The sequence below is a fragment of the Eumetopias jubatus genome, unplaced genomic scaffold (assembly GCF_037043125.1).
Source record: "Eumetopias jubatus isolate StellerSeaLion01/CBP00866 unplaced genomic scaffold, mEumJub1_p1.0 scaffold_14, whole genome shotgun sequence".
NCBI lineage: Eukaryota > Metazoa > Chordata > Mammalia > Carnivora > Otariidae > Eumetopias > Eumetopias jubatus.
Window position 1 is genome coordinate 102,353,301 of NW_028274820.1, and position 52,245 is coordinate 102,405,545.

The 52,245-nt window shown below is 47.3% G+C and overlaps 2 protein-coding genes and 1 long non-coding RNA gene across 19 annotated transcripts; 1 reads left to right on the plus strand and 2 right to left on the minus strand.

The window, feature by feature from the left end:
• Positions 1-4,071: 4,071 nt before the first annotated feature.
• On the minus strand, positions 4,072-6,184 carry LOC148162567 (uncharacterized). The gene is made up of 2 exons (XR_015766728.1): positions 5,621-6,184; positions 4,072-4,466 (listed from the first exon to the last, which is right to left on the minus strand). It is a non-coding gene; the product is annotated as an uncharacterized LOC148162567 (long non-coding RNA).
• A 3,224-nt stretch (positions 6,185-9,408) lies between these two features.
• On the plus strand, positions 9,409-14,180 carry LOC148162568 (GTPase IMAP family member 1-like). Of its 12 annotated transcripts, none has more exons than XM_088018379.1 (5): positions 9,411-9,516; positions 9,800-10,996; positions 11,408-11,784; positions 11,860-11,906; positions 12,917-14,180. In XM_088018379.1, the coding sequence occupies exons 3-5, from the start codon at positions 11,702-11,704 to the stop codon at positions 13,783-13,785; spliced, it is 999 nt and encodes a 332-aa protein (XP_087874505.1). In that variant the 5' UTR covers positions 9,411-9,516; positions 9,800-10,996; positions 11,408-11,701; the 3' UTR covers positions 13,786-14,180. The 12 variants fall into 12 exon arrangements, with proteins under 12 accessions (XP_087874511.1, XP_087874505.1, XP_087874510.1 ...); XM_088018377.1 differs by lacking the exon at positions 9,411-9,516 and adding an exon at positions 9,523-9,701; XM_088018384.1 differs by lacking the exon at positions 11,408-11,784 and having other exon boundaries at positions 10,875-10,996.
• An 18,953-nt stretch (positions 14,181-33,133) lies between these two features.
• On the minus strand, positions 33,134-50,790 carry LOC114211644 (GTPase IMAP family member 8). 6 transcript variants are annotated; one of them, XM_028106230.2, is made up of 5 exons: positions 50,614-50,790; positions 44,133-44,787; positions 40,679-40,724; positions 37,528-38,154; positions 33,134-35,580 (listed from the first exon to the last, which is right to left on the minus strand). In XM_028106230.2, the coding sequence occupies exons 1-5, from the start codon at positions 50,667-50,669 to the stop codon at positions 34,892-34,894; spliced, it is 2,073 nt and encodes a 690-aa protein (XP_027962031.2). In that variant the 5' UTR covers positions 50,670-50,790; the 3' UTR covers positions 33,134-34,891. The 6 variants fall into 6 exon arrangements, with proteins under 6 accessions (XP_027962031.2, XP_027962030.2, XP_027962032.2 ...); XM_028106229.2 differs by having other exon boundaries at positions 44,133-44,790; XM_028106231.2 differs by having other exon boundaries at positions 44,133-44,790; positions 50,635-50,789.
• Between the last annotated feature and the right edge of the window lie 1,455 nt (positions 50,791-52,245).

Sequence of the window (52,245 nt, forward strand, 5' to 3'; positions counted from 1 at the left end):
TCAGAAAACTTGGCAAATTTTGGAGATCTCAAAAAAAAAAAAAAAGAAAATTCACGGAGATGGATAGGCACAGCATGCCAATTTTATTGGAGAAAGTGTCTGGGTCTCGGTTTCCTACCCTTGGACAGAAGAATGAGAGAGGCTTTGAAAAGTCTGACTCAAGATGCATTTTGAAAATTTCCAAAAGAAGTCTGTTCTTTGGAATTAATAGCTGCTTAATACTGTTAGGCTGAGCAAATTCAAGGAGGTTTTTCCAGTTAAGGTTCCTGCTGCATCCATGGAAGTCATCAGGCCATGCGTAATACAGCCAATCTTCTGGGACCAACAATAATTGTTGGAGACTGTTTATGATCACAAAGTAGACAACACCATTAAAATGGTCCACAATTTAGAAATAGGTAAGAGAGATTACTGAGTGTTCTTTCATTCTGTGTGATGCTGTGCTTCCTTCACTATGCTCTGAGATACTTTACAACTCTATAAGGAAAGAGAGGTATTTTGCATATTTCTGCCTTATAGATATGCAAATAATTTTCTGTCTAGTAGAAAGTGTAACTCAGAAGTTACATTTTACAATTCTCTTGGAGAGTCAACCCTAGATTCTCAAATGAACTTTGAACCAATTATAATATCCTACCGGTTCCCTCATTAACCAAGGAGGCGAGCAAAATCTTTGTTTATACTTGCACAAGAGTCCGTGATTTTGCCTTTTTTGTTTTTTTAAAGTAGGCTCCACACCCAACGTAGAGACCTACGTCATGACCCTAAGATCAAGACCCAAGCTGAGATCAAGAGTCAGCCTCTCAGTTGACTTAGCCGGCCAGGAGCCCCATGATTTTGTTTTTGTTTTATTTTAACAGCACTGTAACAAGAAAGACAGGGAGAAATAGCAGGAGCAAAGCCTTGGAGGTGGAGCTTTACTGGACACAGGCAGAGAACAGCAAACAATTTGGAGAAGAGGAATCGTGACCAGCCAGCCCCCTTAAGGGCCTCCTGTGTTCCAGGCACCAGCCATTACATCATTACCACCTTGACTCCTTACAACCGTGTAAAACAGATATGAACAGGAACAATGACTGATAATTTGGGTACAGAGAGCTCCGCTGAAACTACTGTATTACATTGCTTCTCTTTTTTTTTTTTTTTTAAATATAACTACCTTTATTTTCTACAAAGTGTTGTGTTTTTTTTTTTTAAAGATTTTATTTATTTATTTGAGAGAGAGAATGAGAGATAGAGAGCACGAGAGGGAAGAGGGTCAGAGGGAGAAGCAGACTCCCCGCTGAGCAGGGAGCCCGATGCGGGACTCGATCCTGGGACTCCAGGATCATGACCTGAGCCGAAGGCAGTCGCTTAACCAACTGAGCCACCCAGGCGCCCTACATTGCTTCTCAAGGAGAGAAGTAGAAGATTGGCTTTGGAAGAAAAGCTGAGACAGACTGTAATGATTGTTGAGTACCAGGCCAAGGAATGTGGACTCTCAGCCCTAGGCAGTAGAAGTCTCCCCAGAACCAGTGACATAAGAAAACTATCCCAATGGGTTTACAGAGAACTGCAACTAGGACTGGAAAGGAAGAGATTGGGGGGGTATTTTACCCTCAAACAGCATGCACTGTCCCTTGCCTACCACCCACTAGGTTGAATTGTGCCCTCCTCAAAGATACGTTCACATCTTAACTCCTGGTACCTGAGATGTGACCTTTTGTGGAATAGGCTCTTTGCCACGTCATTAAGTTCAGTTAAGGTTGCTAAGGTGAGCCCTAATCCAATGACTGGAATTGTTTCAAAATGAAGGAAATGTAAGCACAGATACACAGGGGCGCCTGGGTGGCTCTGTGGGTTAAGCATCCAACTCTTAATCTGAGCTCAGGTCATGACCTTAGGGGCTGTGAGATGGAGCCCCTCGTTGGGCTCTGTGCTAGGTGGGGAGTCTGCTTCAAGATTTTATATATATATCTGCCTCTGCCCCCTGCTCCTGCACACACTCTCTCTAAAAACCAATAAACAAGCAAACGCAGATACACAAAGAATCCCATGCGACAAAAGGAGTGATGTACCTAGGAGACAAAGAACGCCAAGGATGGCCAGGAACCACCAGAAGCTAAGAAGAAGCAAAGAAGGATCCTTCCCCAGAGACTTCAGAGAGCGTGCGGCCCTGAGAACGTCCTGATATTGGACTTCCAGCATCCATTGCCATGAGACAATGAATTTCTGCTGCTTTAAGCAACGGTTTGCGGTTGTTACAGCCGCCCTGGGAAACTACTATAGATTTGGGGGCCAAGAAATGGGTGGCTGCTCTAAAATTACCTAACATCTAGAAGTGGTTTTGAAATTCCTTAACGGATAGAGGCGGGAAGAATCCTGAGGTACAGGACAGGAAAGGCCTAGATCTCCCTGAAGAGAATGCTGGTGGAAAGATGAACATAAGGGCACTTTGTGGTGAGGTCCCAGATAGAGGTGGGGACCAGGTTGCTGGACACCGGAGGAAAGACCGCACTTGGCACAAAGTGGCGAGAAGTCGGCTGCACTGAGTTCCACTGCAGGGTGGACCGTAGGCCGTGTAAGTCATGAACTGGAATGTTCAGCAGAGGAGGTTTTCGAGAAAAGTGTGGAAGGTGCACACCTTGCTGGTTTCTCCTTGCTGCTTCTCATAAAATGCAAGAGGAAAGAGACTGGCAACGCATGCGCCAGCAAGGAGCACCAAGATGGCCAGCAACCAGCGGAGCCCAGGAAGAAGCAAGCAAGGTCGTCACCTAGAGCCTGCAGAGAGAACGCGGCTCTGCGGCCATCTTGCTTTTGGACTCGGGGCGACGAGAAATCAAGTTCGGCTGTTTCAAGCTCGAGGTTGGGGCAAATCTGCAAGAACAGGGCTAGGAGGTGACTATGTCCCCTTTCTCCTCTCCTCCACCTTTCCCCCTGCCCGTGTTTTGTCCCAAAGATCTCCCCCCTGCATCACACCATGCGAGCAGGGTGAATACGCTGGACTATGTTCTTCCTCATTTCCCACCAGGTATCTGGCCCAGATAGACCACGGAAGTCTCAGCGATGAGAGAAGAAAGCCTTCTCAGGAGAATTTAGATTTAAATCCTCTGGAGAATGTAGTTGTTGTCAACAATTTATGTAACACCAAAACAAAAACCAAAAATTTGTTTCTTCTAAAGAGAGATAGAGGGGCGCCTGGGTGGCTCAGTCGGTTAAGCGTCTGCCTTTGGCTCAGGTCATGATCTCAGGTCCTGGGATGGAGCCCCACGTCAGGCCCTCTGCTCAGTGGGGAGTCTGCTTCACCCTCTCCTTCTCCCGCTCCCTCCCCCTGCTTGTGCTCTCTCTCTCAAACAAGTAAAATCTTAACAAAAAGAAAAAAAGAGAGAGAGAGAGGAACTTAAGGCCTGGCAGTGCAGGTGCAGCCTCCTGAACTCTTCAGGGGAACAGGCAGACTGTCCAGGTGGGGTGAGCTGAGGAGGTGATGAGCCCCCTCGGCCTAAAAGGTAAATGCATACCCAGTCCCAGCAGCAAGAGTCAATCCCATGCTCTTTACACAGTACCAAAAACACTCAAAAGGACTATTTTATCTTAATCAGCACTGAATGTCTCCTGTTAATATATGAAATGCAGGCAGTGGAAAAGCGTGTGGGTCTGATTCTCCCCTTATCGTTGTCTATGGCTTCGAGGAGACCAAAAAAACCCCCAACAAAACCATAACCCACGTGAGGCCCAGTATCTTTACGTGAAGAAGATGAGGAAGTCCTAGATTATCTAAATTGGAGGCCAACTCCAGAGTTGTATCATAGGAGAATACTGGGGCCTTGCCCAGCGAGGACAAATCCCCGGACTCTCCCACTGGCACGAAGCATGGGCCCGCGGACCCGCAGATCTTCTCACATGTTGGTTGCTTGTAGTTATAAAACCTCCACGGCAGAACAGGGCACCGTGGTCCTCAGAGGGAGAGCACGAGGGGGACCCAGTCCCAGGCTCCTGGCTTGAGGGGTCTGGTGTGGGGGAGCAGTGCGAGGATGCACCTTCTTCTCCCACTGCTTTTGACTCCCTGGGGCCGCAGAGTAACGGACAGTTCCGGACAGTTCCCGATACCAGCTTTATTTACCACCTGGCACCAACAGCCAAAGGAGCAAGAAGCAAGAAAACAGGCAGGTTTCCCCACCAGGTTTCGGCTTCTCTCAACACACACACAGCTCCCTTCCTTCCTCGTCCACCTAGACTTTTCCTCCCCACACCTCCAAATCCCACAGCATTTGCTTGGCAGCACCTGGATTCTTAGGCATTCCACGGTGGAAGAGGCCCTGCTCCGGAGAACAGGGATCAAGGAAAGAATCCAGCGGCTGCCAGATCCAGCTCACAGCACTGAGTGACTTGCTGGGATTTACAAGTAAGTTTGCACAGTTGGTGCTATTACCTTCATTCCTTTCTTTCGGTTTCAACTTAACATCGTTTGCTGCTTCACTCCGATCTTCCTGTAAAGAGAGAGCGTCTAAGTGCTTTACTGCACATGCTAAATGTGATCAATAAAACGTTGACAAGTGGGCACGTGTTGGCTCAGTTGGCTAAGGGTCCGACTCTTGGTTTCAGCTCAGGTCATGATCTCAGGGTCCTGGGATTGAGCCCTGCATCTGGCTCCCCACTCAGTGGGGAGTCTGCTTCCCTCTCTCTCTCTCTCTCCCTCGCTCTGCCCCCTCCCCCGTGTTCTCTCTCTCTCAAATAAATGAATGAATCTTTAAAAAGACTTTTACAGGGATAAAGGAACGATTGTAATGTGTCTGTCAGCACACCACAGCATGGCTTTTTCTTGTTGTTTCCATAATCCCCTACATTTCCGATAAATGAGCAACAGGGTGATTTATTGTAAATTCACGTGTGTACAGAAAAACATACATCTTATCTCACCCACAGCCATTTCCTCCCTCACCTCCCCCGAGTCTGTCTTCCTCACCACTTTGAGCTGTGGAAACACGACCACAAGATTAGGTCATGAACCCATGTCCTTTTTTTTAAGATTTTCTTTCTTTCTTTCTTTCTTTATTTGACAGAGAGAGAGAGAGAGAGCACAAGCAGGGGCAGAGGCAGAGAGAGAGAGGCAGACTCCCTGCTGAGCAGGGAGCCTGACTCAGGGTTCCATCCCAGGACCCCAGATCATGACCTGAGCCAAAGGCAGATGCTTACCCATCTGAGCCGCCCAGGCGCCCCCCAACTGTCCTTTTATTCCTGCCCACTGCTGTGCTCCCAGGGCACTGGAGGAGGAAGGCGGGCCTGGGAGGAATCCCGGGATGGCGATGGCACTGGTCTCTTCCTGGGACACTCTCCCCACCCCTCCGCAGGCTGGTGCTGGCCTGAGGATGAGCTGCGGGATTTCCTGGAAATCTCCAGCCTGCACTGGGGCCGGGGTCAGAGCGAGCACTGTGGTTAGCACTTTTGACTCTGACGTGCACTGAACAAAATCAGCTCTGCTCTAAATCGGTACAGGTGCACGTGGAGGTGGCTATCTTTCAAAATTTTAACAAATTTTAACGCAAAGCCCAAGTAGCTAAGAAACAGCTGAGCAGCCTCATTGTTTTTGACTATTATTTGTCAGGAAGACATATAACTTGAAAATTGTATTTACGTGACTCACTTGTAGGCTTTCGAAGAGTGCAAGTGACTGGAAATGGAGGGCGACGGCCGCGTTTCTCTCCCCTCTACAAGGATGCGGTATTTGCACTTAGCAGGAGAGCAGGTCTGCATGTAATCCTGCCACCTGGCTCCCCACTCAGCGAGAGTGCCTTAGCTACAACAGAGAACAACAAAAAAACTATACAAAATCCAGCCACCCAGGAAGAAGGAAGAAGAAGGGAGCAGCAATGTAGCCGGGGTTCTATCTAGAATGGCTGACGCCCTTCCACTTCCAGAACGCACCGTGAGGAACCCGGCAGGCTTCTTACCGGTGGAGAAGCCACAGCCGGTGAAACTCAATTAAAAAAATGATTAAAGTCCCTAGGAGTTCTCCTAAGGTCATATAGCAAATAAAGAAATATTCATTCAGGGGCGCCTGGGGGGCTCAGTCATTAAGCGTCTGCCTTCGGCTCAGGTCATGGTCCCAGGGTCCTGGGATGAGCCCCTCATTGGGCTCTCTGCTCAGTGGGGAGCCTACTTCTTCCTCTCCCTCTGCCTGCCCCTCCCCCTGCTTGTACACACTCTCTCTCTGACAAATAAACAAAATCTTTAAAAAAATACAGAAATTATTATTTTCAGAGCAAAACAGAAATTCTGCAGTTGAAAAGTATAATAACTGATATGAGAAAATTTACTGGTGGGGCTCAATGACAAATTTGAGCCGGTAGAAGAAAGAATCGGTGAATTTGAAGATATAATAGTTATAAACATACGTGAACTTCACAATCAAGACCTCAAACACACAAAACAAAAATAACAGAAGTCAAGGACAAATAGACAATTCAACAATAAGCCGTAGGCTTTAATACCCCACTTTGAACAATGGGCACAGCAACTAATCAGAGGTCAAAAGAGAAAGAGAAGATGTGACCAAGACTATAAACCAACTGGGCTACCACTGGAACACTCTACCCAACAAAGTAAAAAACACATTCTTTTCATGCACACAAGGAATGTTTTCCTAAATATGATCAACAGGCCACAATATGAGCCTCAATAAATTTAAGAGGCTTGAAAACATACAGTGTGACAGGGGTAAGTTCTTTTACATCAGCCTTGGCAATATTTTTTTGGATTTGACCCCCAAAGCAAAGGCAATGAAAGATAAAATAAATAATGGAATAACATCAAAGTCAAAGCTTTTGCACAGTAATGGACCATCAACAACATGAAAAGGCAATCCACTGAATGGGAGAAAATGTTTGCAAATCATATATGTGATAAAGGGTTAATATCCAAAATTTATAAAGAACTCATATCATTCAACATCAAAAAACAAGCAATTCAAGGGGCACCTGGGTGGCCCAGTCAGGTAAGCTTCTACCTTCAGCTCAGGTCATGATCCCGGGGTCCTGGGATCGAGCCCCACATCGGGCTCCCTGGTCAGTGGGGAGTCTGCTTCTCCTCTGCCCCTCTCCTCCGCTCGTGTTCTCTCTCCCTCAAATCAATAAATACGTTCTTTAAAAAAAAAACCACCAATAATAAATTCAGTTAAAAAATGGGCAGAGGAACTAAATAGACATTTTTCCAAGGAAGACATACAAATGGTGATAGGTACGTGAAAAGAGATTTAGTGTCACTATCATCAGGGAAATGCAACTCAAAACCACAATGAGATCTCACCTCATACTTGTCAGAATGGCTGTCATCAAGAATACAAGAGACAACAGGTGTTGGCGAGGATGTGGAGAAAAGGGGACCCTCGTGCACTGTTGGTGGGCATGTAAATTGGTGCAGTCACTGTGGGAAACAGTATGGAGGGTCCTCCAAAAATTACAGCTAGAATTACCATGTGACCCAGTATGGGAATACAATCATGGGTTACTAAGTTATAGGACCGCATAGCCCAGCAGAGACCTGCTTTCTGTCTTGTTGAAAACAACAGGACATGCTTTGCTCATCTAGAACAGGCTCCACCAGATTTGGGGGATTCGTAGGCTTGCCTGCCTTTGCCTTACCTATAGAAAACTCATCTCCAGAAATGGTAAAGTCTACCCTTTGAATTGCTTAAGATTAATTGCCTTGTTTGCTTCAAGAACCTTGTAACCCCCCTGCTCTGCACTTTCCGTGAATTCCTATGATGTATGTTACTTTGTTACCTGAAGTCTTTGTATTAATAAACAGGAGAGTCTAGGAGTGGCTCAGGGACTCTTATCCCCAGGCTCCATCTCACCTCTCTTGACTGATCCGTAGTCTGGAGTAATTATTTCTGCCACCGTGGGCTTTGCTGGTCGAAGCCCACAAGACAGGAGTCGGAACGCTCAATCCAACAATCCCACTACTGGGTATTTCTCCAAAGAAATTGAAAGCAGAGTCTTGAAAAGATATCTGGATTCCCACGTTCCCTGCATTATTCACAACAGCCAGACCTGGTAACAACCAAAGTGTCCATCTGTAGATGAATGGATAAAAATCTATCTATCTATAATTTAATATAATATTAATATAATTTATTTATAATCATATATATATATAAAATTATTCATCCACAAGAAAGAAGGACATAGTGTCACTCGCAACAACATGGGTGGAACGTGAGGGCATTGTCCTAAGTGAAATAAGTCGGACACAGAACGACAAATACTGTATGATATCGCTTCTCCATGGAATTTTAAAAAACCAAACTCACAGAAATGGAGAGTGGACCGTTGGTTACCAGAGGCTGGAGGAAGGGAGATGGGGAGACATTGGTCAAAGAGTACAAAGTTCCAGTTATAAGATGAGGAAGTTCTGGGGGTCTAATGCACAGCACAGTGGTTAGAGTTAATACCACTGGATCATACATTAAAAGTTGCTAAGAGAATAGTTGATCTTAAATGCTGTCACTCAAAAAAAAAAAGCAATGGCAATGATGTGATGTGATGCGGGTGTTATTTAATAAATACTACAGCGGTAAGCATTTTGCAATATGTAAGTGTATCAAATCAACACATTGTGCCCTTTAAACTTACACAGTGTTACAATTCAATTATATCTCAACAAAGCTGCGTGGGGGGGGCGGACCGGTGGAGGGTAGTGGGTTGGCTCTTGTCACTAGAGAGAAGAAGCTAGCAAGAATGGGTAAAAATCAGACCCCAACCAATTAGCTTCAGATGAAGTTAACTCCAGAAAGTTTAAGTGAGTTAGGCAAGATCACAGAGTGGATTAACGACCTAGCCAGGTCCGGGGCCCATATCACCATATGCTGTTGCAGCCTTCTCTCCACACAACGGCTGGCTATTTACTCACCTCTCTCATGACCCTCCTGAGAGAAGAAACAGCAACTTGGGTCAGAGAGAGCAACTGAGGCTAGACTAAGCCTCGTATGAAAAATCTCCTTCCTCTGCCTGCTGTCTGATCTTTAATGACTGGAAAAGTCCTCCTTTTCTTTAAGAATGACGGGACTGGCAGATAGGACCATGCTGGTGACCCTGTCCAACCTGATGTCCAGTCGAGGGAAGGAGACTCTCAAGAGGCCATTTCATAGGAAAACACCTAAAAAAAAAAAAAAAAAAACCAAAAGGCAACTGGAGGTAAGATTAGTGGGCAGAGGTTGGAACTGAAACAGGCCTCAGAAATCTCAACTGCTCTTCTCTGAGGTTACAGCCCCGTACTGGGGGCAAGATGGGGGTTACAGGGACCTTTGGAAAACATGGCCCCAGTCCAAAGCAGGGGTTGGGTTTCCCATCGGAAAGGCTGGCCACGGTCCTGTCCCTTTAAATTGACACCCTCCCTCCGGGGGCTCTGAGCTCTGAGAGGCTGGGACACTTCCTCCCCGTGCTGGGAGGGGCATCCTTCTGAGCTCACAGCCAAAGGGAAAGCACTAGGCCAGGGGCCTCTCTGCCAGCCTCAGAGCCTGTCACCACTGCTGCGGGAAAGGTGAGCCCACAGGGCAAGGGGGTCGCCTGGGGAGTGGGAGCTGTGAGGACTTGGGGGCCTGTGTGAGCTCACTGAGCGAGCACCTGCCTTCTACTACCGCTGAGGATGAGGAAGGGGAGCTGGCTCTAGAAAGGTAACTTCGCGCTTCACACTTCTAGGCTTGGAAGGATGCTCTGACTTTCAAAGTAAGTTCAGAAGAAGTGCTAAGCATCTTCTCCAGTTGTGGCCTGCACACACTCCTATCTGGGACTAAATCCTTTCTCCTTCCCTACTCCCCCACTAGTAATAAAGGTGTTTGCTAGAAGGACTCCAGGAGCAGAGCACACTGGAGAAGCCGGCAGACACTCCCCGAGGGCAGATGCAGCAAAGCTGAAAGATATTTCTGAGGACAAAGAAACCGGTCTACCCTCAGACCGTGGTACAAAGTGAAAATTATGTCTATGAGCTGGATCCTCCTCAAACGCTCCACCTCCTCAGCCCTGTGTGCGACAGGGACTAGCAGGAGCCAGCGACCATGACGAACACCGTCTTCAAACCCCTGCCCTACACGTGCCCTTACACGTCTCTCCCCCCAGCCCGAGCCGCCCAGGGCTGTGTGGGCTGCGAGCCCGCTTCCTACCCTCATCCCCACTGGAAATGAAGGGCTTGGACGGGGTGAATGGCTCAGAAACTCAGAGCACCCACCAAAGGCATTAGAATCACTCAGGGGGGTGGGGCGAGACATACCTTTTTTGGTTTTGTTTTTTTAAGTACAGATCTGTGAATCCAAATGTCAAAGAAATAGATATATTTTAAAGGATCCTTAGATATGTCCAAAAAATAGCAGGTTCAGAAGCACTGGACTAGATAAATCATCTACAATCCCATTTAAGATAACAGGAGTCTCCATGTCTTACATTCTTCACTGACTACACAGCTTTGTGACCCCGGATTTCAGCTTTCAGAAACTCTGGAAGAACGCTCCAAATCCCCATCCAAACCCTGGGGGAGGTTCCAAAGGGCCCAGCAGTTGCGTGAATATTCTATACCACAGCCTCTCATTTCCAGCATGGACAAGGGCTTCCGGCTTTAGCTACATGCTTGGTCTTTGCACTGAATCTTCTGGCTGTTTCTTCACTTCTGCTCTGGGGTCAGTTATGGGAGTTCGCTGATTTGTATGCACAAGACCACTCCTCACCTAAGGCGTGTGGGGTGACCTTTACTGAGGGCTTTGGGGGGGGTGGCAGGGTGTTGCTGCAGAAACACAAAACACTTTGGACTGAGTACCAGGCAAACCTGTCACCTGAGTCCTCTGGCCAGAGACAAGTTATCCAGCAGCCCCTGCCTCTGCTTTTCCTCATGTGGTGCCCACGGGACAGAACACGATCACCCACAGTAAGCAGGTGTCGCCATGAAGAGGTAGACGTGAAATGGATGGTGAGGCACAGACAGGACTCAGACACGTGGGAGAGAATCAGTGGTCAGAGGAGCAAGCACACAGGTGGGAAAGGAAAGGTGCCGAATCCCGCTCTCTGCGGAGCAGCCCACCGAGTAGGGGGCGAGCGGGACAGGGGGCCGGGGAGGCGGACGGGGGACGGGCTGCGCGCCTGTGTTCAGGCTCTCCTGTGCTCAGACAAACGTCATCGCGAAGTGTTTCACTGTATTAAACCACGTGGGAATTGGGTATAATCACTTAGTCGGAGAGGCCTCAGATTTGGGGCAAGACCATCAGGAGCTGGAGGGCAGTGGCCCGTCTCCCCAGGCGCACAGATCAAACTTGGACAAATGACACAAGCCCAGTTACTCGGTTTGCTGAGAGCAGATCACAGGCTCTTCAGATCAGCTTGGGAGGGATGTTTTCTTTCCAATTTCCACAAACAAAATGCAAATTCTCTTCTTGTTTTTGCCCCAGGCCGACTGCCCTAAGGTGGTTCCTAAGTCACTGAGCAAACTTTCCAATGCTCAGGGTTTTCCAAAGTCTCCCCTGGCTGTGGCATCTCCTGGGAAAACTCAGAACCTACAGCTTATGTCACTGACACAGAATCACCTGGGAAAACATTAGCATCTAAAGCTCACTCTCTGATACAGAGGAGCTGCTATCATCTGCCCTCTGCTTTTTGCATTCGAGGTCCCTGAAAAGTCACCAAATGCTCTCCCGGTACCGGGCCAACGCCAGCCAGGTCCTCCCAGGGTGGTTCTTCCCCATATGCTGATGTCAGGGGAAGGCAGGAGCCTTGACCTTTTCACTGGGGTACTACCAGCGTTTTGGACCTTGCCTGACCCACGAAGGTAGTTATACCTATTTGATGGATGGATGAATGAATGAATGAATGAATGAACAAATTGTCTTCGGGGCTCTTTCAGGCAAATGGGAGGACGGAAGATGGCAAGAGATGAAGAAAATGCCTATGGTAAGAATTTCCTCGCGGTGTGTACTGGCCTCGGGGGTCAGCTCTGGGGAACAAGGGGATGTGCCAACTCAAGACTGAACAGACACAAATCCCAGAGGTGTCTCCATGCTGGGCTGAAACAGCAAGAGCCCAGATTTGCCTTTGTGCTGCATCTCCGCCCCGCCCTACTGTGAGATATTAAGTGCTTTGACTAGTCTGTGCCTCCCAACCCAGAGGGTAAACCGCGGATGAGAAATCTATTCTGACCCCCACACAAGAGTAGGTGGAGGGAATGAGACCATGGACTAGAGGGAACACGATTTACCAGGTAGAATGTGCTAGAGAACAAGGATGGGGGCTTAACAGGTATCTTCCTGGCAGCAGGTGTGAGAGCTGGGGAGGAGGAGGGCAATTGGGAAGGAGGGAAGAAGGAAAGAGACCAGCCCCCTAATCCTCTGAGCAACCCCGGGAGAAACAACTCTCTGTCACCACTCCCATCTGTGCGGAAGACGTTTAACACTCAGATGGAGCAACTTCCCCAGGGTTACACGGCGGGCACACGCTGCGGCTGTGATTCCAACGCGCGGTGGCCGGGACTGCACACAGCCCCTCACTCCCAGGCCTCCGTGCCCTCCCGCCTCTCCTGGCTGGGACGCGGGGACGGCGCCCGGGAGAAGCATCCCAGAGGCCAGGGCAGGTGTCAAGCAGCAACAGGTCTGCACCGCGTGCGGGCCCAGACAGCACGTCCGCGGAGTCAGGGCCTGCCATCACGGAGCGGTGCCCTCCAGAGAGATGCGCACCAGCTGCTGGAGCGGGGCCAGGGGCCTGTGCTGAGGCCAAAGACGCAAGAGACATGGGGACAGACGCCCCGGGGCGGAACAAGCTCTGACCAGAACCCCTAGGAAAGGCTTGGTCGGAGAAGCAGAAGCCCAAGGCCTGGTGCTCTGCTGTGTTCCACAGGCGCCCCCGGGGCCCCGGGGAGCGGGAGGCGGGTCCGAGGCGGGCAGCCCACGCCTGCTGTGTCCTCACAGGTTCCGAGGACCCGGACGACGCGCCGCCCGCGCACGAGCCCCGGCTCAGGCTCATCCTGGCCGGCAAGACCGGCGCGGGCAAGAGCGCCACGGGCAACAGCATCCTGGGCCACGGGCGCTTCCCGTCCAGGCTCGCGTCCACCCCGGTGACCAGGACCTGCGCCCTGGGGAGCCGCCGCTGGGCCCGCTGGCGCGTCGAGGTCACCGACACCCCGGACCTCTTCAGCGCCGACGGCCGCCGCGCCGACCCGGACTGCGCCGAGCGGGGCCGCTGCTACCTGCTGTCGGCGCCCGGGCCGCACGCGCTGCTGCTGGTCACCCAGCTGGGCCGCTTCACCGCCCAGGACGAGCAGGCCGTGCGCGGCGTCCGCGAGCTCTTCGGGGCCGGCGTCCTGGCGCGGGCCGTGCTCGTCTTCACCCGCCGGGAGGACCTGGAGGGGGCCTCGCTGCACGACTACGTGCGCGACACCGACAACCGCGCGCTGCGGGCCCTGGTGGCCGAGTGCGGCGGCCGCGTGTGCGCCCTGAGCAACCGGGCCGCGGGCGCGGCGCGCGAGGCGCAGGTGGAGGAGCTGCTGGCGCTGGTGGAGCGGCTGGCGCGGGAGCACGCGGGCGCGCCCTTCACCAACGCCGTGTACGGCCTGGCGGAGTCCCTGCGCCACGCGCCCCCCGACCTCAGGCTCCGGCGGGTGGCCCAGCTGCTGGCGGCCGGCGGCTTGGCGCGGGGGCGTGTGCGGGGGCGGCGCTGGCTGGAGGTGGCGCCGCGCGGGTGGCGGCGGGCGCTCGTGCTGCTCGGGGGCGCGCTGCTCCTCGGCCTGCTGCTCTGGCGCCTGAGACCAAAGGCCTTGCAGGAGGTCAGTCCCGACTGACAGTCCAAGGACGACTTCGGCCCATCGACTGATGATCACTTCGCCGCTCGTGCGGTGTGCCTTCGGGGCCCACAGGCTCTTCTTTCCTCCTTCCCTGGCGGGGATTGCCTAGGCAGCGTCCCGCCCGGCCCGGACTCAGCAAAACCTACCCTTGGGACTTGGCCCTCCCTGTGCTCTCCTTTCACTGAAGCCAAACAACCGGAGTTGCTTTTATCTGTTTTCCCTGACCTCAGGCTGCCTTCCCCTGTCATTGGATTGTCTTCCCTCCTGTCTTTGCCCTCATGTCTCGCGGACTCCCCAAAAGGCCGAGAGGGAGAGCCAACACAGAGCAGAACCTCAGTCCATCCTCGTTTATTTGAGTTCATTCTGAGTTGAATAAATATAGGAAACAATCACATTGTGTTAAAGGAAATCGGTATTTCCTTTAGATGGTAAATGTTTGTTCTGCCTTATATTCTTGTTGAACAGACACTAACTCCTGTCATTCCTAACCCCGTCTGCAAAGACCATACACCCCAGTACAAACACACCCACACACATTCGGGCATGTGATCAGAAGAACAAAATACATAAAGCCTGTCCATCTACCAGTCAGGCGATGTCTCCCTGGGCATGGCCATTCCCACCCCTCTGCAGCTTGAAGGCAGATGGGTTCCTTAGGGGCCATTGAGACCCTGCAGAGACTCACCTTCCGAAGAGGAGTGTTTTCCTTGGTTTACACACTCACAGGGTAAGGTTACACTTTCCAACTCAGGGATGAATTAAAAAACATTGGAGAGGTTTGGAAATTTCTCTTTTATTTCAATCTCGAAAAAAGGAGCAGACAGTCTTGGGGGCCAACTGGTGAAGTGAGGTGAGGTGCGAAGTCATCTTCTGTCCCATGTGTCTCTGGGAGGGTCAGCGCTCTGGTCCAGGTCAAATGAGCCCGGTTAGCCTGTCTCGTCCATCCTGATTGTGCCTCCCTGTCTCTCCAGCACCTCTAGCCTGACGCACAAACTCAAGCTCCTCTCTGATACTGCTGTGTATTTCCAAATCTCCCCTCTCCCGTGCCCCCTGCCAGGTTGGCCTCTCAGCCAATGATACTCAGATGACTGATGACCTCAGATTACTCATGAGATGCTTACAAAGGGACAATCTCGCTGCAACAACTGAGCACAAATTGCAGAGAGAGGCCCACAGTCCTGCATGGAAGCCATGCAGACACTAACAGGAACGCCGAAGCCCAGTGCCAAGATTTGAAATTCCCTCAGCTGCAAAGGTCAATTTGGTTTAAGGGTTGTGTGCAGGTCCCAGCAGGAGCCCTGATAGGGAATCTTGATTTTGGTCATGTTCACTTTTCAGTAGACTCTTGTGATGAACAAACAGAAACAAACAAAATCAAACCAAACGCTGGCATTGTCTCTCTGCTGAGAAAGAGGAAAAGGGTCACCGGAAAAATAAATACAAAAAATAAAAATGAAAAAAAGAATAGCAAGGTGTCCAGTGTGAACAATGGAAAGTTTTAACCCATGACCGAACTAGAAGAGTTGGATTCTTCTCTTTTTAGTTGGGGAGGTTGGGATCCCAGGGAGCTCCCAAGGGGCAGTGATTGAGCTGATGGAAATGTGGGAAGGAGCACTCCGGGGGTCCCACTAAGGCTGCAATCCAGGACACACTGGGAAGAGAGTGTGTTTGTGGGCAGTGTGTTACAAGCTGGGATATATGCGAAAGGATAAAGGATGCCATGAAAAATATCTGAAACATATTAATGGGTAAAAACAGCATAGCATGCTAGGATAGCTGGACATCCGCAGGCAAAATGTGAATGTGGATCCCTGTATCATGTTATCTAGAAATAGTAGTATACAAAGGGGATCGAAGAGCTAAACATAAGAGTTAAAACGGTAAGACTCTTTTTCTTTTCTAAAGACTTATTTATTTGTTTGAGAGAGAGAGAGAACCCAAGTGGGAAGGGCAGAGGGAGAGGGAGAGAGAATCTCAAGCAGACACCGCACTGAGCACAGAGCCAGATGTGGGGCTCGATCCCATGACACTGAGATCAGGACCCAAGCCTTTGAAACTGAGAGATGGGCGCTTACCTGACTGCACCCCTCAGGCACCCCAAAACTGTAAGACTCTTAAAACACAGGTGTAAATCTTTATAACCATGAGTTAGGCAATAGTTTCCAACATATGACACCAAAATCACAATCGATCAAAGAAAAATAGAATAACTGGATTAAAACATTTGCCCACCATAGAACACCATCAAAACTGAACAGACAACCCACAGAAGGGGAGAAAATATGTGCAAATTCTATATCTGATAAAGATCTAGTACCCAGAATATATAAAGCGCTCTCACAACTCCATAGTAAAAAGATAAATAACTCAGTTTTTTAAATAGGTAAAAAAAATGGTTCAGCATTTCTCCAAAGGAGATACGCAAATAGTCAATAAACACATGAAAAGATGCTCGATATCATGAGTCAGTGGGGAAATGCAAATCAAAACCAAAATAAGATACCACTTCACATTCGCAGGATGGTTATAATTTAAAAAAAAAGAAAGAAAAGAAAAACTAACAAATCCAAGTGAAGATGTGGAGAGATTGGACCCTGATACATTACTGGTAAGGGAACAAGCACTATGGAAAGGAGTCTGGCAGTTCCTCAAAAAGTTAGACACAGAGTTACCACATGACTCAGTAATTCCACTCCTAGGTATGTACCCAAGAGAGCTGAAAACATGTTCACACCAAAACTTGTACCTGAATGTTCATAGCAGCATGATTCATAATTGCCAAAAAAGTGGAAGCAACCCAATGTCCATGAACTGATGGATGGATGGATGGAATATTATTTATCCAGGCCACCACATGAATGAACCTTGAAAGCGTTATGCTAAGTGAAAGAAGCCAGACACACAAAAATAACATAAAGGTATGATTCCATTTGTACGGAATGTCCAAACACGAGAGTGGGCTCATGAGAGTGTCCTTGAGAGGGTTTGATCCTTAGTTCCTTGTACTCTGTCAACACTTATATTCAACTTCACTTTTTGAAATGTGTTGTTGTTTTTTTATGTAGGCTCCACGCCCAGCATGGAGCCCAACATGGGGCTTGAGCTCACGACCCTGAGATCAAGACCTGAGCTGAAACCGAGTGTCGGGAGATCAACCAACTGAGTTATTCAGGCGCCCCTCAACTTCACTTTTTAAGCTTTTCTCCCCTCCTGTGGGTTGAATTGGGTTCCCGCAAAAAAGATATGTTCAAGTTTTCACCTGCAGTACCTATGAATGTGACCTTATTTAGAAACAAGGTCTTTGCAGATTTGATTGTTAAGATAAGACCACTTGGTCATCTCAATCCACATGACTGGTATCCTTATCAGAGGAGGGCAATGTGGCCACAGACACACACAGAGGGAAGACAGTCACATAAAGATGGAGGGAGAGATGGGACTATGCTGCCAAGGAACCCCTGGGGACATCGTGACCCGGAAGAGGCAAGGAAGGAACCCCCTTCTGTCTTCACAGGGAGTATGGCCCTACCAACATTTTGATTTTGGATTTCTGGCCTCCAGAATTGTGAGAAAACAAATTTATGTCTTCATAAGCCACCCAGTTAGTGGTACTTCGTTATAGCAGCCCTAGGAAATAATACAGTTGATGTTTGAACAACTTGGCGGGGCGGGGGCGGGGAGGGTTAACAGCACTGACGTCGCCCTCACCCACAATTGAATATCTGAGTATAACTTTTTTTTTCCAGATACAATTTAAAACAAAATTTATTTAAATTCAATATCTGAGTATAACTTTAAACTCCCCCAAAATTTTACTAATAATGGAAATGGTTGATTAACACATATTTTGTATGTCATATGTATTCCATGCTGTAGTCTTACAATAAAGTAAACTAGAAGAAGAAAATGTTACCATAAGGCAGGGACACCTGGGTGGCTCAGGTCTGCCTTCGGCTCGGGTCATGATCCCGGGGTCCTGGGATCGAGCCCTGCATTGGGCTCCCTGCTCAGCGGGGAGCCTGCTTCTCCCTCTCCCTCTGCCCCTCTCCCTGCTTGTGCTCTCTCTTTCTCTCTGACAAATAAATAAATAAAATCTTTTAAAAAATCATAATGAGGAAAAATACATTTACCGTACTCTACAGTATTTATTTAATTTTTTTAAGATTTTAGTTTTAGGTAATCTTTAGGCCCAACATGGGCCCCGAACCCACAACCCTGAGATCAAGAGCCACATGCTCCACTGACTGAGCCAGCTGGGCGCCCCACATAGTACTGTACAGTATGTACTGAAAAAAATTCACATAGAAGTGGACCCACGCAGTTCACACTCACGTTGTTCAAGAGCCAACTGAACATCCTTCATGTTGTGATTCCCTCTCGTTAACCCTGGTCAACATACGAGGATTACATGTTTGTGCCATTGAAGGAGATGAAATGGCAGGTCGCACATAGATGTGAGTAGGCAGGGCAGTAAGGGAATGCAGGCTGCCGCCGTATCACTCTCCTCTGAGGATGTCCCAGTGGTGGCAGTAATGACCTAGGGAGGACATCAGTCCCAAAGGGGTAGCTGTGGATCAAAACCGAAGCGAGCTGAGCCCCACTGTGGAGCTGGGTGACATTCAAGCACAAGGTGATCAAACATGTGGACAAATTGGAAGCTCCTGGAAAGATACCTGCCCTAACCCTAAATACATAGTGGGATGGGGGCTAGGTGCCTGGTTCCTACCGTTCTGTAGACAGGGGCTATGGAAGTGGCAGAACCTGGAGAGGTACAGGGTCATCTCCAGAGTTCTCATCAGGAACCATGAACATCAGAAGGAAGTGACAAAGCATTTTTCAAGTGTTGAAAGAAAAGGACTGACAACCCAGAACTCTGTTGCCAGAGAATATGTTCTTCAAGAATAAAAGGGGAATCATGACATTCTCAGGTGAAGGAAAACTAATTAAGGGAATTTGTCACCAGGAGACCTTCTCGAAAAGACTAAGGAAGATTTGAAACAGAAAGAAACAATAAAAAGGAACTTGGAACGTCAGGAAGAAAGAAAGTAGCAAAAATGTAGGTGAATGGACTCTCCTTCTCCTTGAGTTCTAATTATGGTTGATGATTGAGGAATATATTACAACACTGTCTGATATGGTTCTAAATTTATGTAGAAGAAATAAATTCAACACAATTACATTGTAGGGCGCCTGGGTGGCTCAGTCGTTGGGCGTCTGCCTTCGGCTCAGGTCATGATCCCAGGGTCCTGGGATCGAGCCCCGCATCGAGCTCCCTGCTCCACAGGAAGCCTGCTTCTCCCTCTACCACTCCCCCTGCTTGTGTTCCCTCTCTCGCTTTGTCTCTCTCTGGCAAATAAATACATAAAAATCTTTAAAAAAGGACAATTACATTGTAGACAGGGGAGTTTCAATGTTCTGAAGAGGGGTTAAGTTCATATACTTCACCCTGGCTGGTAAAATGATAATACCAATGGACGGTGGTACCTAGAACAACCACTAAACCACTAAATAGCTATTCAGAAAGGAACACTTTAAAACAGTGTTTTTTAAACAGTGTTTCTAAAGTGTTCTTTTCTGAATAACTATTTTAGTGGTTGTTCTAAGTATTATGGTACAAAATCAGACACACAGATCAACAGAACAGAAGAGAAAACCCAGAAATGAACCCACAACTATATGGTCAAGTCATCTTTGACAAAGCAGGGAAGAATATTCAATGGGAAAAAGATAGTCTCTTCAACAAATGCTCTTGGGAAAATTGGACAGCAAAATGCAAAAACATGAAACTGGACTACTTCTTACTACCATACACAAAAATAAATTCAAAATGGATGAAAGACCTAATGTGAGACAGGAAACCATTAAAATCCTAGAGGAGAGCACCGGCATCAACCCCTTTCACATTGGCCATAACAACTTCTTACTAGATCTGTCTCCCGAGGCAAGGGAAACAAAAGCAATAATATACTATTGGGGACTTCCTCAAAATAAAAAGCTTCTGCACAGCAAAGGAAACAATCAATAAAACTAAAGGGTAACTGACAGAATGGGAGAAAATATTTGCAAGTGACATATATCTGATAAAGGGATAGCATCCAAATTATAAAGAACTTATAAAACTCAACACCCCAAAAATGAATAATCCCATTAGAAAACAGGCAACAGGCATGAATAGACATTTTCCCAAAGAAGACAGATGGCCAACAGACCCATGAAAAGATGCTCAACATCACTCATCATCACGGAACTACAAATCAAAACTACAATGAGATATCACCTCACACCAGTCAGAATGGCTAAAATCAACAACACAGGAATCAGCAGGTGTTGGCGAGGATGTGGAGAAAGGGGAATCCTCTTGCACTATTGTTGAGCATGCAAACTGGTGCAGCCACTCTGGAAAACAGTATGGAGATTCCTCAAAAAGTTAAAAATACAACTACCCTATGACCCAGCAATTGCACTGCTAGGTATTGACCCAAAGAATACAAAAATACTATTCAAAGGGGTACGTGCACCCCGATGTTTATAGCAGCATTATCAACAATAGCCAAATTATGAAAAGAGCCCATATATGTAATAGAATATTACTCAGCCATCAGAAAGAATGAAATCTTGCCATTTGCAACAACATGGTTGGAGCTAGATAGTATTATGCTAAGTAAAAGTCAGAGTCAGTCTCACTCAGAGAAAGACAAATACCATATGATTTCACTCATATATGGAATTTAAGAAACAAAACAAAGGATCAGAGGGGGGAAAAAAGAGAGAGGAAAACCAAAAAACAGACTCCTAACTATAGACAACAAACTGATGGTTACCGGAGGGGAGATGGGGGGTAGGGAGTTGGGTGAAATAGGTGATGGGGATTAAGGAGGGCGGATGAGCTCCCAGTGTTGTATGGAAGTGTTGAATCACTAAACTGTACACCTGAAACTCATAATACACCGTATGTTAACTCGTTGGAATTTAAATAAAAACTAAAATGAATGAATAAATATAAAAACACTATATTAAAATCAGAATAGAATTACGAAATTGTTCAAGTGACCCACAAGAATGTAGAGGAGAAAATAGAGAAGTGAAAACTGGAGAGAACAAAGGAAAAAACAAAATAAAAATGGCAGACTTATGCACTAACGCCTCGATGATTAATTCTATTAAATGTAGGGATCTAAATTAAAAGATAGAAACTGGAGAGTAGATTCAACCATGTGACCCAAGTATATGCTGCTTCCCAGAAAATAATTTCAGATGTTACGGTAGAAACCAGTTGAAAAGAAAAGGGTGAGAAAACATAAATAGTGCAAATATTAAACATGCAAAGGAAAGAAGGAATGGGTATAGTAATATCAAATAAAGTGGACTTCAGAGCAAAGAAAGTTACCAAAACCAGAGAGGGACATTATGCAGTGATGGAAAGGTCATTCCAGCAAGAAGACAAAGCAATCCTAAATGTGTATTCCCAAAAACAGAACTACAAAGCGTGTGAGGCAAGAACTGAAAGAATCGAAAGGAGAATTGAGGAATCCACCATTCCATTTGGAGACTGCATATCCCTCTCTCAACCACTGATAGTGCAATTTTGAGAAAATGAGCAAGGTTATGGGAGAATTGACCCCATAACACCATCAATCAACAGGATCTAACTGATATTGATAGAAACAAGCGGAGCCGACACATCCTTCTCAAGTGCACATGGAACACGGACCTAGATAGACCACATCCTGGGCTCCAAGACAAATGTCAACAAATGTAAGAGAGTTGAAATCGTATGGAGTGTGTTCTCCGACCACAGTGGAATCCAGCTAGAAATCAGTAATAGAGAGGTACCAGAAATGTCTTCTTCTCTGCCCTAGCAGCCTCATGATTCCCTAAACCATCATCGGAATCTGAGCAAAGGCCTTATTGATGGCCCTCCAGTGTCGAATTCTAAGGCTGAAAAGGGGATTTTCTGGGCTTGGAAAACACTCAAGACTCTGTCACTGAAGGATGGAAAAGTAAGTGGTAAAGACCCATTTCCTCTTTTTTTTCTACCCATTGCTAAAGCCAACCTCCTTTGCTATTGAAGAGAAGAGGGGAGAATACTTTCCCTACTGCATGTCTGTCCCCGGCCCCAATACTCTGCCCGGTCCCCAGCCTCTGCCCATGCTCCGGCTTGGCCAACCCTCTGGGCATGATCAGCTCAGCTATGTAATTTAGCCCCTTGGTGGAAATTCTGATGGCAGCTGCCTGGTCGGGCCAGACACCTTCCAGGCTGTGTGAGAACAGGCCTTCCAGGATGCTGGGCACACCACGGCTCACAGCCCTGGGGCACTGGCAACAGTCTCTTCCATCCACTCACGGCGATGTCAGGGACTCCAACTCCACTCACACAGGAGAAAAACGACTCCCTTTTTTTGACAAGAGAGGACCCTGAGGCCCAGAGAGCTTAGATAGCATGCACCAGGCCACCCTGCCTACCAGACCTGGAACCATCATCTGAGTCCTACAGTTCACCTTCCGTCTGTCCCTCCACACTCCTCTCCAGACCCCATCCTATCCACTCAACGATGAGACTGTGGGAAATGTGGAAGTGAAATCTCAAGTCAGAGTTCAATGGGAAGAAATCTGAATTATGAAACACGATTTCTCTTCCCTTATCTTGCTCAGTTTTCAGGAGAAAAGGAAATAATACACCCTGTTGCAAAAGGACTGTTGAAATCTCCAGCTATAACCATGGATGTGTCTGTTTCTCCATTCACTTCTGCCAGTTTTACTTCTTTAATTTTGAAGTTTTCTTGTTTTTCTGAAACTCGGTTACTTATGAGGTGCATGCGATGAAGGACAGTTGAAGAAAGGCAGGCAGGGACAAGGGGCCCCCCGCCCTAAGAGGAAACCACTTGTAAGAGGATTTTACACCACCCTGGAAGGAGCCCTCCACCCTTTCCTGCGTGATAGATAGATGACGGAAACCTGATTGGATGACAGGCACAGGGAGGGTTAATCAGATTAAACCATCGAGCCAACAAGCCCATAAAACCCCCTAGACTTAGAAATTCCGGTGGCAAGCCTCTCGGGTCCCCTCCCTCTTTGAGAGCTTGTACTATTGCTAAACTCAATAAACCCTTGCTCTGCTGTCCACCACTCTGCCTGGTCTCCCTCTTCATTCTTCGAAGGGGCGTGACCGAGAACTGCGGGCACCGAAGGAGAAAATCCTGTAACACACGTACTTTCAGTATTATTGTGTCTTGTTGATGAATTAACCTCCTCATCCCTGAGAAAGGTCCTTCTTTATCCCTGGAGGAGAGATGGGGTTGCTCTGAAGCCCATTTTGTCTGATAGCAATATAGCCACTGCAGGCTTCGTATACTTCATGTACGCTCTATCTTTTCCAGTTCGTCGACTTTAACCTATCTGTGTCTTTATATTTAAACCCAGACCTTTTGAGTTTCTGTGCAGGCTTTGATGCATAGTCCTGATTGACTAAGTCGTTGGCCATTGGCTGATTCAACCTCCACCCCTCATCTCTCTGGTCCTGGGAAGTCTGGCTGGGACTGAGAGTTCCAATCCTCTAATCACCTTGTTGGTCCTCTGGACAACAAGTGCCCCACCTTGGTGGGTCTGAAAGTCGCCTTCATTAACATAACAAAGACACCTTTATCACCAGTATGACAGAAAATTTCAAGGGGTTTAAGAACTGTGAGCCATGAACCATGGACAAAAACCAAATACATATGAAAAATATATTTTGGTCATTTGATCAAATACATATGTCTTACAATTCACAGTATTACAGGATGGGTGGTAAATAATAACCTCGGTTATTCCATCATGCCCTGAAACAGAAGACCCCGCCCACCTGTCTTCTTTTGCAGAGTTATCTGTGGAAGACACCAGACATCTGTACTATTGACTTTCTCACATTCTGAACTTTGCTGTTTGCATCCTCACGATGTCATTTAATATGATCCTCTGTCTCATACATTTCTGTAAGTTGGAACTTAGCTGTGGTTGGTTGGATCAGACGCATCAGAATCAAGTTCAGTATTTTTGGCAATGTTACTCATAAACAGTGCCCTGTGTTTCCATCAGGGGGAACTTAGTGATGATCACTGAGTAAACCATTATTAAGTGTTGCAAAATGGTAATATTCTATTCTCCTATTTCCTTTCCAATATGTAGCTAGAATTTTGTATTAGGATATGCTTTCCCTCTTCACTTACTTAGTAACCTGAAGTACAGTCTATGCTAGAAATGCAGGATCAATGCTTGATAAACACCAGAATAAATTACAAATGAATAAAAGATTTAAATGTTAGCACAAAGAAAAAAGGTCCAGAAGGCAACAGAAAAGTATTCCACCATAATTGATGCATGTGGAAGGTCTTTCTAAGTATGACTCAAAAACCAGAGCACACAAATGTATGGATTCATATCCCTACATAATAGCAATACACATCTACTTTGTTAAAAAACAAAGTAAAGGGGCGCCTGCCTGGCTCAGTTAATGGAGTGTGAGACTCTGGATCTCGGGGTTGTGAGTTCGAGCCCCACACTGGGTGCAGAGATTACTTAAAAATAAAATCATTAAAAACAAACAACAACAACAACAAAAACAAAGTAAAGTTTGAATAACAAACTAGAAAATAACGTTTATAAGCCATATAATAGACACATGACTAATCTGCCTAATAAGTAAAGTTTCTGGGAAATTGAAAGGTAAGGGAGCAGCAACCCATTGTAAAAATAGACGAAAGAAGACAGCAGAAAAACATATGAAAAGATGCCTAATCACACACATATGGAAAGAAATGCATATCAAATTGCATTCAGATATGATTCCTCCTCCATCCAGTTTGTAAAACCCAAAAGTATACCTCTGACGGATTTTAGCCATGGTCATACGCTTAGAAAGACAAAAGAGTAAGCGTGTTAGTAATTTTTGAACTGCTATTCCAGATGTCACTGTTTCCATTCAGAATGCCAAGGAGCCCCTTCTTTCCTCCATAGTTTTGAATAAAAGCATATACACACAGAGAATGGAGTCATTTGGGCAAACTATCACCTTTGCATCCAAAGGACAGCACCCCTAGTATGCTGCGGTAGAGAGTGTAGCAGGAATCAAGGTCAAAATGGAGCTCCCCAAACCCTCTCCCTGAATGGAGGCAATTGGGGCCAGAGTGGACCCTTAGTCAGGCCACACCACATGAGACCGAGAAGGGTAAACCTGAAGAGGAAGACTCACCTGAGTCAGCCAGAAACAGGCCTTCTTTGGTCAGCTGAGAGTGTGGACACAGGAAGCCCCAGGCAGGAGATGCATGGGTCCAGGGTGACCGGGAACTGAAGCGAGGGGACATGGAACTCATTTCTTGCTTTGAGGCAAAGAAACTCTACTCCAGTGTCTGGAAACAGTGGATGTCAGGCTTTCCGCCAACTTCTTTCCCCCAAATTACTTCTATTTCTATGAGAAGGAGTGAATATTATGCTCTTCCCAGAGAGTGGAATTTAAATATTCTCTCCTTTGGAAATTGAGGAGCAAGAGATTCTCCCTGAAAAGAGTAGGGGACTCATAGAATGCTGCTTTTTAAACAGTCTCCCTCAAAAGCCAGACTGGAGGAGAAGACCCCACGAAGGCACTGCAGTCCACAGTCTAGCTGGACTCCCAGCCGACAGCCTGCATCCACTCCTGGCCTATGAGTGAAGCATCTCGTACATGGCAACTTAGCTGGGACACCACATGACTGCAACTCCCACCAAGGTACACGAGGTAGAACCATCCCAGAAGCCCAGTCAACCCAGTTCTTGAGAGGTAATGAAATGTAGGAAATGTTACAAACCCATTATGACTATATAAGATTATATATGACATGAATAAATTGGCAAAAAAGATCAGTGTTTTTATATTCTCCCCAGGACCTCCATCATGCAATGTTCCTGAAAATAAGACTGTGCCTTCTTTAACTGAAGTAAATCTGTACCTTTCTTTGGTCGCTATCATGAATCTTTAGCCACTAAGTGTCTAAGACCAGTAAGGATTCAGAGCTTCAGGCGAGTTGACAATAGCTAGTACAGATGTCAACAAAACCATTTTCTCCTGTGGATGACAAACATTCTTCTACACCGCACAAATGAACAAAGAGCCACCGTGCAACTACCAGAAGATGACCCTAGTGACGATGACGTTGGCCTTCCCGCCAAACTCTTTTTTTTTTTTTAAAGATTTTATTTATTTGAGAGAGAGAGAGAGAGCACATGAGAGGGGGTTGGGTCAGAGGGAGAAGCAGACTCCCTGCTGAGCAGGAAGCCCGATGTGGGACTCGATCCCGGGACTCCAGGATCATGACCTGAGCCGAAGGCAGTCGCTTAACCAACTGAGCCACCCAGGCGCCCACCGCCAAACTCTTGTCAAAGCAAAAATTTGCTTGGTGCCCTGTGCTCTGTGGTTGTAAATTTCACATTGGAGCTGGTTCTCATATCGCAGCCCACTAGAGCTTCCGCATAGCCGTTCTAGTACTGCCTGGGTTTGGAAGACAAGGAGACACATGGAGCTGTGTGGTGTTTAAAAACACAGACTTATTGGGGTGCGCCTCAGTGGCTCAGTCACTTAAGCGGCCGACTCTTGGTTTTGGCTCAGGTCATGATCTCAGGGTCGTGAGATCGAGCCCTGCATGGGGCTCAGCACTCTGCTGGGGAGTCTGCTTGTGGATTCTCTCTCTCCCTCTGCCTCTGACCCCTCCCCGTGCTCGCACACTCGCTCTTTCTCTATCCCTATCTCTAAAATAAATAAGTAAGTAAATAAATAAATAAATCTTTGAAAACACACACACACACACACACACACACAAACTTATTTCCAAACCAGTGGCCTCTAATGTTACAAAGTTTGCTTGGGGTCCAGATAAGCACAAGATTTTGCATTATACGAGCGCCTTCCTGCACAAGAGTAATGTGCCATCAAATGCAGAAACATGGTCATTTTCTTAGCAGAAAGCTTCAGATGTAGTATCTCCGGTGAAATCAGTAACTTCTCAAGCACTTCCAGGCAAAATCCCCAGTGAAGAGCCAATATGGGAATGCCTTTTAGAACCCCAGCATAAGAAACAAACAAGTCCCTGCTCTCAACCTGCATAAGGAGACACTCAGAACATGAAACGACGAGAGCAAAGTAATGACCCCTTATCGAAAACAGCTCCTAAAAGACAAAGAAAGACTGAGGCCAAAAGCTGCAAAACAAGATCATAGCACAAAACATCTCTCAGCCCACATCACAAGATCCTGAGAAAGAGTGAAAAGCAAGAACCTAGAGAAGGGATTGGCAGCAGACAACTGAAATAACAAGCAGAGATGAGCAAACAGCTAGGAAAAAAAAAATAAAACAGTTGGAGAGCATTCCAAAAAAGACTGCCCTTCTCCAGGAGCGGGAAGATTTAGATTGGAGTCTTTTAAGTATTCATAGAAAACAAGCGGGATACCAAAAATAAGTACCAATGTATCTTCTTGCTGAACCTGATGGAGTTCCTTGCACATTTTTTGGTCCACACTCAATATTTATCTATACTTTATCCAATATTCTAAATATGTGGGAAATTGTTAAAATTTAAATTAAGTTTATTAAATTGACTTTTCCTACTTTTCAATAATATGCAGGGCAGGGTGCTGGGGGGGACGCTGGTGAGGGGCTTTTTTTCACCAAAGCTTGGCAGACTGAAAAAGAAATGTCATTATTGTCCACAGCGTGACAGGATCTCATATACACGAGTAAAGCATGTTTAAAATTTTTTTAAAAGAGAGGAGAGCGAAGCGAAAAAAGTGATCAAAATGAGAGAGGAAGGCTGTGGGCTGACTCTTGTACTCTGCACAGTCTCCAGTAAAGTTCCTAAAATTAAAAAAAGAAAAAGCTGAATATGATAATTGTGTTTGAATACAGTTTTTTAAAAAGAAACAGTAAAAACACTGTGCTTTAGGCTTTCAGGGGCACAGGCTGAAACAGAAACGGTGCATAATTTCATAGAAATGAGGAAACAGAAAAGGCTGAGGAAAAAGTGAAGGGAACTCTTAGAAATAGTAGGGAGGACTTGGAGCCCTCACATATTATGTAATGATGGCTTGGACCAAATTTAACCAATTCATCGAGGACTGGGGGATAGTTAACTGACATCTGAGTGACAAATTAAAAATTGAGGGCCTTGGACAGATCAAATATTAGGATGTAACTTAACAATAAGGAGTTTCTGTCACCAAGGATTTTACAACGTACTTGGGCATATAGACAAGAAATAGTAAGCCATGGATCTGGGTATGCACAGAACGTGACAGAATCAAATAGGAGAGGGGCTTAAGCCATCCTTGGCTGGGTCAGAAAACTTTCCTTAAGAATATGAGATGTGGGGCCCCTGGGTGACTCAGCTGGTTAAGTGTCCAACTCTTGATCTCAGCTCAGGTCTTCATCTCAGGGCCATGGGTTCGAGCCCGGCGTTGGGGTCCTTGCATATGAGATGTACGATGAATCATTAAATCTAAGTGATGAGTTGGAGCGGTCATCCACAGCATGAGTGTGTGTCTGGGGAGGCGGGGAGGGCTGCGGCGGGAGGCACTGCAGGCAGGAGGACAGGACCCTGGGGGGTGACTACAGGAGTAAGAATTGTGGGCAGAGAGTTACATGGAGGCCACAGTATGAACAGCTTTGCTTCAACTACCAAGGAGTTTGGACAATTGTGAAGCACACCACGATTATATTTCTTCCTAATTTATCGAGTGTTTTATCACGGGTGTTGGATCTTGTCAAATGTTTTTTCTGCATCTATTGAGAGAATCATGTGATTTTTGTCCTTCATTCTATTAACGTGGTAAAACCCACAGGTTGATATTTATATATTGAACCAATCTTGTATCCCCAGGGTTAAATCCCAGGTATACGTATTTTTAGATGGTGCTTACTTCTCATGGTCTACACTTCTTTTTATAAGTTGCTGTATTCAATTTGCTAGTATTTTTGTTGAGGATTTTAGTCTAAGTGCTAGTATTTTGTTGAGGATTTTAGTGTAGTTGAGGATTTAGTCTAAAGAAGGTCTACACTTCTTTTTATAAGTTGCTGTATTCAATTTGCTAGTATTTTGTTGAGGATTTTAGTGTGGGCCTCAATGGAGTGTGTCACCGTTTCCAGGGTAGGTAAGCGGGGGAGGAAGGGGATGAGTGGCCAGCAGAACCACAGTGGTGCCCACAAGAACCTCATAGCCCAGAAGAAATACAGAGGACCATCCTCCAAACAGGAGGATGGTCCAGCCCCTGGTAGACCTGGCAATGTTGACAACCTGAAGACATGGTGACCAGTAAGCCTCAGAGTCATGCCTGATGATAATAGTGTCTTGTAGGCAGTACCCAGCAGAGGACTCATATCAGGAAAAGAAGAAAAGCAAGGTAAGTACCACATGGCAGGTCCCAGAAGTTTTCAGGAGCTTATAGAATTCATCCTTTGGGGAACCTCAGAAATATACCCAAGGAAAACAAACCAGAACTTGCAGGGGCTCTGGAGGGCTGCAAAAGCAGGAAGAGTGAAAGCTAGGAAAACATTCACAACGTAAATGACCTCATTTTAAATTACTGTAGCCTTAGTACAGACAAATTACAAATATATTTCCAAAGGCTATGTTTGGGGTATAACACCTGACCCGGGCTTGACCCCTTTTAATCTGGGGGTCAGGAAACACAGGCCCGCCACCCTAACATCCACTAACATTTTTGAATACAGGTTTAAGTGAGAAGAGAAAAACAGGAAATGTTGGTAGCTGAAGAGCAAAGTGTATCATGTTGTTCACAGGTAGATTTCACACCGATCTGGTGAGTACATCCTGTGTCTATTCTCAGAAGTAAGTGTGAGAATTATGACCACAAAGTCTTCTTGTTAGCATCGCATTGCCTCTCCTGGAAAACTGGAAGGTGAGACATGCTGATGTCTCAGTCTGCCGGGGAGAAGCATAATATGGCAGTAGGGAAGGCTGGACCAATGGGTCCATGGCATCAACCACTGTAACGATGGGATAGGAAGATGAAGTTTTTTTCAGATTTTCTGTCTTTTTGTTATCAGCACACTTCTTTGTTTTTTACTCTGGAAGTTAAACTCATCACAAATGCCACATTCTGCACAAGGTCTTTCTCAGGGCAGGAAGAGCGAGAGGAGGAAGTGAAAGGGGTCACCATGAGGAAGGGGAGGCTTGGGGGGGTAGTCTGGGGACACTGGATGACCCCGTGTGACAAACAGGTATATACACAATGCATTAGTTGAACAGAAACACTGTGAATAAGGAAAAACCACCTCATTAGAAGTTAACGCCTCCCACTCTCTAATCCAAAGAGAGCTACAACATCTGGACACCACATTGATCCATTGTATCCATTGGGTCTCTCAATCTCCGTACTACTCACATATTGGGCCAGATCATTCTTTGTTATGCAGACTGTCCTGTATATTGTAGGACATTTAGCAGCATCTCTGGCGAGTAGCACGCCCCTGCTGTGACAACCAAAAATGTCTCTAGAGGTTGCTTAACCTACCCTGTGGGGCAAGGTCATTCTCAGTTGGGAGCCACCCCATTACATCAATGATACTTCACTGAGCAGGCAGGATGAGAAATTCATAGCCAGCATTTAGTGGCCTTGCTAAGACACATGCACTTGAGAGTCTTAGAGTCTTACCAGGGTCTCAGATCCTTCAGGAACAAGAGTGTGGGTCACACAACAGGTAAACACGGCCATGAACAGAAATGAAAGCTGAAGGCAAGGGGAATGGGAAGGAGCGGTGGAAGAGGAAGACCGCGAGTTGCATGCTGCCCAAGATAGAATGCAGTGACGAGAGCCGCAGTTCATCCTAGAAATCTTCCACTTTTAGTTGCCTCACAGGAGGAGAGACCCAGTGGAACCCTGCAGGAACTGGTCTCCAAACATATATGGAGAAGAGGCTCTGCAGGGAGCAAGCATGCCAGCCAGCTGTGACAGCTACAAAGGTGCACCACTCTCGAAGGCTCTTCCTTCAAGAAAATTTAGTCAAGTAATCTTTGACAAGGAAGCCAAGAATATATGGGGAAAGGATCGTCTCTTCAATAAATGGTGTTGGGAAACTGGATACTCACATGCAAAAGAATGAAACTGGACTTGTATTATTCAAAAATTAACTCAAAGTGAATTAAAGATTTAAGTGTAAGACCTGAAATGGTAAAACTACCAGAAGAGAGCTCAGGGAAACACTCCTTGATATTGGTCTGGGCAATGATTTTTTTTGCACACACACACACACAAAATAATAATATTTTTTTTGCACAGACAACAAAAGCAAATACAGACAAGTGGGATAACATCAAAGTAAAAAGCTTTGGCACAGCAAAAGAAACAGCAAAATGAGAAAGCAACGTACAGAATGGGAGAAAATATTTGCAAATTATATATCTGAGAAGGAGTTAATATCCAAAGTTTATAAGGAACTCAGACAACTCCATAGCAAAAAAAAAAAAAAAAAAGCCATCTGGTTAAAACACGGGCAAAGGACCTGAACAAATATTTTTCCGAAGAAGACATACAAATGGCCAGCAGAGACATGAAAAGATGCTCAACATCACTGATCATCAGGGAAATGCAAATCAAACCACAAGGAGGTATCACCTCACCCCTGTGAGAATGGCTATTATCAAAAGGACAAGCGATAACAGGTGTCCACGAGGATGTGGAGAAAAGAGGACCCTATACACTGTTGGTGGGAATGTAAATTGGTGCAGCCACCGAAGAAAACAGTGTCTGAATCCTCAAGAAATTAAAAATAGGGATGCCTGGCTGGCTTAATTGGTAGGGTGTGGGACTCTTAATCTCGAAGTCGTGAGGTTCAAGCCCCATGTTGGGTGTAGAGATTACTTAAAATAAAAAATCTTTAAAAAAAAAAAGAAATTAAAAAGACAACTACCATATGATCCATCAATCCCACTTCTGGGTGTATATCCAAAGAAAATGAAATCAGGTGTTGAAGGATATCGGCACCCCCTACCCTGTTCATTGCAGCATTATTCACAATAGCCAAGACATGGAAACAACCTCAGTGTCCATCAACAGAGGAGTGGATAAAGAAGATGTGGTGTATATAGACAATGGAATATTCTTCAGCCATAAAAAAAAAAAAAATAGGAAATCCTGTCCTTTGTCTCAGCATGGATGGATCGTGAGGGCATTGTGCGCAGCTCAGCATGGATGGATCGTGAGGGCATTGTGCGCAGTGAAATAAGTCAGAGAGAGTAAGACATACTCTATGATCTCTCTTACACATGGAATCTAAAAAACTCTAACTCATAGAAACAGAAAGTAGGATGGTGGTTGTTGGGGGTTAGTTGGGGGGGTGGAGGGATGAGAGATGTTATTCTAAAGGTGCAAACTCCCAGCCATAAGATGAATAACTTCTGGGGATCTAACGTACAGCATTTAAAAAAGAAAAAGAAAGGAAAACTTCCACTCTGCTCCAAGGAGGGCAGTTAGCTGGCAGTCTCCAGCTGCAACACTTTCAGGACCCACTTCAGCTTCTGGGCCAAAGCCATGCCCTTCCCAGGCAGCCCTTAGCCAAGGGCTGAGCACTGAGGAGCCGCCAGCATCCACCTAACGCAGGATATCGTTGCTATGCATCCGTCTTTGCCCTAGAACTCCCTATTCAGACGGTGCCGACTTGTCAAGGGCGCTACTCTCCCCACCCAGGCAGCACCTCCCCCCTTCCCTTTGGCAAGTGTCAGATCTGCATCGCAGTGTGAAAGCTCTCTCAGCCCGATTCTGCTTCCTCTTTAGTCTTAAATAGCCATTACTTCGCCCCCTGCCCCTGGGAAACCTCTTGCACTCCTAGCTCCCAGCCTGTGCCCCTTGGGGGACCTGACATAGCAGTGTTGTCCTGCCCTTCAAGCATGGTCCTAAAGGAAAGTGGAGATGGATGTTAGGTCCTACCTGGGAGAAAATGTCACATGGCTTAGCCCACACATCCCCCACCTCATGCAGCTCCCAATGCCACCTGCTCAACCATGGGTAGCACACTGGGCTTTGTGCCTACCTTCCAACAGAAGGGAAGCTCTGGGAAGAGGCACAAAATGCCTTCTAGACTTTATTCCTCCCACGGTCCTGGTTCTAATTTATTTGTCCTTGCCACAGTGAAATGCCCGGAGTGGGGGATTCCTGAGCTGGCAGAGGCCCAGTAAAGAAGTGGCTGTCACCCACTCTGAAGGTCTTCATGCCCCAAAGATCCAAAAACCTCACCAGAGTCAGCGTGTCTATAAACATCTGCATGGCCTCTCCATGGAGGAGGGCTCTTCCCCCCAAGTCAGAAAAATAGCAATCAGGAGGACCTGAGTTTATAAAATAATTCACCTTTATTACTTCATTCAACCCAATATATTTATACACCCCTTATCCAGAATTTGTCATATTTAGGGTTATGGAGAGTACAACAGTATTAATGGTGACAGTCCATGCTCTGATAAATGGGTTAAACTTGAAGGCAATGGAAAATTTGGTTTTTTTTAAGATTGTATTTATTTATTTGAGAGAGAGAGAATGAGAGATAGAGAGCACGAGAGGGGGGAGGGTCAGAGGGAGAAGCAGACTCCCTGCTGAGCAGGGAGCCCGATGCGGGACTCGATCCCGGGACTCCAGGATCATGACCTGAGCCGAAGGCAGTCGCTCAACCAACTGAGCCACCCAGGCGCCCCGGCAATGGATAATTTGAAAAGACAAAAGCAGATGACATAGATCCTGCCCTCAAAGCATACACAAAATGGTTAACAGTGATAACATCTGACCGCACCTACCTGGGAGAAGACTCCATAATTCTCGCCTCGTATATCGCCCACACCAGGCAGCCCTCAATACCATCTGCTCGGCCTTGGCAGAAACCACCACACCTGGACCCGAGAAGTGACCATAAGCGTGGAGGCCACACCAGCCTCGGACTGCTTCCCCTTGGACTTCCTGACTTGAGACACAATAAGCTCTTAGTGTGTTCAAGACATTATTACTTGAGTTCTATGAGCGTTACCCTAATTTCTAACTCTCAGGGATTAAAAAAAGAGAAAAGTGCAAAGCAGTTTTCTTTTTTAAAAATTTTGTGTATCTATTTATTTAAATTCAATTAATTAACATTTAATGTATTATTTGTCTCAGGGGGTACAGGTCATTGATTCATCAGTCTCATATAAGACCCAGTGCTCGGTACAACACATACCCTCCCCAGTGTCCATTACCCAGTGCAAAGGAGTTTTCGATAAACTTTTCTAGAGGTGATCGAGACTTCTACTTAGAATTCTGGAACTTTGCAAAATTGGCTAATCACCAATTAGCCAATTGGTAAGCACCAATTGGCTAATTGGCAATTTCACCATGTGTCTGATTTTTGTTCTACTCTATTTCACTGCGATGGTTAGCAATAAAGTCTTTTCAAACCTCCCAGACTCATGTTCATTTCCTAAGGGACAAGAAAGAAGAGTAGACTGGGTCGCACTTTCTATTCAGCCTTGGAATAGCCACCCTGTAAGGAAAGGAACATGCTGGCCCCGAGTCCTATCCCAGTGGTGCCAAGGCAGCCCCGAGGAGGGCGGGGGGAGCGGGGGGCGGGCAGCAGGCCAGGCAAGCAGCCCGGGGCACGTGGCGACCCACGTGAGTCCGGCTTCTCCGTTCTGCCATGCCAGGAGTTGGCGGGACACTGCTCACTGCTCTGCTCTCATGGATCTGGATCCCCTGATCCTTGGGTAGGTCTCTGTATTTGACCGCAGGCTGGCCTTGGCCTTGGTCGCGGTGTCTGTCCTGATGCCACTCTACATACACAGGCATGGTGATTCATGTGACTTAGTTCTGGCCCCCAAAACCACCCAAGCTCTGAAGCCTCTTTCCAGATTTCCCCACCTAATTTCTTCCTTCTCCTTTAGAATCAATCCCCTGCCCCAGCCTGATGATTCATTTACCCACAAAAAGCTACCGCAGCACAGGCTGAGCTGCACGCACCTGCCAAGCCCTCAGCGTGCTGGAGCCCCCTCCCATCCCAGAAATCCTACCACACCCCGTTCCCAAGTGAGGGTGTCTCTACCTTAGAGAGATCCCCAGGCACGTCAGCTGCCTATAATAAAGTGTCTTTTAAATGCCTCAGCAATTTTCTGGGCTTGGACTTTTCCTGGGCATTTTTAATGATTTTGCTGACTTTCTCCCATTCGTGGGGGTATCCCTGCCCTCCGTGGCTCTTTATCAGCTCATTAGCCATTTTCAGAAGCTCTACTGCCTGGTTTTCCCTGGCTTGGCCCGTTTCTCTGTTATTAAAAGCACAGACTCGCCCCCCACACTTGTTAATGATGTTCTTAAGAGTGTTGTTATCTGTGTTCTGGACATAGTCTCTAAGGTCCCCTGACTCGAGGTCCTCCTTCCGAGTGAATAGCACGATTGTGTACTGCAAAACTTCCTCTCCGAAGATGCTCTCCAAGTCCTTCACTGCCCTTTTGTCCTCCTGAGTGAACCGTCCCAGCTGGAACACCAGAACCAGAACCTTGTTCCCTTCCTCACAGCAGGACAAACAGCGTCTGACCTCCTCCTCCAGAGGGAACCGACGCCCCTCGGCACTGGTCATCAGGCAGAGCGAGGGCGTGTCCACAACCACCACCTGCAGCCTGCCCCACATCCTCTTGCTGCTCTGGCACGTCTGGGTGACCGGCTGCGCTTGGAACTGAGAGCAGAAGTCGAGGTTCCCGAGAATGGTGTTTCCGGTGGCGCTCTTCCCAGTGCCGCTGCTCCCCACCAGGACAATGCTCAGGGCATCTGTCGAAAGGAAAGCAGGAAAGATTGGTGGCCACGGGCTGATCTGGGCGCAGCTTTCAAAGTGCGGCCAGATGTCACGGCAGAAGATGCTCAGAGAGTACCCCGGCCACCCTCTCACCTGGCAGTTCTATCCCCAAGCACGGTTCCAGGCACTCGCTCTGAGAACCAGAAGCATGACTTGGACCACCATCTCTGCCCCGCACTCATCCATGACATGGCACTGTTCCTATCTCTGAATTCACTCCCTCCTTCTAGTAACTTCCCTGACTCCCTGGCACCCTGTGAGTGCTGGTGGCTTTATTACCCATCACCCGCTCAGCTGCATCCAGCCCCCACATCTCATCCCTTGGTCTTCGGTACCTGCTGCAACGATGTCTTCCTATTGCTAGCTAATGCTAACTGCAGCAAAATCTCCTTGATGGTTTTGAAAAATTATTCCACAGAATTGACTTTTCATGAAAAAGCAACTACATATATCATTGACAGATTCCTAGTTCCTTCATTTGGATCACCAAAAATTCATTTCTCATTAAAACCACATTAAACTGAGTTGTGTCTTTCATTGATGAGTCAAAAGGCACCTCGTGGTTATAAGAATGAATGTGCACTCACACTGTTTTTTGTAGTGATGATGGAGAACAGATGTCCCTAAAAATGGAATGACAGATGCTAGCGACCTTGCAATGGGTGTTGGGGGGGGCTCCTTATGACTCTGCACTTGTACTGTGGTCTTTCTCTTCCATGCTGGCCTTTTCACAATTCTCTCAATTATACATTCTTTGCCAAGTTACCCATATCCACCTTAAAAGAGAGAGGGAGGAAAGCCTACCTTGTGCTCTTCCTTCCAGGGGAAATTATTGGATTGCTTATCCTGAACTCCCAATCTCATGGTTATGCTTAAAGATTCATCTTCCAATAGTCCCATATTTGTCATGGATGTCAGTCCCTGCTTCCACACCCTCAGAGGGGTAGTTCTCAAGAACCTCTGTGATCTGGTCTATAATACCCATCCCACATCGAGTAGAGGCATGAACCCTCCATTTCCATCATGGCCACTCCGTTGGCGGTAGGCTTAGTCCCACCTCCTTGCTTCCGATTGCTGGAGTATTCTCTGCCACGTCTTCCAGCTTTCTGCCGGCCACCCAAACCCTGCCCATTCTCCAAAGCCCATTTCAAATTGGGCTTTCCCCACATCAGCCTCTCCTGACCTTCCTGCATGTCTATACCTCTTGAGGAGGCCCCCCCCAGCACCTGGCCCTCTGGGCTGACAATGAGAGGGCTCGTAAACAGATACACTCCTTTGAGTCCATGTTCTTCTCAAGGGAGGGCATTTGAAGTGAAGACGAAGGGGTGAGTCACGCTGCCCTGGAAGAATCTCAGCTCAGGGCAATAGAGCGTGTAGCCCCGAGGGCATGGGGACTTCCGCTAAAGCCGTGGGTAGTGTGACTGGGCTAAGAAACCCATCTAGTGCCATGTGAGGATTCAGGCTCCCAGTCCTCATCCTCCTCTCTTCAAAATGGCCTCCCCTCTCCAAAGAGAGAATCGTAAAGAACCAAGAAGTCAAGAGAGGGAGAGAGAGGGAGGGAGTGTCAGAGCGGGCTAAAGAGACAGAGATGAAACCAACGGTCCAGAACTATCTATCTCATCACCAGCACTGAGTCTTGAGCCCTGGGCGACAGACACACAGTGGGGAAAAGAAGAGATTGGAAAAAGCTCATTTCCTTCCCTCAAGACCTTCACCATCCAGTTGGAGAGAGGGGAGAAGGGTCAGGAGAGAATTAAAGACAGCTATGTGCATGGAAAGGCACATAACTTCAGTAACCTTGGAGAAAGAGCAAAGTTAGTCAGTAGACTGGACCCATCCTTTCTATGTCCTCTCCCCACCTCTCGTATCTGTCATATCTAGCTTCTGAAAGCATCTCGAAAATGTTTTTAGACACCGTGTACCTTCCCCTCTGAAGCTGCAGGGCTTGCCCCCATTCTGCTGCACCATGCTCTCAACTGTTTCCAGGAGCTTGTCCACCTGATGCTCTTCTTCTTCCCCAGTCACTCGGTAGTTGAAGACGCAGAACCGGTCTTTGCACGCCTTGATGAGCTTGTAGAGAGCTTTATTTCTGTTTTTCAGGAACATCTCCACATCCTGATCCCCTAGGTCTTCTTTCCTGGTGAGGAGAATGACCAGGTACTGCACGAATTTGTCTCCAAAACTGCCCCGGATGGTGTCCAGTACCGCCTCATCTTTCTCGGCGAAGGAGCCCAGCGGCGTCACCAGCAGGAAGGCGTGGGGGCGCCCAAAGTAATGTCTCTGGAGCTCTGCTCTAATGTCCTTTGAAGACGAGATGTCTGGAGTATCGAGGATCACAACTTTCTTCTCTCTCCACATTCTGCTTCCAGACACAAACCTCTGGGTGACTGACTCTTCGCTGAATTTGGTCTCAAACTGTCGCTTCCCCAGAAGGTGGTTCCCGGCTGTACTCTTCCCAGCTCCGCGCTTGCCCACAAGCAAGACCTTCAGTTTGGACGGCCCAGGTTCCGGCTTGCATCCTGGGGCCTGAAGCGCCTTCTCCTCTTGCCCTGGGGGGCACAAAAGAGCAGAGTCAGAGTCTCTTCTGGAAGCTGAATGCAGAGATGTGGACAGGTCCTATGCTTTCTCATTCTTGTCAGTTTTTACAGAGAATGCCCATTAGTGTTCTGAGCAGCAGGACTCCAGACCCAGTCAGAAGCTACCTCCCCGACTAAAAGCCACAAAAGCGGCCATGAATAAGTGAAGAGAGATGTAAAACGCTCCAGATTTCCCAGGAGCGTGAAAATGTTAAACTGGGCCTTTAGTGTTCTTGGTCCTTAGAGTTCCTTTCATTTTGCTACCAAAGGTAAGTGCCTGGGCTGTGAAGTCCATGGGCTAAAGCAGGACAAGGGAGAATCTCAGTTAAAATGCCCCTTCGAAAAAAATAAATGAATAAAATAAAATAAAATGCCCCTTGGTAGTATATTTATAAAATGTTATAAAAATGTTATACTGGGCGCCTGGGTGGCTCATATGGTTAAGCGTCTGCCTTCGGCTCAGGTCGTGATCCCGGGGTCCTGGGATCGAGTCCTGCATCGGGCTCTCTGCTCCTTGGGAGCCTGCTTCTCCCTCTGCTTCTCTCTCTCTCTCTCTCTCTCTCCCTCTCTCTCTGTCCTCCTCTGTCTCTCATGAATAAATAAATAAAATCTTTAAAAAAATGTTATACTACTCAGCAATCAAAAAAAAAAAGAATGAATGGATAAATGAACTATTGATATGCAACATGCAGGGATCTTCAAAACATGCTAAATGAAAGAAGCCAGACACAAAACCACACGCTATCGGGTCCCGCTCTATGAAGTTCAAGAACAGACAAAATTAGTCTATGTTCCCAGAAGTCTGGATTCAGTTCCCTTTGGGGAGACCCAGCAGAAACTTGTGAGGTGATGGAAATGCTCCAGATCTTTATCTCCATGGTGGTCACATATATGCAGATATGTAAAAAGTCATTGAGCTAATACACTTAAGATTTGTGCTTTTTACTCTATGTTAATTGTACCGCAATAAATGGCTGTAGAAACCTGTGCCACAAAACTATCTCTGCCCTCATGCCCTGCCCCCACCACTTCTCCTCAATCCGAGGTCAGCACCAGACCTACAGGCTGAGCAAATGGCAGAGTCAGCCACTCCAGGGAATATTCAGAGTCTGAGGCATCCTGGGCGCTATGAGCCACAGGTCTGGGAGGTGGTGTCTGAGCCGCAGGTCTGGGAGATGGAATGAACATCCTTTAAAGAAAGCCACTGAAACGGGGCGCCTGGGTGGCTCAGTTGGTTAAGCGACTGCCTTCGGCTCAGGTCATGGTCCTGGAGTCCCGGGATCGAGTCCCGCATCGGGCTCCCTGCTCCGTGGGGAGTCTGCTTCTCCCTCTGACCCACCCCACTCTCATGCTCTCTCTCTTTCTCTCTCTCATTCTCTCTAATAAATAAAATCTTTAAAAAAAAAAAAAAGCCACTGAAACACCAGTGACGGCGTGTCCTCCTTATGTTGTCTTCGATAGCTCCAACTTTCCCCCAAATCACCTCATACAAGTCTGCATCCTATCAAAAGTCCCTTCCAATGCCCTCATTCTGAGATACCCCATGGCTCCTCATGGCATGCTATTTCCTCAGGGCCACGAGGATCATGTGGGGACATAACAGGAAAGTTCCTGGAGGTCTTGACTAAAGGACATCAACAGAATTTTAAATCCCTACTTCTGCCTGGGTTCACATATTTCGGGCTAAGTTTATTCATCTGTAAATGAGAATAATGATAATACCACCCTCTTCATAGGGCTGTTAAGAGGAATATATGTGTATGGTTATTATGAGAATTATGTTATATGCGGGAAAGATTGAATTATTTATATTTTTTACAGTACGTAATGGTAATTGTGATTATTATCACTAAAATTAAACTAACAATAACTATTATCATTATTATTTGGGGGAGTTCTATGAGGACAGAGAACTCATATATCTTATTCACTGCTGAATATTCAGTTCTTGCACAGAGCTGGTCCAGAAATAACCTGAAAGTCCATCAGTAAAGGGATGGTTGAATTAGTCATGTACGCCCTTACTGTGGACAAAATTGCACCTACCAAACAGAATGAGGTGGATCTATATGAACTGACTTGTGCAGTGTGCAGGATGTATCATTAATGGCAATCATCACACAGATCCTGACCTCCACCACTGAATACTACAAATGAGTGTTATCCATGAAGGTGATTACTGCTTTCCCCGGGGGAGTCAACATTGTATAGTCCTGGATCCAGGGCCAGAAAGACAAGGCTGAGTCGGGAAAGAAGCCACAAAGAGCAAGCCCACCTCCATAACATTTCAGGGAAGACCCGGGACACCCACGCCATGTCCAGAACCTACTCCCAAGTGTTAGGAGTTCCCTGGGGGATAGGCTGTGGACACCAACCTGAGCTAGGCCTCCAGAGTACATCTTTGTTCCTACTTACCTAATTTCTCCACTTCATTTTGACGCATGATGCATTCAAAAGGATACAGATGTAAGCCTAGCATTTTTAAGGATCATCTTACCATGCGGCTTGTCCTCCTTCTGAGACGTGGCTTCATTCACACAATACTAGAAAATGAAGGTGAAAATGATGCACAGGGACCTAATATTTCATCTTTTTGCAAAGTAAAGAAATGGAGATACAAGTATATAATTCAGAGTAATTTGATGAGGAGGCTGTGGTCAGATCAAGGCCGTGGTCGTGGTCATGTTCCTTGTTGGCTCCTGTAGACTCATCCACAATGACAGTAGATCTTGAGACCCCACTGCTGTCACCACAACAGGCTTCCCAGAAGTATGAAGATGGGTCTTGTTCTTGCTCAGAGGAGCCCCACAAATGCCATCTAACCAAGGCATGGAGCCTGAAGCTCCAACTTTCCTTTTCCCCAGTCCCCAGTAGTAATGGCAATTCCTTTCAAAGTCTTCCAGAGTTTCTGCTGTTCCTGGAGAAAATCCAGAGCCTTAAGAAGAGCTACTGGACTTCCTGGAAGAAGAAACTATAGCCCACTGATGTCTGGATGTTCATCTGAGGGACCGGGGGAAGGGAGGAGATTGGGTGTGAAGCTCCCACACATCTCTGGTGTCTTCTGCCTACACTGCACCCCCAGGATAGAGATAAAGCCTCTCCTGACATAAGAACCAGGGAAATTTGGAACTTTCCCCATCCAGGTGGGCAAGTGGAGCCAAACACACAATTGGTATTCCTTTCCCCTGCCTGGCAAAGCAGACTCGCTCCCAAAATTTAAATTGTCATGGAATCAAAAGAGGAGGTAAAAACGATACACAATGCTGATGAATCTGCTATTCCTAGAAGCTTCCAATACTTTATTGTAACCATGCCATCCAAGGAAATTTTCCCTCTGCTTTCTTACCTGGCCGTACCCCAAGCTGTGGATCCCTTCCACGATTCCTCTCCCTGGATCCTCTCCTCGCAGCTCTGACCATCAGACTTCTTTCATCTTACCTGGCACAACTCAAATTCTCTCATGTGTTTTAAATGCCAAGCGTTGTTACAATGCAAATGTGTACGATCTAAAAATTAATAGTTTTAAAATTTCTAACTCACTGTAAAAGGAGCAGCTGCTAATTAACATACATCCTTCTGTGTTTTTCTAAGTTTATACGCATACACTCAAGCATATACGAACACACAGGGAGACTTGCTAGGCATCTTGTTCTGCAATCTGCTTCATAATATGTCCTGTACAGCTGTACAAGTCGGTGTGCGTAGATCAATACCGTTTTTTTAGGAGATGCTATTTGCTCCACAGCATGGACATGGAACATCCTGTACTAATGTAATGACTATCAGGTTATTTCTGGCTTTACTATTTCAAAAGATGCCATGATAAATACCCTTATACATCCATCTTTATATATGTGAATGTTTTTATTTCCGGGTAATAGCCCTAAAAGTGGGTCAGTCTCTGGGTTGTTAAAGTCCTTAATGTCTCCATAACTTATGTGACCCTTATACACATCCATAACAATACTAATAACAATACTAACGGCAGCTGATAATCACCAAATGCTTACATCTCAAGTATTAGCAAATAACTTTGTAAGCATTTATTTCATTGACTCCTCACAGAAATCTCTGAGATACGTATTATTATCTCTGTTTTACGGATGACAAAAATAAGATCCTGGGTCAAGGAAATGGATATGAGTTCCGTCTCTCGGGGAGTCTGTGGGGAGGCAACCACCGCAAGTATATTCACAGCAATCACTTGACTCGTGGTGGCCACGCGAGGAGCGCCAAAATGGAAGGAGGGGCCGGCGGGGAAGACCCTCTGAGGAAGTGAGCTCACGCTGAGCCAGATGGATACACAAAAGCAGACATGGTACGGGGTCGGATGGGAGAGGGGAAGTGTCCAGGGGAACCAAATCACAGGTTGGAAGCTCCAGAGTGGACGTGAAAGCAAGTCAAGGACCACAGGGAAGGCTAGTGAGACCAACACATGAAGAGCAAGTTAGAGGGTGAGGGACCAGCTCAGATCAGGGATTTTGAACTTGATCCGAAGATCAGCGGAGAATCACTGCAGCATTTTAAACAAGAGGGTGTCGTGTTTAGGGTACATTGCAGAGAGCTCATCTTGGGCCCGGATCCTCTCTGCAGACATCCCTGCTCCAGACAGCCGTCAAGAGAGAGACAGCTGGTTATAAAGGAGAGAGAGGGAGGGCAGACCTAGGAGATAAGAGAGTGACAAGTTCTCTCGCGCCTCAAGGTCTTCACCTGTAGAAGATGAGTACACAGAGTGCTTGTGAAGACTTCATCCGTTCATGTGTCTGGGACTCAGTAGGTACTCATTTCCATCCTGTTTGGGCTTAATGCTCATCAGTTCTCAGAGTTTCACTCCGACCGACACCACCCCCTACGCTGGATGTTTGCTTGCTTTACCTCTGCTGGCACTTGCGTTAAGAATCCTCTGTTCCAACATTCACTTACTTACGCTGCATCTGGAACTGTTTGTGTCTTATGCATGAGTCACTCAAACCGAAGTGTACGCTCCTCAAAGGCAAATGCCTGAATTTTTGTATCTTCCTTAGCTACAAATACACTTTCTATTCAGGTTTAGAAATTAAATAAAATATCACTCTGGCTGTTGTGTATGAAACGGATTGAGGGGTAAGGCACAAGAATGAACAGGGGGGGAAGGTTGTTCGTAAGACAGGACAGGCAAGAACCGAGGCTGGCTTGGACCGGATTGGGGGGGGCAGCAGAGATGGAGAGAAGTGGGAGGGTTCCAGGCACCGTGACCACACCAGACTTTATGGCTTCTCAGATAACAGCTGCCAACTAGTAGGTGGCAGAAAAGCTGAACTCTGGGTTTAGTTTCGAAGAGCATGGTGAGCAGCACGACCATGTACCCAGCTGAAAGGAAAACGGAAGTCTTAAAGATTTCAGAGGGAAAACCAAAAGTCTGACATATGAAGTCTGAGATCCTATACGGGAGCCAAGTGCAGATGTCAAATAGCAGTCAGATAAGGGAATAGGATTCAGAGGAGAGGCCTGGACTGGAGGAATGAATCTGGAAACCGTTAGCGATCGACAGAGCTCAAAGCTGGAAGGCAGAGTTGAGGAAAGCCTAGAAGACGCCAGTGTTCAGAGGCCATGCAAGGAGAGCTCGGGAATCTCTGGAGTAGCCAGAAAGGGCAGGAGGAAGAAAACAAAAACAGTGCAGTTGTATTGAAGCCAAGGGAAGAGAGGGTCCATTTGTGTGTCCAATACTGTGAGGGATATAGTCAGGTAAGGACTTAAACGTATCCATTAATTTGGTAATAAAGTCCAAAGGTCAAAGGCTAATACTCAAACCACCCTACCGTGTGGTGCCTCATCTTTGCAAATCGTGGTTAAATATCTCCTTAAACAAAGCCTGTGGTCCATCACACAACACCACACCTCCCTTATCTGTGCCCATCGTCCACCACGAGCTCTAGCAAGAAAGATCCTTGCAGAACTTAAGAATGTCTTACCAGGAATCCGCTGCCTTCATTTCTGAAGTTCACAATATATGGTCCTCCATTTTCATCCACCAAATTCTGGACTTGGCAGAGGAGCCCCTTCACCTGATGGGCCCGCTCCTCCTCGCTTGCCTTGTTGTTCAGAGCGCAGTATCGGCCTCCATAGTTTTCAACCAGCTCGGTGAGGCACTCCTCCCCTTCGATGTAATCTTGCAGAGAGACATCCTCCAAGTCATCCTCCCGAGTGAAGACAATAATGATATACCTCTTGGCTTCGGCTCCAAACAACTCATGGATGCCCCTGACTGCCTCTTTGTCCTCCACCTTATAATGGCCAATGGGAATGACCAGCAGCAGGGCGTGGAGGCTGGGCGCAGAGAGCTCCAAGCAGTGTTCGATGTTGCGTCGCTTGTCTTCGGCACAAGACAGGGAGGAAAAAAGGTCGGGGGTGTCAATGACCACAACCTTCCGCTCTCCCGTGGCCCCGCTCATTCTCTCGCACCTTTTTGTCACCATCTGGCCACTACAGCTGGACACAAACACGGTTTTGCCCAGAATCGTGTTTCCTGTGGCACTTTTCCCCGCACCACTGCTCCCTAAGAGGAGAAGTCTCAGTTCCTGCATGGGGCAGCCGGGCTCCCTCTGCTGACATGGGCTCCCGTTGGTTCTGCTGGACAAAGAGCAACTCATTAGTGCGCCACTCATGAACAGTCCATAGAGGAACAGCAAGAAAATGCATTCTCTTTTTAGTTTCTCCCCAAGGATTGGGGCTACTGACGTCAACTCAGACTAGATGAGGATAAGAAATCCTGTTTCCCAGGATCCTCTCTGTGCTCTTGTCTCTGAAATAAATCCGTACTGGTGAGATGTCACACACTGCTGGTTGACTAAGCCAACAACCCCCTTCTGTCTATATTCATCCCCCACATACACACTGGAGGAAATGCAGACACTACCATAGACAGAATAATGCCCCTCCCCAAGATTCTCCCCGGAATCTGTGACTACATTATTTTACGTGGGAGAAGGGACTTTGCCAATGTGATTAAGGATGGTGAGATGAAGAGATAATCTTCGCTCATTCAGGTGGACCCAATACAATCGCACCGTAAGAGGTCCTGCCAAGACGAAGGCAGGAAAGTCAGAGCAAGAAAAAGGAGATGTGAGGACAGTAGCAGAGGTCAGAGAGTGAGAGAGATTTGAAAGTGCTACACTGTTGTCTTTGAACATGGTATAAGGGGCCACCAGTCAAGGGGACTGCAGGCAGCTTCTAGAAGCTGGAAAAGGCAAGGAAATGGGTTCTGCCACACAAGCTCCGGAAGGATGCCGCCCAGCACCTTGATTTTAGGACTTCTGACCTCCAGAACTGTAAAATAATAACTTGGTGGGCTTTTAGCAACTAATTGTGTGGCAACTTGGTACAGCAGCAACAGAAACTAATACACTCTTTCTCCCAGCTTCCTTTCAACTGGGAGTGGCCACGTGACCCAGTTCTACATGATGACAGTTGAGGGAATATTTCCTTGGGCTTTCTTCTTATTTGGAATTTAAATGTGATATCTGGGGGCACCTGGGTGGCTCAGTCGGTTAAGTGTCTGCCTTCAGCTCAGATCACAATCCCAGGGTCCTGAGATCAAGCCCCACTTCAGGCTCCCTGCTCAGTGGAGAGCCAGCTTCTCCCTCTCCCTCTGCCCCTCCCCCCACTTGTGCTTCCTCTCTCGCTCTCTATCTCAAATAAATAAATAAAATCTTTAAAAAAAATAAATATGATATCTGGAATCACAGCAGATATCAGAAGGCAATGAGGTAACCAACAAGAGAACAGAATCTCAGTGTGTGCCATCACACTGAAGGATTGCAGAGCAGAGAGATAAAAGAATCCCTGATGACATCACTGAGCTGCCAAAACACCCTTGAGATCACCTTTTTTTTTTTTTTTAAGATTTACTTATTTATTTGACAGAGAGAGAGAGAGCCAGAGAGCACAAGTGGGGGGAATGGTAGAGGTAGAGTTAGAAGCAAGTTCCCTGTCAAGCAAGGAGCCCAATGTGAGGCTCAATCCCAGGACTCCGAGATCATGACCCGAGCCGAAGGCAGACGCCTAACCGACTGAGCCACCCAGGCGCCCCGAGATCACCGTTTTGTTAAATAAACATCTGGTATTCTAAAGATCTAGCTGTTGCTACTCAAAGCGTGGTTCACAGGCCAGTAATTGAGACCATGTCAGAAATGCAGAATCTCAAGTCTCCACCCAAACTTCCTGAATCAGAATCTGTAACTGAACAAGTTCCAGGTGCTTCTCACGAACACTCAAGTTTGAGAAGCACTGGTGTAAGCCACCATTAGTCCGAGATCAGCATTCCCAACTGAATCAGGATCCACTTGAAGAGCCGAGTTTCCCAGCACCATTTCTTGAAGAGTCCATCCTTTTCCAAATGATTCTGTCAGATACCATGGGCCCTAATTTCCTCAAGTCTATGCCTAGGTTGTCTGTTCTGTCCATTAGATGCTCGCTCAGTCTATTCCTGAACCAGAAAATCTTATTTACTAAGACCAAAATGACTTAATATTATTCTACTTAAAATATAACTTTAAGTCTTCATTACATGATCAATCGGGTAGGTCCCAAGACCTTGCTATTGTTCAAAATTGTCACACTCTTCTTGGTTTTTTTGATCTCCTGTAGGACTTTGAAAATCAGTTGTCTTTGTCTTTAGGAAATCCCTGTTGAAAGCTAGAATGCCATTGCATCGAATGTGTGGCTTAGTTTTAGAACTGACATTTTCAGAGCATTGTGGTCCTCCCCACTCTTTCTGTTGGTCAGCTTTAAACATGTTCTAATTTCAACCATTATTTTTTCTTGATCCATAAATTAGGAGAAGAGATTATCAAATTTAAAAATGTATTGGGAGACTTGCTATCTTTTTATTTATTTCTAATATTATTACTCTCTGGTCAGAGAACAACATCTGTATAAAATATTTCTCACTGGTTGAGATTTACTTTTTAGCCCAGTAAAATTTTTGTAAATGTTTCATGTGGGCTTAAAAAGAATGCATAATCTGCAATTGGGGGTGCCTTTCCCAATCAGGGACCCCACCTCAATTCTACCACCTAGGCTCCAGGTATCCAGAAGGTCCAACATGCCCATCTCTGCACCACTCTCCTGTCTGTCTGGAAAACTCCTCCCCATTCTTTCCCACTTAGCTGAAGTGTCCCCTCCATGTCAAGCCTTTTGTGATTCTTCCAAATTGGACTGATCATGAGTTCTTTTCCGGACTTCTGCAAAACCACCATCACTGGACCCCTGCTTCCACCCTTCTAGAGCCTACTGCCTATCAACAGCCAGTGTGCTCCTACCAAAACAAGAGACAGATAATGTCCTTCATCAGTCCGAAATCCCCCAATGGCTCCCCACTGACTTGAAGTAACAGGCAAAGCCTTTGCAGTGGTCGACAAGACCCTACCCCATCTGGGCTCTAGCTGCCTCTCCAATCTCATTCCCCAACCCCCTCCACCTTGCTTTGTCTGCTTTAGTCACATCAGCCTCCCTGCTGTTCCCCAAACAGGCAACCTTGGGGCTCTGTGCCGGTTGTTCATCTGAGCTAGAACATTCTTCCCCCAGACTTGTGCAAGGCAGCTTCCCTTCTTTTTTTTTTTTAAGATTTTATTTATTTGTGAGAAAGAGAATGAGAGACAGAGAGCATGAGAGGGAGGAGGGTCAGAGGGAGAAGCAGACTCCCTGCCGAGCAGGGAGCCAGACACGGGACTCGATCCCGGGACTCCAGGATCATGACCTGAGCCGAAGGCAGTCGCTCAACCAACTGAGCCACCCAGGCGCCCGGCAGCTTCCCTTCTTTTAGGTCTTTACTGTAGTGTCCCTGTGGTGCAGAAGGCCTTCTGCAGTCAACCTATAATTAAGAGCAACCCTCCCTGCTGCATCCCACCAGCACTCCATGCCCCCTCCCACCCTGCTCTATTTTTCTCCCCAGCAACCGCAGCAACCACCTTTCACACGGTGCATTGACTTGCTTATTGCCTTCTTTTTTGTCTCCCCACCACTGAAAGGTAAGTCCCTCGAGAAGGAGGACTTGCCCTGGTTTGTCCACCACCGCATCTACAGCTTAGAGAGAAGGCATTCGCTGCTAAGTACCTGCTTGTGACTGAGCGGATGGCTATGGACTTGAAGAACAAAGATGAGCCGCTGGAGGAACCGAAGAGTGGGACAGGAGAGCCCTGCGGCTGGGAGAAGCCAGGGAAGACAGTGCACAGACTCCTCCCCCCAGGACCCCCCCCACACACACAAATGCAGTGGACTGAGTGAGGTGCAGAGAAGCTCATCGGGCCACAGATGGGCTGTTCTCTGGATCTGCATCTCTGGATCTCCACAGGATGCAGGAGGCAAAGCCGCCTCGCCTGGAACACACACCTCAGAGCTGTCATGCCAAGGAGAAACAGGCTTTTTGGTAGATGAGGTCCAGTCACTGTTGGGACACTTCTAAGAGTACCTTTGTACCACGACACACCCCTGAATGAAGAGACCCTCTCCCCAACTCTCCATCCCCCTTAGTCTCCTTGGTTTTGCTCATGATGCTGTTACTATCTGATAGTATTTACTGTCTAGCTTCTATGTTCTCTTTTCTCTCTTCCGCTCTTAGTATGAAACTCCATAAGCACAGAGACCACGCCTGTCTTGTTCTGTGTCCCGAGGTCCTAATACTGTGCCTGGCAGGTAGCATATGCTCCCTAAGTGGTGTTAAATGAATGATCATGGGGGAGAGGGGTGACGAAAGGAGGAAAAACAGTTTTTAGAAATGAAGAGGGAGATAGGAGTGATGTCACTTTTTTCTTCATTTTCATTCTGTTTTATTAGGTATTTATTTTATTTTTTATTATTATGTTCAATTAGCCAACATCTAGTACATCATTAGTTTTTGATGTAGTCATGTCACTTTGAATAATAAAAGAGAAGTAACTTGGGGGCGCCAAGGTGGCTCAGTCCATTAATAATGCCTCTACCTTTGGCTGAGGTCATGATCCCAGGGTCCTGGGATGGAGCCCCAAGTTAGGCTCCCTGCTTTGCAGGGGGACTGCTTCTCCCTTTCCCTCTGCCTGCAGCTCCCCTTGCTTTTGCTCTCTCTCTCTCTCTCTCTCTCTCTCTCTCTGCCAAATAAATAAAATCTTAAAAAACAAAAAAGAGAAGAAACTTTATATTGTATCCAAGCCAGTGAAGTGGTATGTTTTGCCCATCAATTTTTTTTAAGTTAAAAAAAAAGAAGACACTAATGGGTAAATAGCTGAAGGAGCAGACACCTCCAGCAGGTCTGAAGAAGAAAAGAATTTATTTCCCACCTCAGCTCCACTGTTTTACATGATTGTCCATCACAGTGACTAAATTAGTCTTTGCTAAATTCCCAGCCAGGCGGCCATCAGGACCCACCCACCTCCATGTGGACAGTTGCCAACCTGTGGCATTTTCTCCCTAGCATACAGAAACACTTTTAAGGAGGGTGTCCTGGGTGGCTCAGTTGGTTAAGCAACTGCCTTTGGCTCAGGTCATGATCCTGGAGTCCCAGGATCGAGTCCTGCATTGGGCTCCCTGCTCGGCGAGGGGTCTGCTTCTCCCTCTAACCCTTCCCGCTCTCATGCACTCTCTCTCTCATTCTCACTCTCTCAAAATAAATAAATAAATCTTTAAAAAAACACACACACACACACTTTTAAGGACAAAAAGGAGCCAAAACACCCCCCTCCCTCACTCTCTCCTTTACCCACACGCCCCTCGGAAAACCTCCCAGACGGCTCTGGAGACCCCAGCAAGTTAACGGAGACGAAAAAAGACAACTTTCTCTCCAAAACTTCAGTTGAGACCCTCCAGCAGCCTGCACTTCTCAGGATATAGCCCAAGGGGGCCGTGGCTTCAGCCATCCAAGCAAACTCCCAATGGTGTGGGGATCTGTCCCACATTAAGGGGCAGTTCACACCCACAGAAAAAGACGGCCAGAGAAGCTTCCAGAGCCCAACCCGGGGAGGACTCCGTCCCAGCCCGGCAAGTCAGTCATCAGGAGGAGGAGAAAGAGTTCAAAGGTGAGAGCCTAGGAGGCTTAAATATAGATAAACTCAGAGTCTTGTTTTTGGCAACCACTGGCACCTTCAGTGCTCAGTTAACGGGACCCAACAGTGCACGGGGAGGAAAATACTAGAAAAGTGAACGTGGAAGACCGGCGTCTGAGCTGCCAGCTTCGCAGAGCCTCCCGCGGCCTCCCTCCGGCCCAGATCGGGCCCTGCCATCGGCCCCCACGTGGGTTGCGGGCGCCCCGCGACGACGCCGTCCCCCTGGAAGGCCGCGACCCGCGCGCCAGCCCCGGAGACCCACTCCCCACCCCCCCAGGCCCGGCTTGAGCGGCTGGCTGCCCAGGAGCCCGAGGCCGCTGCCCGCCCTCCAGGGGACCCCCCCTGCCCGCCCTGGCCGCCACCTGCCGCCGCCTCGAACCTCGCGCCGGCGCGCACGCACCTCGATCCCGTCCCCGGGGGCGTCTCAGGCTCCATGGCTCCGGAGAAGTCGCTGAGGTCCCCGCGGGCAGTGTGGAGAGAAAGCAACGGCGAACCCGGCGCGGCAGGGGCGGGATCCTTCTGACAAACTGTACTTCCGAGCCGGAAGAAGTTGCTGGGCTGATGGGCAAACGGGACGCACACAGGCCGTCGGGTGGGTTGGGGGGTGGAGTTAGCACGGGTGCCGGGTTCGCGCGGCCGCCGACCCAAGGGCAGGCAAGTGGGGACGGGAGAGCGGAGGCTCGGTCTGGGGCTGCGGCGCCCGGGGTGGGGCCCAAGCCGAGCTTCGGGAGGGTCCGCCGAGAGGATCGTTGTGCAGGGGTCCCCGTCCCCGGGACGGGCGTCGTGGCGCCTGCAGAAGCTGAGCCAGGCCAGCGCGGGGACGGCGCCCAGCAGGCGGTTCTTCTCCAAGTGATCTCCACCGCCCTGGCTCCGAGACCCCTTCCCAAGACTGCGGAAACCGGGAAGCCGCTGTTTTCTTTCTCCCACCCCCACCTCCAACAATTCCTCACACCCCTCCAGGGGGACCCTCCAACCCGATCTGGGGAGCGCTCTGCTTCCCAGGCCAAGAGGTTCCTTCTTAGCGCTAGTAAGACATTTGAAATGCTAGAGCTTCCATGCTTTCCAATGGTTTATGAACGAAACCCTTTTTGTGAGCGCTAATAGTTTGGGAAAGCTCCCTGCTGCAGAAGGCAGTCGAACACTGAATAAAAAACTTACTTTATTATGGTTTTTTAAAAAGGCCAACGCAGGCATAACATTACATAAATTTACCATCTTAACTATTTTTAAGTGCACCGTTCAGGAGCCTCAAGTACATTCGTTGTTGTGCAAAGAGCTCCGGAACTTTCCCATCCTGCAGCAATGAAACTCTGTACCCGTTAACCCCTAATTCCCCTCCCCTTCGCCCAGCCCCTGGTAAGCACCTCTCTACTTTCTGTTTCTTTCTTTCTTTCTTTTAAGATTTGATTTATTTATTTGAGAGAGAGAGAGAGAGAGCTTGGTGGAGGGGCAGCGGGAAAGGGAGAAGCAGGCTCCCTGCTGAGCTGGGAGTCCCCCATGGGGCTCCATCCCCCAAGGGGCTCCGTCCGAGGACCCTGGGATCACAACCCTAGCCAAAGGCAGATGCTTAACCAGCTGAGCCACAAAGGCACCCCTCTACTTTCTGTTTCTATGACTCTGAGGGCTTTAAATACTTCATATGAGTGGAATCAGACAGTGTTTGCCCTTTTGTGACTAGGCTTATTCACTTAGCATAGGTCGTGTGTGTGTCCTGGAGGTTCATCCTTGTGACCACACTTTTAATGGGAATGAAGAAGCTGATGACCCATGGACTTGAGCTCACACTATCACACCAGGTTTGGTCTTTGAAATGTCTGAGATGGTGCTGAGAATTCCAGAGAGAGACCCGGGAGGGGGGGGGGGGACTGAGCAGGTTTTGAGGGGCTGCTCTGTCCTAGGGGGGTCCACCTCCCCTCTGGGCTGGTCTTCATGTTCCACCTCATTAGGAAGCCAAAGAAAACCTGGAGATACTGGCCCTGCCCACCAAGGACTCGGGTCTACACAGACTACA

Coding starts and splice junctions, on each gene's coding strand:
- LOC148162568 (XM_088018379.1), top strand. CDS start 11,702: ATGCTGATGTCAGGGGAAGGCAGGAGCCTTGACCTTTTCACTGGGGTA. Junction 11,785..11,859: donor ACCTTGCCTGACCCACGAAG/GTAGTTATACCT, acceptor GGGCTCTTTCAG/GCAAATGGGAGGACGGAAGA. Junction 11,907..12,916: donor AGATGAAGAAAATGCCTATG/GTAAGAATTTCC, acceptor GTGTCCTCACAG/GTTCCGAGGACCCGGACGAC.
- LOC114211644 (XM_028106227.2), bottom strand. CDS start 48,461: ATGAGCTTCTCTGCACCTCACTCAGTCCACTGCATTTGTGTGTGTGGG. Junction 40,725..44,132: donor ATGAAGGCAGCGGATTCCTG/GTAAGACATTCT, acceptor TTCATTTTCTAG/TATTGTGTGAATGAAGCCAC. Junction 38,155..40,678: donor GAAGGAGGACAAGCCGCATG/GTAAGATGATCC, acceptor TGTGCCCCCCAG/GGCAAGAGGAGAAGGCGCTT.